This window comes from Ischnura elegans, chromosome 13 (genome assembly GCF_921293095.1).
Source record: "Ischnura elegans chromosome 13, ioIscEleg1.1, whole genome shotgun sequence".
Taxonomy (NCBI): Eukaryota; Metazoa; Arthropoda; class Insecta; order Odonata; family Coenagrionidae; genus Ischnura; species Ischnura elegans.
The window spans coordinates 6,716,105-6,788,193 of NC_060258.1; the positions used below are offsets into that span (position 1 = coordinate 6,716,105).

The 72,089-nt window shown below is 38.3% G+C and overlaps 1 protein-coding gene across 5 annotated transcripts; it reads right to left on the reverse strand.

Moving 5' to 3' along the window:
• Positions 1 to 3,415: 3,415 nt before the first annotated feature.
• On the reverse strand, positions 3,416 to 27,773 carry LOC124170274. 5 transcript variants are annotated; one of them, XM_046548986.1, is made up of 8 exons: positions 27,601 to 27,773; positions 27,424 to 27,503; positions 26,214 to 26,293; positions 22,421 to 22,500; positions 20,719 to 20,950; positions 19,334 to 19,413; positions 6,445 to 7,905; positions 3,416 to 5,642 (listed from the first exon to the last, which is right to left on the reverse strand). In XM_046548986.1, the coding sequence occupies exons 7-8, from the start codon at positions 7,762 to 7,764 to the stop codon at positions 5,637 to 5,639; spliced, it is 1,326 nt and encodes a 441-aa protein (XP_046404942.1). In that variant the 5' UTR covers positions 7,765 to 7,905; positions 19,334 to 19,413; positions 20,719 to 20,950; positions 22,421 to 22,500; positions 26,214 to 26,293; positions 27,424 to 27,503; positions 27,601 to 27,773; the 3' UTR covers positions 3,416 to 5,636. The 5 variants fall into 5 exon arrangements, with proteins under 5 accessions (XP_046404942.1, XP_046404938.1, XP_046404937.1 ...); XM_046548982.1 differs by lacking the exon at positions 3,416 to 5,642 and having other exon boundaries at positions 5,649 to 7,905; positions 20,870 to 20,950; XM_046548981.1 differs by lacking the exon at positions 3,416 to 5,642 and having other exon boundaries at positions 5,649 to 7,905.
• Between the last annotated feature and the right edge of the window lie 44,316 nt (positions 27,774 to 72,089).

The window sequence follows — 72,089 nt, forward strand, 5'->3', positions numbered from 1 at the left end:
TCTGTTGAAATCCTTGGTTTTCGAAGACTGGCGAACTTTTTCCCCAACAAGCTAGCTCGACATTAACATTATCAGAGAGGATTTAAATATTTACCGTATTTTCCGGCGTATAAGACGACTTTCTAGCACCTAAAATCTTTTTTAAAAAGTCGGGGTCGTCTTATACGCCGGGAATGTGGCAGCAAGGAGGAGGGGTGGCCGCACTGAACAAACACTTCACACATTTGCAGAACCCTAACCCTAACCCAGTGCTGAGATCTAATATACCAGGCTTTGTGAACTTCCATGTTAAAAGGAGGCCAAGGGAGAACCAAGCAAGACAATTAAACCAACGGTCGGAGGCACTTCAACACAATCAGCAGAGGACAGTTAGGGTAAAGACCAGAAGGGGTAAAGCTATGGCTTGATAACGTATGGAGCAGGCGACCAGGTGGACTTATTAAAAAACGTAGCCTACTGGTGTGGGATATGTTCAGGGCTCATTTAACTCCCAGCACCAAGGAAAGGCTTGCGAGACTAAATACAGATTCAGCAGTTATTCCTGCAGGATTGACATCATTGGTACAGCCACTGGATGTGTGCCTAAACAAGCCGTTTAAAGATCGCATTCGAGAACAGTGGAATGAGTGGATGGTTAGCGGTGAGAAGTCATTCACAAAAGGAGGAAACATGCGTGCTCCACAGTTGGATGTTTTGTGCAAATTTGTTATAAAAGCCTGGAATGACATTGATGCAAAAACAGTAATCAAGTCTTTCAAAAAGTGTGGCATATCAAATTCGTTAGATGGTATGGAGGACGACTACTTGTGGCAAAATGAAGAGGAAGTCGAAGCTGAGACCACACCATCTGATACGGAATTTGATCCATATGATGATTGCCTTACAAATGTAGAACAAGACGTTATTGATGTACTGATGATATCAAATGACGAACAGGAGGATTTTAAAGGTTTTTAAATGGAAACTGCGTTGCTGACTCGCAGTGACTTGCGAGCTCTCTCTATCGTTTGTTAACTTCCTTGTATCAGACTGCTTTAGGAAAAGTTTAACCCACTTGCACTGTTTTAGTTTTATATGTTTTATGAGGAACTGACTTATGTTTATTAGTGACCGTTTTCATGCTATCATGTTATGCCATGATGTCATAAGCATATTAATTAAAAATTTCTATATTGAAATCAAATCTGATGTTTTTTATTTACCGGTAGTGTGCGTTGGAAAAGGGGTAGTCTTATACGGAGAGTATAGCACGAATTATATATTTTAACAAAAAAGTTGGGGGTCGTCTTATACGCCCAGTCGTCTTATACGCCGGAAAATACGGTATATTGCTATATTATGTAAAAAAACCCTAGGTTGGGCTGAATCACAGAAGACACTCAAAAAAGATAAAAACACTCACAGCAAGTACTAAATTTTCGGTGGCGTATTACCACCTTCCTCAAAGTTAGGTAGGAGACTGATTTTTACGTTACTTACCTCATCGAAGAACATTTCAAATTGTCTATTATTATGTATTTGCATCCTGCTCGATATTATGTATTTTCATCCTGCCGTATATGCAACACACAAATACCGTTATATCGCCGCGCAGTCTGGCGCACAGGAAAATAAAAAGTCAAAGCGGCGACACCTTTTGTTTGGTGCTGGCCGGCCAAATCGCATTAAGGAAGACATTTTTAGAATTCGCCCCTCTTTTTTATGCAAAATTGGTCGCCTTTCATTCTTCATATATCATCAAGATGCAATAACACTTCACAAATTAGAAAATGTCATTACTATTACCTGTTATAATATTGCATAGTAAGATTATTTTTGTTCTTGCATCAAATTCCATTATTTTGAAAAAATGTTGAAATTTGCACTATTTCCTGATTTCTATACAAATGGAGCTTATATAATTCTTAAACAATTATTTATCTTGAATAATATTTCCTTAAAGTAATGACAAATTGATCTCTGACAGGAAAGTTTCAACATTCTATAACATTACTGTATAGCAATTAATGTTTCACGGTATAAATAGACCATATATACATGCCTATAGAATGGGCTATATTTACGATGTATTCAATCTAATTATTGCCCAGATTATAAACATTTAAAACAATGTTTTCCCTAGAATGACAAAATGCACCTTTATAAGCATATTTTCAATTGCCTAGCTTTATGAAGAAATGACATAGAATGATGAAAATGGGAATTATTTTTCTTTTCTTAAAATCATGTTGAAGACATTAAGTACAATCTGAGATGCACGAAATATATGTTCTCTGAATTGCAACATATTTGTTTTCTGTAAATCTCTCTTAGTGAATGGGTATTGAAATCTCATTACAGGTGCTCCCCACGGAAAATATATTGTTACGAATAGGATGGCATCTGGAGGTTGACATATCCAGACACTATTGCTCCTAGGATCATTTCTTGGCTTTGGTGCAAATTGTGCAATGCAAAAAAGAGCAATTACGAATATTGAAAACAAAATTTTAAGGTATAAAATTTCCTCACGATAAACTCCTTCCGGGAGCGTGTAGTTTTAGATGAACACTGTAGATGAAAGTAGAACTGTATTTTCATTTCTGTGATAAACTCACCAAGGTAGGGGAGAGCGGGGTAATGCTTGAGCATTTTCAGTGCATATCTTACTAATGCTAATAGAAAACCACTATAAAAGGCAAGGGCGTACCCAGGATAAAACTAGGGGGGTGGAAGTTAGGGTCTAGGGGGAGCAAGCCGAGTTGTGGCATTTTAAGAAAATTATAAGTGCTTTATTCATTTAAGAAATTAATTCCATGAAAAAATAGTTTTACTTTAGTTACATATCTTACACTAATACATATCATTTTTCGCGGGTTTATAGGAACTTGTTGAATACCTACTATCGTTTTTAATTCAGCACTGATGTTACTTAAATGATTTTTGCTTCTGAGGGGGGCACCTGCCATTCACCATTTCTCCCAGGTACATAGCAACATTTAAAAATAAATTCACAAGACCAGTCGTCTGCCCATATCAGATTTACATGTGCTTTCACAACAATGTTATGTATACCATCAAGACCCTGTATCATGTGGTTTACAAGCAGCCATTGAGGTTTAGTTAAACCATCCTCAGATAAGAATAAATACCATTTAAACAATAATTGTGTGTTGAACTTGATAATTTTCATTTTTCTCTTAAAATAGATTTAAATCTTATGAATACAAAATTGAAAAATAGAATAGTTACTAGCTTTGATTAGCGATTGGAATACAAATTTTAAGGATGGAGTGGAATGAGGAGCAAAGCACTAAAAATCATAATGGCATATAGGAAAGGAACATCAGGAAGTCCTTCTGCACTTTGTTAGAAAAAATCATAATAGAATTTGATGTACTATATGGGATACTCATTTCAAACCAAAAGAAATCACTGACACTTTTAGCCATAGCAAATTTATTCAATCTAAATGGAGCATGATATGCAATATTGGATAATGCTTAACAACCGTTTGCTGCACAAATTAAAAAAATTCCTTGTGTAATCATATCATATTCAATGAAATTCTTTTCCACAAAATGGGCCTTGAATTGCATTGTAACAGAATATAGTATGGTACCACGAAAAAAATAATTTAATTACAAAAAAATGCATACATTTATACCTGCATGATAATTGAATTCATTATTGGAACAAATAAATACATAGTTCCTTATAGTATCAAACATTTTTAAAAAGAAAAATAAATGTGAAGAAAAATAATGCAAAATAAATAAGAACAGGCAATACCTTTAGTGAGGATATCTTGCCATTCATCTTCAGAGATAAGCCAACAGATGCAAAAGTGAATTACTCAGAGATTCACAGATTTTGTCTTTGATATGCTTTCATTATTTTAGAATATCATCAATTACAAGCATTAATCATAAATAAATAAACATGTAAAATGTGTACCATCAGACATGATTATAAAATATTTTTTAACAATCCAGATATAATTAGACTACAGCAATATATCTCAAATAAGATAAATAAGATTTAAATAATATATTTCAGATGAATAATGAAATGATTATATTCTACTCATATATAATAGAAAGAGGTTGCAAAATCTAGATTGTTTATCTGGCTGTAACAACTCACATGGTGTACCAAAGGTATAATTATTATCAATCCAGAAAAAATATTACAAAAATCAATTTTTATGAGCACAAAGTAAATGTACCATAAGCACATACCACCAACATATATATATGTTCTTTAGGAAAAAACATACAACATTGGCACCACATTTCTGTTACCCCTAGACTGCAGAGTGAAGATTGATATTGTTTAACACAAAATTACAGAAAGGAATGATTAAGGAATACTAATGCCGAAAATAAAAAAAAATCAGAAAAATGTAAATCCTAAAAAATAATAAATAACACAAATCTAGTATCTAGTGAGAGATTTGACGAATAAACAGTCATTTTAAACAATAGGCCCTACAAACACAATTAATTCCAAAGAATGACAGCATCAGAAAGGCATAACATAAAAATAGCTACATTTCATATGCAGAGAACAGGTAAAATGTTTAACCATTATGTTCACTTTACTCCTTGAAAACCAAGCCTGTAATAGTAAGAATTAAGAGACATTTACTGTTGCTAATAAATAAGTAAATGCCTACTTTTTTCAGTCAACTGAATACTATTTAAAGGATATGTGAGTGCTGAAAATGTATGTGTGCATGAATAAAGGTAATGATCTTCTCTAACACCGTGGAAAATGTTAGAACCGAACACATAGCATTTAAATGAACTAAGGCCACAAACACGTAGGAAAATGAATTTAAGAACCTAATAACTTAATTACGACATTTCTTAAATGCCTTCTAACTGTTTAAATTGAAAAAAATCCCATCTTAACCTTTGTATGTCAAGTATGGCAAGATTGTAAATTTATATTCTACATCACATTTAAATTATACAGCGAATCTTTGAAATTAATAATCATTGACGAATATAGTGTTATGCCTACTACACAATGTTATGCCTACTACACAATGTTATGCCTACATCATTATATTTGCAAACTACAGGGAAATGTCTCTCAAGTGAATGGGTCAAACAAGGTGAGAGCAATGAACCAAATAAACTAATGTTTATCAAAGGGCTCTACAAACATGAGTACATCCGGCAAAATATGATTATAAAATTGGAAAGAGCTGCATATGTTTCAAAAAGATTAATGTGCACAATGCCCTTCAGATAAATTGTAGGATAACATTGGTAAGCCAAAATGGCACATTCCTTCCATTTACTTATATCCTAAATGAAATGCAAAGTGATATATATATCAAAATTACAAATATCCCAGTGGCATGACTAGGAAAAGACTGACTAAATTATGTGTCCACAAGATTAAAACAACATGCATCTCAAAATGAGATCACCTACCGATTGAAAAAATTGCCATGTCGAAAACATGAAATCAACAAAAATGTCTGAGTATAATCATAAGATATTTGTAATGATTACACTAAACACATGAGTAATTAAATTAACCCAATAAAAACTGTGAGGCTTAAAGAAAATAAATGAATGTAAAAAAAATTTTCATCTTCAGGACTGGCTCAATCACAATCTCCAAAGTATATCAGGCCAAATTCATCTCTGAAACAGAAAATATAAATTAATGGAATGAAAAGTAGTTCAATCACAAACAAAATGCAATGTTAATATTAGGTCAATATTCATGGTGAGATAAAATATTACCTCCATTTACAAGAATGCATGGCAGTATTTATAGGCAACAATTATCAAATATCTTCTAACAAAACCATGTTCTAGTAGAATCTTTCATTTTATAAGTGAAAAATATTTGAAGATTTTCACTATTGTTTGGAATTCACGTATGAATCACTGGATTGATATATCATGGATTTGAATATGGGCACTCTTCAATTTCCTTGCATAATTTTATCTTTAACTTTGATATTTATCCATTACATTAGTTTGTTAGTTTTGAAGTCACTTTCTTAAATTAATGATATGTAAGATCTTCATATTATCATTATTCATGTTATCATATAAAAAGAAATCTGCATCTTGGAATACCGAGAAGTAGAATGTTTGACTAACGCAAATTGCATTAAAATATTTTAATATACAAATCCCCACTCTCATTAAATCAAACTACTCATCGAACACATGAGAGGATCAACTAAGGATTTTGCATCGTATGTACCAGAAGTTTCATTTCATCTCTACATTCCAAATCAATGAGTGGACCACTTTTTGGAAATCATGGAAAATTAAATTACGAACAAATGTTTCAACCATTCAAAAGGTTGTTTACATTTACATTCTTTTATTACCGACTAATTGGCTAAAACAGCTTCAAATAATGATTTCAATGTTTTAATGAAGACCATGATGTAAAGAAAAAAGCTTGAGAAATAGACATAAGACCCACCTTTGCACTAGCTAGAAGTGTTCCCATCACATTGTTAGAATAGAGAGAGAGGAGGAGGGGGGCTCTCTGCTGCAGATAAGATCTTCCTTCTGTGGATCCATACAAAGTGATAATTTCAGGGACAGCTGCAGCCAGCCAACATACCTTTGCCTTCAGTGTGATCCCATTCAATGCATTAATGATCCATCCATGTAATCCCTCTCCCCTCTTCTCCCTCTCTTCCAACTCCTCTACAACCCTCGTCCACTCACGCTCTCGTTCCACATCTCCCTTGCTATATGGCCTACACTCATTGCCAAAAACTAATTTCAGGCATAATTGGGAGAGGGCACAAGCGAAAAAAGCACGTACGTCACATCTATCACCAGAACAATCCTTTGCACCCAAATATACAGTCTCGCTCTCAAAATCACAAAATGAATACCAATCACTCCCAGCCTCCTGAGTCCCATCCAAATCCAACACCTTCTCCTTCATCCTTCCAATGTGATCAGATTCCACGTCCACCATCACTTTCACCCGATCATCCCCACTTAAAAACTTAATAATACAAGCAGTACATTCATCTTCATCATATAGTCTCTCATACAATGCACAAATTTCATCAACTCCACTTCCATACACTATCCTAGTCTTTCGCATCATGGCGTCCACACACTCCTGCCTTGCTCTGGCCGGATCGGATGTAGGTTGACATAAATACACCTCCCTTCCCTGTCCAAGCTTTACTGACATCACATCCTCTGCTGTTGATGTCACCGCCTCTTCCAGGCAACGCAACAGTGTGTCACGTCCACACACTTGCGCTTTCAGTTCCTCCAGCGATGAGCTCAGCTGTCGCACAAGAGATTTCATCTCTCGCCTCAATGAGTCCACAGAGGACCTGAGAGATGCAATATCACATTCTGGGCTAGCCACGGGTGTCACATGATCAGCGCTTCTACTCGCAGATGCTTCCAGACGACGCAAAATAACTTGGTCTCTCCTGTGAACCAATGTCACTAACTGCAGCACATTTGAGCGTTCTACATCATCAGGGTACTTCTGCACCATCTCCTCAGCCGAAGACAATGCATTCTGTTGACTGTCATCTGTAATGTCTGTGTTGGCTCCTCTTGCTAATAACTCCTCCACCCAGTCAGTTTTTCCAAGTCCCACACCAACATGCAAGAGTGTTCTTTGCCGCGCGTGCCGTACATCCACATATTCTAACATGTCAAGCTGCTCTTTATGCTGTAGCAATGAGCCAGTTAATAATCCAGCAAGAAGCCTCTCCTCAACAAATTGCTCTGCACCGCTAGCAGAAAAGTTGCTTGCCATTATTTCGAAAGAATGAAATAATTATTTAAGAGTATGTTGGATTCAGAATACAGGGAATTTCCAATGGGAACAAGTCGTGGTGGCGTTGGTCAGCTATGAGTGACACGATCTCAGTGTTGCTACGAAAGGATGAAATAGTGACTGCAAAGAAAAAGAACCAATATGAAATTATTACCTTAAAAGATGTCGATAGCAGAGTGGAAACATTGCAACTAAAGCATAAGCGTGACTAGAGAAAAAATATCTCGCTTACTATGCAACGAAAATTAAAAAGTAAAATGCTCTGTAAAGGCATTTTTGAAATTCAATCACTCACAACCATCGCTTATATGAGGAAATAACAATTCCGCTGGAGACCAAAATAGATATAGCTACGCTAAAAATGTCGGGACAGTTTTCTACCAAGCAGGAGTACCGATCGTTTGTTACGGATCCGATAATAATGTGGGAAGTGAGGTTTGAATCAAAATAGAGATTATATGCTCGAAAATCCATGATGTAACATGATAAGATGGGAAAAAAGGCTGCTGAAAAAAAACAGAAAAAAGAAATAAGACCAATAGATGAAAATCGACAGATGCAGGTGCTACATGGTGGAAGCTCGAAATATTTAAATTAGAGATGATAACACTTTTCCACAGTATTAAATGAACAATTCTTGTACCAGATGATGACTCTGTTAGCCGAAACGGGTCATACGCATTGAATTGTTGTGGAAAAGTGCTGCCCTCTTGTATTAAAATAGAAAAAATGTTCCTGAGTAGCAACTTAATAGCAAATGCCGGCATGGGTGGAAATACATCAAAAAATTATAAATATTTGCTTTGTTACTTTCTGGAGGGCACTTTAAGTTTAATGTTTCTTTCGTCAAATGAAGCGCAGTCTTATTCTCCTTGGAGCCATTCATTGAAAGCATGCTTACACCAGGTTTTCCTCCTCACTTCCTTATCTCCTCTAAGAAATGCAAGTCTTTGCTCTAAATTGTCTTCCCCGTACACTCCATCACTTACATTATGTTACTTTACTTAACCATGGGACTACCGAATCGACTGCGTAACCTTGAAATATGTTGAAAATGGACAATAGCTCCTTTTAAAAGATTTTATCTGTCATGCATAATTGGTGATCCTCTTATCTCCATCCATCCATCATTCCAACGTTACGCTGAAGTGAATACATGGCTAGGACGGAAGCATTTTCAAAAGGGCGAAGAGATTCAGGACAAAGCCAAAATTAATGGAAGTCATTAGCGAAAACATACCATGAAGAAGGCATAGCAAATCGTGTCCGCAGGCACAACCAATTCCTCAATCACCGAGGCGAATTATGTAGAAAGGACACCACAAGTGTGCTCAATGTTTAGCAAAGGAAAAATTTCTAATTAATCACTTCGTCTTCTGTTCATAACACATCGGAAGTTGAAGAAAAACAGCCCTACAACATTATTAAATTTTGTAAGCTGTGATATTCCCACCTTTCACAGAAATTTATCTTACGAAATTGTTATTTTTCAAACATATATCCAGTTATTGAGAAGCAGAACCCTGTCAAAATCCATTTCTTAGCAAAGGATTTCCTAAATATTCCAAGGCAGGGCACCCCGGGTAAGGAGATAAAAGATAAGATCTTGAGTCCCAGCTGATTTGCCCCAATCATCCCACACCACCCCTGCTTGTCTTTTTTAAATACTCCTCCCGTTCACTTGTTATCTCCCCGTGACTCTTCAGTAAAACAGAAGCCTATACATATTTTAGAGGCGGCCTAATATTGTATATATTATACTGGAGCAAAAATTTACTATCTTTAATTCATTAAACGTTGAATACTTTTACTTGAAAATTATAAAAATAAAAACATTCTCTTTCCTATTAAAGAATGAAATTTCCTTAGTTGCACAATGCTCAGACAATGAGAGTAGGGGAGACTGGGGCACAGTGGGACAGTTTTAGCGTTTCATTATTATTTCCCATAGAATTATTGAAAAATGGAAAATTTTGGTGCCATTGCTTAAAGAGTATATTCCTCAACTTATAAAAAAATTTGCAAGTAATGCAACTAACTTAAAATAGTTGAAATACTCAAGTTTCTTCTTAGTTGAAAAGTGTCCCACTCTGCCCCAGGTTGGGGCAGAGTGGGACAGTGCACGGGGCAGAGAGGGACAGGCTTGCATTACTCAATAAAATACTAAGTTTAAATTAATTGAGGGTACAAATGAATTAGTTAACATTAATAGGTGAAACAAACATGCAAGCGAACATTTTAATCCAGAAATTTTTATTCAAGATACATGTGCTGATAAAAAATATTAAGTCATGTAATTATAAACTTTAAATCACTGCATGCAATATTTTTCATCAAAATTTAATTACGCTAATGGCTGAAGTTCTGCTAAATGTCCTTGTTGGTAAATTTAGTCACTTTATTCTAAAACTGTAGCTATATGTTCCATTTCCAATCCTTTTTTTTTGGTCCTTTAATGTGAAAATCTTAAATTTTCTTGACATTTTATCGCACATTTTTCAAAATTTTCTTATGACCAGGCTGTTTTTTCTCCCTTTCCTTTGATGATATTATTTTATTTATTATTGATGATATTTTCCAGTCTCTTTTTAACTGGTGTGTCCGTAGGTATCTCCTATCTTTTCTTTTGTCTAGCATGTTTAGATATTAGCCTGCTAGATTTTGGACGTTATTCCTCCGGGAGTGACAACTAAGCTCTCTAAAACGAAGTTTCAACCCGGGTTGTCCTGGGCTTTCGAGATTTTACTCGGTTTCTAAGTGAAATTCTAAAGGTCCAACAAACTGATCTTTTACAGTTTCTTGGGCAAGGTCTTTGTCATTAAAAATACTTGGGGTAACAGGGCATATCCCGGTTGAACCGAACGTACAAATAATATGTATTATTAGATGTAAATGCTTTTTTATGTGCTGTATTCAACCAAGTTGCAAATAGTTATTCTCTCTCCTGGGTGGTTTATAGGCCATTTGCGGTCATTTCAATATTTTTTTCAAAGGGCCAAACACACAGTTATCTAATTGATTGCAGTAAGGTGACGAAGTAAAAAGTACCACCCATTCATTTTTAATAAATCAATAGCATCGGTAGAAATATACGATTCATGGTTATGTAAAACTAGCAATGCAGAGTTTTCTTTAAAAAATTCTGCGTGATCGATGAAATATTTTAAAACCAGTAAAAATAAATTGATAGCCATCCATTCAGAAGGACATGCGGCACCTACTGATCCTATGGGACACTTAAATAGTATTTTTTGGAGGAATTTCACTCTAGACAACACAAGAAATGGAGGAATTGTATTAACCTGAACCTTTCTAATATAGCACAATGACATCGAGGAGCCTCTTTCAGAGGAGGTAACTTCACCTACTTGTTTTCACCTTTGAGGGCTATCCCTTTTCCCTGGAGTTGAGCGGTAGTGGAACCACTTTCATCTTGATTACACCTCCAGCGGAAAATGCGTGTTGACATAAAGAGCTGATAGATCGGAAAAAATGCACTCACAACCGTGCTATTCGCATCTGGAAGGAAATCCAGGTGGCAGCACTAAATTAGGTGTCATGGCCGAATAGAGATGATCGGATGCTTTAGTACGTTAGTTCGTGTGAAACGATAGACAGCCAGCACTATACCGTTTAGCCAAATATCAAAGGCATTATGATGAAAAACATAGAAGGAGAAGTTCATGAGCAACAAAATGTGCGGCGTTTATAATTGCACCAACCAGTGTAAGACAAAAGCTCTCTCTCTACATAGATTCCGCAACACCCCTAATTTGAGAAGGAAGTGGGAGCACGTCCTGAGAATGAGCAAGAGTTAGCTAGCTTATTTGAGAAAAAAATTAGAATGGGTCATAGAAAAACATATAAAGGCATGACAACGTCAATGAACCATTTAATGCATACTTAAAACTTGTTTGCGTAAGTATGGAGGTGTCAGAGGAGGAGATCCAGACGGAAGGGAGGTTGATCAAACTTGCAATAACTTTCAATGAATTTTCAGCTATCCAATAAGCCAAGAAAGTTAAGGTTGGGGAAAAAATTCGAAACGCGACGACTGAGAATTATATGAATATTCCCAGGTGACTACCCACCAATCGCCGAGTTGGTCGGCTTGAGACATGTAATTTTTCCGAAACTCGCACAAACTTTTTCCCGGCCGATCCCTCCACCGATCGGCGGGACATCTCCCGCCCGGGGGCCCGTCAAAACCGGGTCGGTCCTTAAAACATCTGTCTCTTTCTCATTCAATAGCTAGGCTCTGCTCTTCCGAAAACGATGCGGGGCGAATCCCCGACGTTCCTAAGGCCTGCGTCCTTCGTTCAGTTAAAGGATTTCTCGAGTCGCTTTGCCCAAATGGCCAAATTCGATCTCGCCGACCGGGGCCGAGGCACGGAGACCCTCGCTAGACCCGACTCGACACTTCCCCATCGATCTTCGCTAGCCGGTGACAGTCGAGTGACTCCACATAGCAGTAAAAACGCCAATGCAAGGGGAATTCCTCTCACGACCACACCGACGTCGAATTCCCTTAAGAATAATAGATTATTGAGGACGGATGGCTTATGTTAGTAACCTATAGTAGCCTATCATATTGTTTGATGATTTTAAAATTCCCTGTAAACACAAATAGCTGCAGCAGCGCTGCACAGGGGTTTCACAGCTGCAAGTTCGTTTCCGTTTCAATGAAGCGCGGTAACAGCGCTTGTGCAGCGCTCTTTCGCAGCACGCTGGCGAAACATGCAATTGCAGCGCATTAACAGCGCTTGCGCAAAGCATGCCTGCAGCACGCTGCTGGAACGCTGCAAATGCGAGTTTGTGCAACAATCCTCCGCTACGCGATACGCGATTGTTTACCAGGGTGCTTGGGAAGTTTTCTGAGGCTATGGCGGCCAACGTTGTGGAACTGTTGATCGTCCTTGAGGATTCTTATTAGGTAAGAATTTATCATCTTCTTTTAAAATGTATAATTTTAGTTACTTTAAATTCAATTCTCCTTGAAATTAGGTAGAATTGGCATTCTTTCATGGTGAATATAAACACATTTTAAGAGTGAGTGTTTTTGTTTACATACGTGGTCGTAGTTATGTTTGGAACCATTGGAAATTAGCATTAAAATAATGATCATATAGGTTTCCATTAATAGTGAAATAGGAAGTTTGTAACGCATGTCACAGGAAAAGTTCACAGCTTAAAAGTTTTTAGTTAGCCAACCTTTTTAGTAAAATACTAAAAAGATTGTCTAACGAGACGGGCTGACGCGGGAGTGAAAAAATCATTAAAGCGACAGAGAGAATGCCCTGCTGAAATGGAAGATGTCAGTACTGATTTATCCAGTAATTATCTCGTGTTACTAATTAAAAAATATAAGTTGCTTAAAGCTTAAGTACGCCTTCAGGAATGCATTGATGAATTTTATAATGAAAAAACTGGTAGAGGAGTAACGGGATACCTCAAAAGCATTTTGGTCTGGTGTTAGGGAAGTACGAGCAATGTAAAATATATTCCGTTTGATCGCTAAAATACGATGATAGACAAGTATTAGCAAACATAAGTATTAGCAAACTGCAGTTTCGTGAAAGCCAATATATTGAATTCCTACTTCAAGAGTGTGTTCACTGAACCTTATGAGAACAAATTAGAAAATATTGACAATGTTTTTGCAAGTTCAAGCTTTAGGGTAGATTGCCTTCATGAGTTTTTGGCAAGTTTAGCCTTTATATAAATGAGAGAGTGTAATTTTCTGGCGTGTGTAACATTGTTGTGACCGTGTGGTGTGCATGTGGGAATCCTCTTGCGTGCTTATGATTCATCATGATAAATATTATAATTATTACAAAGCTATTCTTGGTATAGTTTTTACTCTTGTCATTTATTCCTTCCCTCCTTTTACTATTGATCTCCCATTGATTGCGTCTTTTGTATCAGTAGATGCTTTATGTGTGTTCTTTGGTATTTCCTCAGATGCTGATAAGAAGCCTACGCTGGTTCATGTTGGTTTTGGTAAAATAAATTAAAAAATAGGAGAGTGGTACCAGAAATTGCACCAGGACAAGGAGATCCGTTTTTGACAGCGATTGTGTATACTGTTGCATTATTATGAATATATGCTTTTATTTTTCATTGAATTGCTCTTGCCTCATCTGATGTGTCTAGCATAATTACTTTAAACGACCACTGTTTATTCTCTAATTTTCAGTTTTGTATTTTGAAGAAAGAGCATAAAAACTTCCACTGCTATTATATGCCATGCAATTGTGCCCTTGGGTATTGTCATTTTGTTCTGTAACTAGGAATTGTGGTGCATTCTCATTCTATATTGAGTAATATGTTTGTTGCCTTTGCTTTTGATGATTTTTCGTTGCATTGCTTCTGCTGACATATCATGCATTAATTACTTAACATGAATTTTGTTTATTCTCTAATTTTCAAATTTATATTCTGAGGAGAGGGCAAAGAAACTTCCACTGCCATTAATTGCTTTTTAAATCTGGCCTTGCATACTGTCTCTTTGTTCTGTAACTTTTTGGGATGCAAATTAAAAGATGCCCTGAAAATAAATTTTTTTAAGCATATTTTGAATTTTTGCGATTTTATTCTTCTACCATAAACTCATACTGCTGTAAGGATAATACTATATAGCGAATGGTGAGTAAGTATCTGTGTTTAAGGTATGCTTAGTTATTCTGAGGATTGTTGTACGCTTTGTATGGAGTGGTTACCAGTTCTTAATTTTGCATTCTTTTTTTGATTCGAGATTTGAGAACTAATGCTGTTTTGGTTGAGTGAAGTACTGATGGTAAGCCTATAGTGAAAGTCTATGGAAATTTTACTTTCTAGGTTATGACCGTAATAGAATTCTACCCTGTGTGCCAAACTTCTTGTCAAGGTAATTTCGTTTTGGTTTACTACCCTGTGGCCATAGTTATGCAGGTTATTCCGGACCTTTTCATTGATGGTATGCTTTCAGTGCAAATCCCCAAAAGCAATTCCATCATTCATGTGCAGGTCTAAATTATCATCGCTGCAATGCTCGTAGATATGTCTACTTGTCCGGGCACTAGTCAGCCTGGCAGGTGAATGAAGAAATAGCTATTGGGCGTAAGTTATGAAGGAGTACTGAAATAAATTATTAGGTATTGATTGAACTGCGTAATTCAATCATGACCTAATAATTTATTTCAGTACTCTTTCATAGCGTATGCCCAATAGCTATTTCTTCATTCACCTGCCAGGCTGACTAGTGCCCGGACAAGTAGACATATCTACGAGCATAGCAGCGATGATAATTCAGACCTGCACATGAATGATGGAATTGTTTTGGGGATAGGCCACCGGGTAGTAATTGGCAAGGATAAGCTTGACTAGTACGCAATTAAAGCGAAATTCGGGCACCGATGGTGTAGCGTTGTTAATGCATTTCTACAGCGCTGCAAGACGGTTGTTGCAGCGCTTGTGATGCTCCTCCGTTACGCTGCCGCAGCTGTTCTGCAGCGCTACAGTGGCGCCCTAGCAGCGCGTGTGGCATTCAAACAACGGAAATTTGAAGGTTGCTGTCGCGCGTCAGCAGCGCGTGGGCACCGTCTGCAGCGCTACGGTGTAGCGCTGCTGCAGCGCCTCAGCAGCTATTTATGTTTACAGGGTTATATCTATTGTAATAGATAGTTGATAAAATCGTCAAACATTATACACGAAAACGGAAAAAGAAGCGCCAATTTTCTTATGAAAAGTATGTATCTCGTGTGACATGCCATTAATAGCGCTTGTTTGTATGAAAAAGACCATTATAAGAACCATATACTCCATCAGTGCTTCAACCACGACAGATTACAGTATTCCACTTCGTAGCCCTCAACGACCTCTTTAAGTCTCCATTGAACTCCAAAACGTCAGATGTGGAGAAAATTACTTCGTCCATTATTAAAAACTGAGATATACATCAGTATTTGATTCACAAAATTGCTGAAAACACACGCGTTTCGCTCACCGCTAGGCTGTGGCATTAGTAAATAATCCGGCCGATCATCTCTGTCTCGTTTCTGAAATTGGCCACCAGATGTCAGCTACTTTGATTCCTGTTGCCAATAGAAGCCCACGTCTCTGGCCAGTGAGGTTGCTTCTGGTTTTCGAAGGCTAATCGAAGGATTCCACTTCAAAAAACGTAAAATAAACCAACATCAGCGATGTCTTTCTGATCACAGAATGGCGGGTATTTATTTCTATTTCTCTGAGCTAACTCATATGCTAATTTTTTCGTGTGCAGAGGAGACAGTCTGTGGTGCAGTCGTGCTGCAGTTTTAAGTCACAGTTTACTATGGTGGTAATTTATTTTATAAGCTATGAATCTCAAAAATTAAATTTATAAATGATTTGAATTAAATAGATAATACGTAATAAACAATCTTGCCTCAAAATTCTCTTTAAAAATAAAGTTTTATTGCCTGTTATTCTTCCTTTCACGCAAATCACTGAATGTTCCCTGAGCTGGCTTGTAGAAAGGAGAAATGTGGCAGCAACTAATGTTCATGAGACTCTCTCTTCTCACTACCTCAAGCTCGCTTCTGGCCAAGACTGGACTGTTCCGTACAAAGAGCACATCTATATAACAGATTTGGGATTCAGGAAATGTAGACAAATTGTCGCATACGATCGGGGTTCACACTAATTATTTACTTCGGCATTACTTTTCTTATGTTCATTGTTGTTGCCATTCTTTAGTTTTGTCCTCACAGTTAAACTGAAATGAGCTGCTTCAAATCCTAAAGCATCAATATGGAGCCAAAACATTATAAAGTAAGCATGATATGAAATTTGAGTGCGTTTAGGTAACAGATATTGATAGTACGAAGCTCCTGGGCTATAATTCGGCGTCCAACTGTGCCCCAATTTGAGTTTTCCCACTGTGCCCCAATCCAAGTTGTCCCACTGTGCCCCAATTTCAGCTGTCCCACTGTGCCCCGCATGTCCTATGAAGTCTTGTATTTTTCAGCAAAAATTTTAAACATGTTACTTTCGTAAAATATGTCTAGAAAAATATTACAAAGTCTGTAAATAATGTATTCACCACGTCATTCCTTATGAAACTTGCTATAATTAAGAGAATTGGATAAATATTCATAACATGAAAGTTACGAAAATTATAGCAAAAAACATATTTTGTAACATTTACGCGAAGCTACATAAGATTAAGAAATAGATTTTTGTGCATTATTCCTCATGATATGACTTCCTTAATTTTAATGCATTTGCCCTTTGACCGAGTAAATTGTTTAAATAAATCAATTGTCCCACTGTGCCCCAGTCTCCCCTACATATCCAGATTTTGGGGAGGAGTACAGGTGCACGTTTCCCCCTGATTATTAAAAAAAGACAAGATTTATAATATGGTTTTCTTTGAGTTTTTGTTGGTTTGATTATCAATTGTAAAATATCATTAATAATTAAGAGAATATTTTGGTACAATAATTGTCATATGTTGATCATAATTCTAATTATAAGAAGACAATGGCATTCACAGGTAGGATATTAATTTAACTGTGATTTAAATGAATATATAGCAAGCACTATCACTCCATAGACATTCTCCTGTCTCCTACAAAATAGACTCAAATGCCTCTGGAAGCATCCTTTACGCACAGAAGGCCACAAAAAATTATTTAAAGGGACACGCAGCAGTAGAAACGATTGTAAGAACATATTTAGACATATGAACTCATGCCACAAATTAAAATTTAAAGGAAAAGAGAAAGAAAGTAAATAGATGTATTAAAGTTTTATAATAGTCGCTAGTCATAATAAATGAAATATAACAAGTTATTAAACCGTAGAACACCCACTTTTCTCTTTAGTAAGGTAATGAGTTTATAGAGGAAGAGGTATGGGGGTAGGTGTGAGAAATGTAGTCCTAAGTTTCTTGTTTTACTTTATGGAACCACGATCTTCCAAATAAAGTTTATTTTAATTATATTCGACCACAACCATTGATATTCAATGGCCTTGATCGCCTCTAGTCACAATTGAAACAATCTCCTCCGTCTCCTAATCCAGCTAGCCTGACCTTGTTCATTCCGCCATTTTGACTTCGCACTTGACCGCTTCGGAAAGAAATTCTCGTAGCGAACGTTTTGCCTGTCGTCCGGTGCTCCAGAGCACTTTCCTCGAGAGCGAATGTAGCTTTCTTTGGACCTAACCCCATGGTAATGGAGATTTCTAAATAGTCTTATCCACTTTCAGAATTATACTCCTATCACCTCACCTTGAAGAGTAGCTCACTGAAGATTGTATCTTTAACTTTCAAACTCAGCGTATTATTTCCTGGGTTTTTTGGATTGTGCTAATTGCATCCCAGCTAGCACAAACCATCGAGATAAGATGAAAGGAAGAAATATTGAAGGCGATTATCAAGTACGGTTATTATGGGTTTCTTACGGCCAGGCCGACAAAAATCCAGAGTAATGACGAAATGGATGCCAAACTTTCAGTCCTTCCGTAGATTATTCTATCAATTCAGAATATTCATTAATGGATTTATGAATAAAAATAATTTTTCCATTCTTGGCACTTCTATAATATGAGTAGAAATAACACTAAATGTCAATAATTTGAAAATCATTCACTTTAATGAACTGATGGCGAAACAACGGTCGGAAGAAAAAACACAATTTCACACGAATAGCGACGTAGAATAATATAAAAATGCCGTAAGGAACTTTTAATATACATATTGTATTCATCGCGTTATCAGGCCATAAATTAAAACTCATAAATATTACCTATATGTTGCCGATCTTGAATAATTTCAGTTGTTCACGCACACACCAGCAAAGATTTTCTACGTTATTGAATTTTAAACTATTAACTACGGCTATTATTTCAGTTGGTACTGTTTTGTTTTCGATGTTAGGAAAATTAAGTTGTGTCTACATCTCAAAAAATACAGTAAAATGGAGACTAAAGCCTTTTCATGACGTGGTTTTCTTTATTCTAATTTCCTTGCCCCTTTTCTCTGGCAATATTTGCATAATATTTAAATAATTTTTATGCATCAAGAATCAGTGAGACCGTAACTTGAACATTTTCCCCACTTTTATAGCAACATATGGTCTTTCTGAAACATGTATTTAATCACTTGTTGTTTGAAAAATGAAATTTTAGGTATTCTCGGTAGTGAGATGAGAGTGTATTATAGATTTTACACCATTTAAAAAAAAGTAAAAAATAATCAGTTCATAAGAACTGGCTAATGCCAGCCTCTGATTGAGGTAGTTAAATAGCTATAAGGTACATATTATGTTGCGATAGGACTACGTCTCGTGGAATTAGCTGATTTCATTTGAAGTAGATTTTCGTAATAGTGTTTTCCAGCTATGAAATAAGTACGAGAGAAATATTTACTCTGCATTTTTACCATACATTACGTTCAAACTCTGTTGGTCGAATGTATTAGATAAAATCTTGCCCTTAAATGGCATGCTTATTTATAGTAAGGCAATCTTACAGCCATGAATAATTCAAAGAAAAGCGTAGATTAAATGCGTTTACAATTACTTACTCAATAGGTTAGGCAAACTGCTCGGAATAAAAATTAGCTCCTTCCTCGGATCTCTTATTCCCAATGCAGAGAAGGCAATCCTGAAACGTAAAATAAATACTTCTGTTACTGACTAGGGAAAAATATTTTACTCGTACGAGGCAAGCCTTTATTTAATGCCTTTTTGAACTAAGAGAAATTGCAATCCAATATGATGGGCAAATACTTCTCAGATAACAAGAGTTGAAGAAAATATGGCGGATCAATTCGTAAGATGTAACTCGCGCGAGTTCTGTTCATCTGATGACTTAGGAAGTGGCCTTTACGCCCACAGAGAACGGGCATATCTAATCTATAGTGCCTTATAAAAAATTGAAGAGTAGGGATTTCCAATTTACGATATTGCTAGTCACCACTTGGGCGAAAATAATGGCAATTTTCTCGACAGAATATAATAAGTAAGAAGGATCTTCTTAACGTTTTTTATTTCGGGTTGGTTGCGATTTTTTGCGAAATTACTGAGATATGGGATCACGAGATGAAGATAAAGGTAATGGATTCTAAGTTGTACACAGGCTAGCCTCTACCCCTCGGGTAATCCAGATAAGAAAGCTGACAAGCGTTGTGCTCACAATCAAATAGTGACGCGAACTATTTGCTCAAGAAATGCAAATGCTTCTTTATCAGAGCAACGATTTTATCCAAACATAAGCAATATTTATTAAATAACCGAATTTAATGGTGATGACCTATTAAAAATACCGACCAAAAACATTGTTGATAAGTACCTATGTGTTGACATAGTTATTACTAACATAATGATAAGATAATCCGTGCCGTGGTTGAGAGAAGTGGGTTGTTTTGGCCGTTTTCGGATATTGGCGAGACGAACGAAGGACAATTGATTTTTCTATATAAAGCTTGATAAATGAAGGTGATTTGAAGATTATTATATCCTCTAGTAAATACTAAATAAGTTAATTTTTAACAATCCCATATCCTTATTACTCAAAAAAATGAAAAATGCGATGATTATTGAAATAAAAAATAGAAATTTTGAAAGTATTCACGATTGAAAAACGCAACGGTCTCTCAGACCGCATGCCAAATTTACATGAATTAAATTTCGAAGGCCTGTATGGGTCAAAAATGCATTTGAAACAAAAGCCAAAAATAATCAGCTCATAAGAATTGACTGATGGCCTGTGATTAAGATGAGTGCCCACAAGCTACTTTTCCGCACTAACGTTGCAATAAGACTATTTCTCTATGAATATAAAAATGAATATTTCGTTTAAATAGAGTTTCGGGATATCGCATTAAGTCTGTAAACTTAAGAAGTAGTATGTAATACACGGTGGCAAAAAACTTTCTATGGATATATTATACAAGAAATATTTGCTAACCATTCTTATCATAAATTACGTTCAAACTCTGTTGGTCGATTGTATTACATTTAATCTTTTACTTGAAAGGCATTCTTATACAAAAATGGCAATCACGCTATTATCCATTATTCCAAGAAAACTTATATGGAATGCGTTTGCAAATTCTAACCCAATAGGTTAGGCAAATGTAGTTGAAATTTGTATTCGATCCTTCCTCGGCTATCCTATTTCCAATGTGAAGAAGGCAATCCTGAAACGTAAAATAAATAACTTATGTCACTCACATGGAAAAATTGTAATACTCGTATGTAGTAAATCTTTCTTTAACGCCTTTTCAAACTTACATAAATGTCAATACAAATTGATGGAAATATACATCTCAGATAAAAAAGGTGAAGAAAAAATGACGGAACGTTTCCCTATACCTACACAACTCGATCGAGATCTTCTCTTACTATGGCTCGCCATGGCGTAGGGTGAGGCCTCTACACCCACAGGAGAATGGACTTATCTAATCTTTTGTGAGGTATAAAACATGGAAGTTTAGAGAAAACCAATTTTTGACTCTGTTACTGATCTTCTGGGTAAAAATTATAACGATCCTCTCAACTGAACATAATGGAGAAAAACGGCAGATATCTTTTTTTACTATTTATCTTTGCATTGTTTTGTATTTTTTGCGAGGTAATTGAGATATAATATCACAAGATGAAGGGAAATGGATTCTAAGCTAAACACACTGGATAACATTGACCCCCACGGTCAATCCAATTACGAATGCTGATAGGCGTTGTGCTCACAATCAAACAGTGAAGCAAACTATTGCCAAAGAACTGCAAACGCATCTTCATCAGATCAACGACTCAAATCAAAACGTAAGCAAGTATCATTAAATAACTGCAATAATAGTGATAACCCATAAACGGTACTATAAAAAAAATAGTTGGTAGGTACTTAATTGTTGATTTAGTTATTTATGACATAAAAAGAAGTTAATCCGTAAAGTGGTTGAGAGAAGAAGGTCACTTTAGCCGTTTTTGGATGTTCGCGAGACGAACGAATAGCAATTGATTTTTGTTTACATAGCTTGATAAATCAAGGTGATGTGAAGTCTACCGGGTCCTCTAGTAAGTAATAATAAAAGTTTATTTTTCAGTTTTCATGTCCTTATTACTCGAAAATATGAAGATAGTAATGATTTTTTACATTTAAAATAGTAATTTTGAAAGTATTCACAATTAAAAAAAACGCAGCAAATCCTCAGACCGCATGCCATAATTGAGAAAGCCTGTTTAAATCGAAGCAAAATCTGAAAAATAAGTCAAAAATAATCAGGTCTTGAGAACTGACTAAAGATGGCCTCTGAGAAAGATGGTTTTCAGCTCCCACAAGCTATATTTTACGCACTTTTGTTGCGCTAAGATTATTTCTCCTTAAATATAAAAATGAATATTTCGTTTAAAAAGAATTTTGGAATATCGCATTAAGTCTATAAACCTTCAAACAAGTATGTAGTACATGGTGGCGAAAAGCTTTCTATTGATATAACACAAGGAACATTTGCTAACCATTCCTATAATAACTTGCGTTCAAACGATGTTGGTCGATTGTTTAATATTTAATCTTGTACTTTAAAGGCATTCTTATATAAAAAAGGCAATCACGCTATTATGCATAATTCGAAAAACAGCGTAGCTTAAATTCGTTTGCAATTACTTACCCAATAGAAAAGGCAACCCGTTAGATATCGATATTTAATCCTTCCTCGGCTCTCCTATTTCCAATGTAGGAAAGGCAATCCTGAAACGTAAAATAAATTACTGCTTTTACTTACACGAGAAAATTATTTCACTCTCATGAAGCAAACCTCTTCTTTCAATGCTTTCATTTAAACTTACAGAAATCTTAATCCAAAACGACGGAAAAATACTTCCAAGATAACAGGATTTGAACCACAAGATGGGGGATCAGTTCCCCAGACGCCACACGAACGAGATATGATCGTCCTTTGGCTCAGGAAGAGGCCTTTATACCCACAGACAGCGGGCTTATCTAATCTTTAGTGCCTTATAAAAATGGAGGTAAAGGGATTGCCAATGAACGATGGTGGCAGTCAGCTCTTGGGCAAAAATAATAGCGATTCTCATGACTGAACATAATGGATAAGAAGGATAGATATCACATTTAACGTTTTTCTTCGGATTGGTTGTGATGTTTTGCGAGATTTTTAATTATACATGGGATCACGAGATGGAGATGAAGGAATCAGAGCTTCCCAATTACTCCATAGAAGTCGCGGCTTGGCAACTGAAAAATTGAAATCCGTCTTTGAAAGTTGGTGACGTAATTTCGCTAGCTCGCTGCGCCGTCGCAGAAAAATGCATTCGTGTTGTAACTTTGTCTGCGTTTAAAGTGATGGCACTTCCCAATGCAATATTACGACCTTTTAGTTTTATTTTCTTACTCGATATGTTTATGTTTAGAAAAGATACGAAATATCTAAAATTAAACCTTCAAATAATCGTGATTAATAAAATTAGCCACTTCTGCATAATTGTATACCTAAGCTTCCTAAAAATAAACGCCAATTCGAAATCGCCGGCTTACCGCCGCCTTCACGCAGAGAAATTTTTCTGAATTCACACGGTCAAATTTTTCTGAAACAACGCACCGAGCTGGCGAGATAGCATCATCATTTCTCTAAGACAGTCTCTGATATTGACGACGATGTCTAAAATTCGCCCCTGTGGTATACCGCGCACAGTACAAAATGAAACTTTTCCACCCCTTCAGCGGAAGTGATTGCTAAACAGAGAGCATTGAAATGGGGACAAAAATATGCAAGCAAATGTAAAGGGAACAGTTTTGCCTTTTATTGTAAGTGTGAGAAAGAACGCAGGTGAATTTTGAAATTCTTATCTTGTTCAATATGTTCAAATGTTTTTCGCATTTATTATTGAGCAATTTTTTTTCTTTTTTCGTTAAAATGCAACTTTATATTTAGTTTAAGCGAATATTTTTCTTCGAAATTCATTGCCATTTGCAGATAGAATTGTTTCTTTCAAAGAAAATATTAAATTGTGTCTGAATAATCAGAGATAAGTCGAACAATAAATACTTAAAATCCATTCTAAAAATAATATAGCCATGACATCTGTGATAGGTGAAAATAACAAAAGGGAAAATGACTCCTGTTCCAATAAAAACTACTTTTCTGGATATTTCAAAACTTGATACTTCACGAATGCGTACGTGACCGAAGACACGATCGTTAAGAAATTAAAAAATTTTTTTTCGTTATCACCAAATGACTCAATGTTACTCAACTCAACTGTGATCCATTTTAATTTCTTTTCACGTGCTTTGGGAGGTAGAGGTAAGTGGGCACGCACACAGAATTCTGTCTAGAGAAGGCGAATGTGAATTTCCAAAAAAGATCGAAAGAGGTTGGAGTGGGAGATAAGAGGTGGACAGCAGGAGAATACAAATAAGATAAGCGATAAACACGATGGAGATAAGCAGAGCAGCGACGCATTTCTGAAAGATTGAATCTTGTGAAAGGGGGTCTCCAAGGCAGTGGCATGGCGAGAGGAGAGGTCCGGGGGGTCCGGACCCCCCCTCCCTAAAAATGAGAACTTCATAACACGCCTCAATAAAAGAAAACGATACATTGAAAAGTCATTAATTTAAAAAAGATTTATTTAAAAATATGAAGTGTTTTTCAATAATAAAAAATATTAAAATTAGTTTAAAACCTTCTCTTAGTACCCAATCACAAAAAATAATTTCTCCCGGTTTTAGATGCCCCCGAACGAAATTCCCGACATAACTCCGACAAAATGTCATTTGATTGTCATCATTGATAGGGGTAACAAATGTCCAAATATGTGGCTAATTCCACATATTTGCTATAAATGACTTGCAATCAGCTGCAATCGCATGTCTAAGTAGATATTTTTCGGCGATTTTCTTTCTAATGGAACTTCTGTACAACGTTAAGACTCATTTGATTCTTTGAATTAAAGGATTTTTTACACATTCGTAATGTAGGGTGGCTCCTAGCGATTGGTCAATACCTAGCGTCTCAATATCTAGAGGTAGCTTTTGGAGTCCTTCAGGTTCAGGCATAAAGAAAAGCTATTAATTAATCTTAAAGTAAGCTTAACGCCGGATTAACTACATATCAATGTTCATTGGAAAAAATGCTATATATTAAAGGCATTATTACCGCTCGCGATTGCCGAGTTAGAAATGCACCGAAAAATATCAAGCCCGTATGGTCGTAATTATATACTCCTCCAAACGATAATCCGTATTTTTTTCTCCAAGCAGTGACTGAGGGAAGAATTCTTGTTCTGAGTTATAATGAAAAGAGAATAAAAGGGACCTATCCATTATCAAATCTTGATTACATTTGAGACGCTAATGGGACGTATCTCTAAAGCAAACAAAAAACATTACTTAAAGTTTTGATAACATTTTTGGACCGTAAGGAGTCATTGAAAATGATATTCTGGCCCATCTTCAAAATTCTCATCTCCCTGCAAGTATTTCAACTCTCGTGGCTAAACTCAGCGTCCAAAGATAAATGGAGAAGCATTGAGGTCGAGAATCTCTCCATTTGGGATATATTATCTCCGCCTCACATTGACTCTGCCTTCACCTGTTTTTGTCACTTCGGAGGAAAGGACTCCCAACATTTATCTATCGCTAAGACCGCTTTAGAGAAACGATGGAAAAAATATCCTTCGCAAGTTGAAGCACTGAGCTATGTGTGTTCACTTTTAGTCAATATGGGAAATAGATTTACAAATTGCATACAATTTAATGAACATTATCTCCCAGAACGCCAGTGATAACTGTTGTACTTTTAATTAAAGAAATCAAACCCATTTCAGAATTCAGAGGGGGATTTTAGCATTAATATTCAATGATTTTCATGAAATTTGTCTTTCAGTATTTCATTGGATGCGGCGATACACGCTTGGTAGGAGCTCACTTTGACTGTACAAATATTTAAATGCCAGTTATCAATTTACTCATATTTTATAGCATTGTGCTGAGAATGAAAGTGCATAGGAAGAGTTGTCCCAACAAAATTAATTCAGGTCTTTTTAGGCACAAATTTGTCTTTAGTGTTTTTTACATTATAATATTATAAATTAAATTCACTTCTGCCTATTGTCATAATATGTGACCCCACCTAGTCGCGTGCCTACAGATATGTTCTGTCAATGTACTTAAAATGTGAGGTAAATTTGTCGAACGGAAGGGGACAAATGCTTCAAATGTCAACGAAGAATATTTATTTGGAAAAGGCTATTCGTGCTTCCAGCCGGGTGGTCTCCCTCCATTATTCAAAGAGTACCATTCATTATAAAGAAAAGCAGTAAACAATCAGTTCATAAGAACTGACTAATGCCTCTGATCGAGGTAGTTACAAAGCTATTTTGTACATATTATTTTGCGATAGGACTACGTGATGTGTTTTAAATGTGTTTGCATGTACTTACCCAATAGGTTAGGCAATCTGGTTGAAACCGATATTCGCTCCTTCCTCGGCTCTCCTATTCCCAATGCAGAGAAAGCAATCCTGAAACGTAAAATTAATTACTTCTGTCACTGAAATGGGAAAATTATTGTACTCCTATGAAGCAAACCTCTTCATTCAATACCTTTTCTAAATTTATAGAAATCTCAATCCCAAATGATGGACAAATACTTAAAGATAACAGGAGTTGAAGAAAAAATGGCGTATCTATGTGTCACATGCTACCCGCTCGAGATCTACTCATCCTAAGGGTTTGGAAGAGGCATTTACACCCACAGAGAATGAGCTTATCTAATCTATAGTGCCTCATTAAAAATTGAAGTGTAGGGATTGCCAATTCACGACACTGCCGAGCATCGCTTGGACGAAAGTAATTACGATCCCCTCGACTGAACTTAATGGATAAGATGGACATTTATCACCTTTTACTACTTATATTTTGATAGATTGCATTTTTTTGCGAGATTATTGAGAGATGGGATCACGAGATGAAGAAGAATGTAATGGATTCTAAGCTGAACAAACACTGGCTAGATTCTATCCCCACGGTCAATCCAGATACGAAAGCTCATAGGCGTTGTGCTCACAATCAAACAGTGAAGCGAACAAATGCCCAAGAACTGCAAACGCATCTTCATTAGGTCAACGATGTAAATAAAAACCAAAGAAATTTTTATTAAATAACTGCATTTAGTAGTGAAAAAACATAAACGGTGGTAAAAAAATTTAAAATAGGTACTTATTTGTCGATATTGCCTGTATAAATCGAAACTCCATCTGACACAAAAGTAAAAAATAATTGACTAATGAAGGTCCCTGAGTAAGATGGTCCAGACCGCCCACAAGCTATTTTTACAAATTAACGTTCCAATTACTTTTTGCCCCATGGATAAAAAATGAAGATTTCGTTTAAATAGATTTCAAAATATCGCATTAATTCTAAGAGCCTTCGAAAAAGTACGTAATAGACGGTGGCGAAAAAATTTCTATGCATAAAACACGTGAAACATTTGGTCAACATTCTTATCAAAAATTACCTTCAATCTCTGTTGATCGATTGAATTAGATTTAATCTTGTACTTTAAAGGCATTATAATACATAAAAAAGGCTATCACGCTTTTATGCATAATTTGAAAAAATGTTTAGATTAAATGCGTTTGCATTTACTTACCCAATATAAATGGTAACCCGTTAGTTATCGGTATTCGCTCCTTCCTCGGCTCTCCTACTCCCAATGCAGAGAAGGCAATCCTGAAACGTAAAATAAATTACTTGTGTTACTGACTTGAGAAAACTACTTCACTCTCATGAAGCAAACCTCTTCTTTCAATGCCATTTTTAAACTTACAGAAATCTTAATCCAAAACGATGGACAAATGCTTCTAAGATAACAGGATTTGAACAACAAGATGGCTGAACAGTTCCCAGATGCAACACGAACGAGATATGCTCGTCCTTTGGCTCAGGAAGAGGCCTTTATACCCACAGACAGCGGGCTTATCTAATCTTTAGTGCCTTATAAAAAATGGAGGCGAAGAGATTGCCAATGAACGATGGTGGCATGATTATGGCTCGGGCGAACATAATTTAGACTGAACTTAGTGGATAAGAAGGATAGATATCACTTTTAACATTTTTTCTCCGGATTGGTTGTGATCTTTTGCAAGATTTTTGATATATGGGATCACGAGATGAAGATAAAGGAATCGAAGCTTCCCAATCACTCCATAGAAGGTGCGGCTTGGCAACTGAAAAATTGAAATTTGACTTTGAAAATTGATGACGTATTTTCGCCAGCACGCTGCGCTGTCACAGAAAAATGTATTCGCGTTGAATAATCTCCGCGTTTCGGCAGCAGCGCACAGGCGGTTGCGCATTGGGTGTCGTTTATGGGAAGCTTAGGTATGATGGAAGCAGGCATGCAGGAGTAGCTGAATTAGTAATGATGATTGCCAATAGTTTCATCATTCAATATTACATTGAAGTTTTAATCATAAATAACTCGAATATTTTCTCAACATGAGACAAGTGTTAAGCTCTAAATTAGACCAAAATCACATAAGAATTGAATTGAATCACCATAACACATATCCGTCATCGGTATTACCAGCTGAACACAGTGTGAGAGCTCCTTGTTAGTGACTACGGTCTCTTAAATACCAATTTATATAATATAACTGTACCCTCATGATTGCGGAAGTTGAAGCAATTTGGGTAACTTGGCTTCGCCTAGTTGTTTTAGCAATGATGATCCCAAATAAATTTTTCTGATACCATTTCACGTTACTCATTTTCACTACCTGTACGTAATTATCATTTTTATATTTTTCATGTAGTTAGATTTAGGAAATAAAATATAGCCATAGTAATGCATAGGCAAGTGCCATCACTGATAATAAATGATTAACGACTCTATAATCGCCAAATTTAATTTGAATGCAATTAACAGCTAGGAAGAAAATTTTGAGGAATGATGTGGCGCAAAAATATAAAAAACAACATCCGTAATGCGCAATTATCTAAATCATAAATCGACCTGTTCTCGGGCCAATGTGTAGGAGCCAACGACTCTCTCTTTTCATTTGTTTTCGCAATGCAGAGCTGTCAAGGGCAATATTTGCCGATCCGGCTAGAGCTTTCGCGGCGTCGACGCAAGGCAATGCTGTGAAGGCATCCTAGTCACCTGTACAATGTACAGTGTACATGCATACTAATTATGTTTCTGTAATTAGAGTTTTTCCCTTGTGTTCACTAACTTTGATATAATCAATGCAAGACTTCATTTTTAAAATCCAAAATGCTTAATAAATGTTACTTATTCTTTTAGATGAGTACATAATTGAAATTCTAAAGAAATATATTGTTTAAAAACACTGGTAACTCATGAATTGACCATGAACTTGCGCCAAGATGGGGTTAGAAGGTCTATTTTAGTGACCTCAAATAACGTATAATCAAATTAAAACACAATGCATAGCCCAGTGATTGGGGCCGGGCACATGTTGAGTTTTGTCTCAAGTTCTATCCTACTCGTTAGACGGAAAAAGTTCTCCTCTCGCAGGCGCCGGCAGGAAAGTGTTATGGCTGGTTTACACAGTGGGTATTAAATCGAATGACCCTGTGAATGATTTAGCGAATGATCTTGCGAATGACCATCATTCACCGTCTGAAACTGAAATTTTCTGCATTAAAATGATTATTCGAATGAAATTTAGAGCATGTACAAATTTGCTTGAATGATTTCCATGAATGATATGAGCGTGCGGAGTCCATGTTGCTCCTGGCAACACCTTGGAATTTTATGATATTATATGATATGGTCTGTCTTTAGTAATTACGTATACTTTTAAACATATAAAATTACCGAAGTCGTAGACTTTTTTACCATAGCAAATGATAATTACCCTCTATTGTTTTGTTGTGGTACCTTAACATCTGAAGCTTTAACTGCGAAATGCCTAAATTCCGTCGAATATCCGTAAACACTAGATTGAAACAATTGAATAACTCAAGGCTGTAACTATCCAAGCAACTTAGCTTAAATATTTATTTCTAAAAATGGGAAAAGATATAATCTTATGGTGTTCACGCCATTCGATACCAGGAATATATATCTGCAGTAAAATCTTTACCATAATAGGCAAGTGTCGAAAAAGAACCGAATGCCTTCTCCGCTCTTCTATTGTTTTGATAAACACCGACTGTTCACTCGCCTCTCAGCCCTCCATTGTTTGCGGAAAGCTATGCGAGTCGATCGCTCTTTCCCTTCAACCGTCGCCTTCTTTCGTCTTTTGTGGCCCTTTGATTTGTGTTTAAGATACATTTGATGCGGTGTGACATCCTCATACTATTGCCATCGTGCTACTAACTAACAACATCAAGAAATATTGATGACAATCTCTAAAATTCATCGCTGATATATACAGGACATACAAAAGTATACACGGAGTACAAAATGAAACTTTTCCACCCCTTCAGCGGAAGTGATTGCAAAACAGAGAGCAGTAAAATGGGGACAAGTGATGCAAACAAATGTAAAGCGAACAGTTTTGCCTTTTGTTGTAAGAGTGAGAAAGAACGTAGGTGAATTTTTAAATTCTTATCTTGTTCAATATTCAAATGTTTTTTACATTTATTATAGAGCAATATTTTTTCTCTTTTCTTATTAAATGCAACTTAATTTTTCGTTTGAGTGAATATTTTTTCTTTGAAATTCATTCTCAGTTGCGGCTAGTATCGTTTCTTTCAAAGAATATATTAAATTCAAACTGAATAATCAGAGATAAGTCGAACAATAAATACTCAAAGTTCATTCCAAAATAATATTGCCATGCAATCTGTGATAGGTGAAAAAAAAACTAAAGGGAGAAAAACTCTTGTTCCTATAAAAAACTACTTTATCTAAATATTTCACAACTCGATATTTCACGAATGCGTACGTGAACGAAGTTACGATCGTTAAGAACTAAAATCTTTTTTTTCCGTTATCACCAAATGACTCAATTGTTATCTCTCTGATCCATTTCAATTTCAATTTGCGCGTTCGGTGGGAGACAAGAGTTACGTACGCAGAATTCCATCAAGAGAAAGAGATCGCGAATTTCCAAGAAAGATCGAAAGCGGTTGGAGTGTTAGATAAGAGGTGGACAGCAGGAGAATACAAATAAGATAAGAGATAAACACGATGGGGATAAGCAGAGCGACGGCGCATTCCCGAAGGATTGAATCTTGTGAAAGGGGGTCTCCAAGGCAGTGGCGTGGAGAGAGTGGAGGTCCGGGGAGTCCAGACCTCCCCCCCAAAATATGGGAACACAATTACTCACCTCCATCAAAGAAAACAAAATATTGAAAAGTCAATAATTTTAAAAAGACTTCTTTGAAAAAATGAAGTTTTTTCAATCATGAAAACTGTTAAAATTAGATTATAACATTCTGTTTAGTACCCTGTTTTAAAAAAATCCTCCTGGTTATGGATGCCCCCGAACGAAATTACTGACTACCCCACAATTCCATGGTAACGTACATGACTCGGTTGTTGGATGGCCATGGACATTTATAGGGGTGAAAGACGAGAAGACAGTGCGTAGGAAATCCCGGCGTCGACAATGTACCGCATTCTGGTTCCCGCTGTCGTATTGTGAGGTGACCTTGGGGCGAGGGTATGTGCGCTGCTGCGGTGAAAACTGCTAGGAGGTGGCAGAGTAACCAGCTTGCAGGTAGCGCTTGGTTTATTTTATTAGAATTATCAATACCTTATCAAACGAAGAAACTTACCGGCCATAGGAAATTTTAATGGGTGAATACTATGAGATATTTCCCTGAGCTCTTTGCCTCATGCATGCATTGGTAATATCAGACGATGTAAAACTCCTATTTGGTCGTATAGAATCTAGGTCCCTGTGACGTCACGTGGAGTGGCATCACGTGGGCGCCAATCTGGCTTTTTTTTTCAAATATAGTTAAAATTGACCATTAACATTCGTCTGAACTGGGATATCTAAAACCAAATAATTTGTATATCATGAATACACTAATTGTGGGTAAGAAATCGCAATCAATGCATTTCGCAATCAACCCTATTCTGACACTATTACATTCAACCATCCTTACTGTTTCCTTGTTATTTCAGGCTAAGCATTCAGAGTATTGAGTATTCACAAGGTAATTCGAAAAATGAGAATATGTGGGAGAATGCATTGCCTTATTGCCTAGTTCACAATAGGGTCGTTTCCTATTACGTTTTTATTGTCTATTGAAAGATTATTACTCCTGGAGTGCGCATTTCACCCTTTTAGATTTTTAAATCACGATATTTATTTTTTTGTGATTAAGGAAATGTGAAAATTTCAAGCGCGCGAAAATGCGACAGCTAATTATGAATGCTGGTAAAACCTAGTGTGACGTCATTCTGGTTCCCCCTGTCACCGTGTTAGGTGACCTTGGGGCGAGGTTATATGCGCTGCTGTGATGAAGGCTAGTAGCAGGTACCCAGGTTACCTACCTTCGTAGCAGAGTACCCTGCTAGCAGGTAGCATTTGGCTTAAATAAGGATTATTATTACCCTATCAAGCGAAGGGAAGTTTCCGACCACAGACAATTTTAGTAGGTGATTATTAAGAGATGTTTCCCTGAGCTCTATGCCTCAAGCGTGCACTGATAGAGACGATGTAAAATTCTTATTAGCTCGTATAGAAACTAGATCCCTGTGACGTCACGTGGAGTGGAGTCGCATGGACGCCAATCTGGCCTTTTTTCAAATGAGATTAAAATTGACCATTAACATTCGTATAAGCTGGGATTTCTAAAACCAAATAATTTGTACATCATGAATACACTAGTGGTGGGTAAGGAATCGCAATCAGTGCCTTTCGTTTTCTTTGGAAAAGGAAAATGAAGGAAACTACCCTATTCTGTCACTATTGCCATCAACCATCCTCATTAGTTTTTCAATGCTATAACATATTAATCATTCGCAGTATTGGTCATTCACAAGGGGATTCGAAAAATGAGAATATGATGGAGAATGTATTGTCTCGTTGCCTAGTTCACAACTGCCGCACTCTACTTGACTCGATACTAGTGCTGTTCGAGAGTCTCGTCTCGGCGGTCGAGACGAGAATTTCATTTCTCTGCATTGTCGGGACGAGGCTCTCGGCGCGGCGAGAGTCTCGCCTGGCAGTCGAGAGTCTTGACGAGACTCGTCCCGACAATGCCGAGAAATGAAATTAGCGTCTCGACCGCCGAGACTCGTCTTGGTGGTCTCGATAGTCTCGCACAGCCCCACTCGATTCCCGACCCAACTCGCGGCAGCGGGAACTAGAACGACGTTACAAGGAGATTTTCCGGCATTCATACTTACCCGTCGCGTTTTCGCGCGCTTGAAATTTTTCACTTTTCATTTAATCGCAAAAAATAGATGTCATTTTAAAATATAAATGCGTAAAATACGTACTCGAGGAGTAATACTCTTTCAATTAAGGCAACAAAAAATGATAGTAAACCAACCTATTGCATTCACATTCAGATTGAATGAAGAAAAGTAGGTCAAACTGTCGCAGAATTGCTGTGGCTAAAATTTCTGGGAAAATAAATTCATACAGAGGTAACGTACACTGAAAACAGAAACTGGTTAGAAAATAGGAAAAGAGTAATGAGATGCGCTAAATGTTTACTTGATAGCCGTATTTGAAGACTTTTCCTCACGGTTGCGACGTTAAAAATAACTCTTTATAAGAAATTCTAGGGAAGTTCCATTTTTTACGCATAACTCCGACAAAATGTCATTTTATTGTCATCATTGACAGTGGCAATAAATAAACGCGCATATTTGGCATAAATGGCTTGCATTCTGCTGAAATTACAAGTCTGAATACGTGTTTTTCGGTATTTTTCTGTCGAATGATACTTCTAAAAAACGTTAAGACTCATTTGGTTCCTTGAATTAAACGATTGTTTACACTTTCCTAATCTGGAGTGGCTCCTAGCGTTTGGTCAACACAGTCTCAATATCTAGCGGTAGCCTTCAATATCCTTTAGGTTCAGGCATACAGAAAACCCATTAATTATTCTTAAAGAAAGCTTAATGCCGGATTAACTACATATCAATGTTAATTGGAAAAATGCTATTTATTAAAGAAATTATTACCGCTCGCGTTTGCCAAGTTAGAAATGCACCGAAAAATATCAATCCCGTGTGGTCGTAATTATATACTCCTCCAGACGATAGTCCGTAATGTTTTATCCAAGCATTGACTGATGGAAGAATTCTTATTCTGAGTTTTAATGAAAAGAGAATAAAAGAGACTTATCCGTTATCAAATCTTGATTATGTTTGAGACGCTAATGGGACGTATCTCTGAAGCAAACATGAAGCATAAATTAAAGTTTCGATTACGTTTTTGGATCGTAAGAAGTCGTTGAGGAAGTTATATTCTAGCCCATCTTCCAATTTCATATCGCTCTGCAAGCATGTCAACTCTCGTGGCTAAACTCAGCGTCCAAAGATAAATGGAGAAGCATTGAGGTCGCTAATCTCTCCATTTGCGATATCTTATCTCCGCCTCACATGGACTCTGCCTTCACCTGTTTTTGTCACCTCAGAGGAAATGACTCCCAACATCTATCTATCGCAACGCCGCCTTAGAGAAATGATTGCAAAAAATGTCCTTCGCAAGTTGAAGCACTGAGCTATATGTGTTCACTTTTAGACAATATGGGAAATAGATTTACAAATCGTGTACAGTTTAACACTTTCGAGACCGCGGAGTTTTCGTCTTAGCTTGACTGCTGTACCGCTCCCCAAGAGACTCTTCTTTCTCGTGGTACGGAGCATTTTTGGAGGGCATTCGTTAAGAAGGGTCTCGCTGAACCTTTTTCGACCCCTCCACGGTGGGACTCCGCATTATCTCGGACTCCGAGAGTAGTTGTGCTCCCTCCTTTCCGGGTTTACGACCATACCTGCGGCATTGGTTCGCGGTCAACTTATGTATTGCTTATATGTATTTAGCAAATGGATAATTGTTGCTTGCACGTAAATTACAGACATAGAATATAATTCCTCATTTTTATCTGAGCATTGTCAAATTTAAAACGAAGTTCTAAGGCCATTAGCAAAGCATTTAACGCAGCAACAATTTCCATGTTGATGTTTATACATAACTCGAGATATAAGTTAATATTTGTCGTAGAATTTCGTTTAAAAATTCTAAACGCTGCTCAAAAGACAATCAATTCAATCCTTAGTGTATATTTCTTGAGAAATAAACAAATATTTTCGAAAATTGACTCTATAAACAATTGTATGACCGCTGTCCCTTACCGCTGAGAGGGGTTATAAAAGACGAAGGGTCCGGGTACCTGCTCCCGGATTCGGAGGGTTAATCCTAAACCCCGAAGCGTTGGGTCCCGAGACAAAGGCGACCTAAATCCTCGACCGTCCTGAAAGGGGGAGAGCTAGAAAACGTATATATACGGGTTTCGTTTTCTTGACCGGGAAAATCTCACACGTACATATACGCCCGTGGTCTCCCGGGTCAGGAAACGTCCACACGTATATATACGTGTACGGTAGGGAAAAGGTTAATAAACATTATCTCCGAGAACGTCAGAGATAATTGTTGTACTTATAACTGAAGAAATCAAACCCATTTCAGATTTCAGAGGGGGATTTTAGCATTAAAATTCAATGATTTTCATAAAATTTGTCTTTCAGCATTTCATTGGATGCGGCGATACACGCTTGGTAGGAGCTCACTTTGACAGTGCAAATATTTAAATGCCATTTTATCAATTTACTCGTATTTCATAACATTGTACTGATAATGAAAGTGCACAGGAAGAGTTGTCCCAAGAAAATTAATTTAACGACTTATTGTACATACTTCTTTCAGTCTTAGTAGTTCATTTAACATATATACAGTACTTTATTTTCATTTTAACGTGTCTGAGCACAGATATTCAGATAGATGTATATCATTACGAGTTTTGCATTTACAGGTCATGGATGTACAATTACACCGATTGCATACATGTAGCTCTCGATTTAAATTTACTGTAGATGGTGGATTTAATTTTTTGACACGGGTTGTCAAGGATATGGAGAAACTTAGGAAGATCTCATTTAATTTTTAGTTTATTTCTATACGGGAGACTTAGTAGTTACCATTTGTTGTCCCTTCTTTTTTGGTTCCCATTGACCTTTAACTTAATATATTTATGCCGCGACTTACTCATATAATTTGGTTAACAAAGAGCATGAATGAATGATTATTTTATTACTTACCTTGGGGTATTACCAATCAGGAAAAAAATGCAAAAAAATCAGTAATCTCAATAGAAAAATCAACAATTTGAAGCAAAACACAATAAAAAATTAAATAGGAATTCATTCTGTTTTACAGTTAATCAGCCAAACACTGAAGTATAAAGAAACTCCTATAACGAATGCATCCACGAATTACTTCTGTCGGTTAACGATGAAACAACAGAAATAAAACACTTTTATTACTATTAATTACTACACTATTAATTATGTAAATTCTCTGATACTACAGGAAATCACGACAATATGCAACGCATTAGCAAAAAAATGAAGTTACCTGAATATTACTCATTATTATCTGAGTTTAGTATCAATTGAGCACTTAATTTCCATGAAGCAAATAAGTACCTCCGATGACCTTGCCACAACTTAGAAGATTAGGATTTTCTGTAGTTGCTGTAATTAAAGGTAAGACCCACTCTAATATAAATATAGAATCTACTTTTTTTAAGGCAAATACAGGATATTTCGTGGATGAGTATACGATTCAAGGCAAGAAAATAAAACCACGGTTTATGATGTTATGACCAGATAACACATATGCCTGCGATGTTGTGCGTTGGCTGTAGCTAGACTGAACATTTATAGTGAAAAATAATATTCCATATCTGTACTGAGATATACTTAAGTATTTACCCGAATATTTCTTGTTTGAAATTCATTTCCATCTATTACTGGACATGTCACTTACAGGAAAAAAATTAAATTGCAACCTAATAATCAGATAAGTGATGGAAAGCCGTACCAAAAATAATCTTGCCATGCAATCTGTGATAGCTGAAATTAATTAAAGGGAAGTCCCACTACTATATCTGTAAAAAAATGCTTTTTCTGAATAATTCAAGACTGGATATTTCATGAATGTGTACGTCACTTATTACACGATGGTAAATACATAAAATCACAAAAATAATGCATTTATCACCAGATGCCTCAATTTGCCATCAATGTCATCTGTTTGGTACGATTTTAATCTCTTTGCACGAGCTGTGAGACACAGGAGTAAGTGGTCATGTGAGCAGAATTCCATCTATGGAAAGCAATTGCGAATTTATAAGAAAGAGAAGGATATGAGAGGTGTACAGGAGGAGGATTCGAAGGAGATAAGACATAAAGAAGAAGGAGATGATAAAAAGCGACGGGGCATTCGTGAGAGAATGTATCTTGTGAAGGGAGGTGTGCGCCATTTCAAAGTAACGTTGTGCACAGCGGAGATTTTAAATGTTTGGAGCAGACGAGGGAGAGGTTAAGTGCCATATTGCAGAGCGTCACTCGAGTGTTGATTTCCCTCCACTCGTCACTCCAAGTGCACTCTCGGTCGCCACTTTGGCATTCCAAGACGTCACTCGAGTGACGTTGCTCACTCGGACTGCCCTCGGAAACGAGTGACCTGCGTCGGACACTCCGAGGGGTCACTCAAGTGGAGGGAGCAAAATTCAAGATGTCTGCCGTTATCACCTCGCATATTTAAAGCGGAATTTTGGGAGTAAAACGATATCCACCGACAAAATTTAATTCCAGTGATTTAAATAAGGCATGATTAAACGATTACAATTTAATTTAGAGGCGTCAGTCGTTTTAATTAAGTTCAACTAACGTTCTTTCCGATACCCCGTGGTGTCCACGGGTCCGGCATTTGGCATAATTTGTAATCAGATAATAATTACTGATTTTACGAATGGAAATCTATATGATATAGTAAATATCATAATCTAAATGTACTAATTGACATTTGTTCATCATTTTACTTATGTTATCGGCTCTTATTCAAAATAATGCTAAAATTTTACGGGGACCTTACCGACTGGCTTTGATTCAGCTTGGGGTGCGATTCGTAAATCAACTTACAATTGCAATATAAACCGCTGCTAATAAATTATGGTTGAAAATAAAACAATATGAAAGTATTTTGTCCCCTTGTATGACATGGAACGCATCATTAATATTCCCCGAAGAAATGTATTTTTAATTAACTTTTCGCGTCCAGGTTCAAATTTACAGCTCTTCACTGCTGCACTTGAGTGACGGAAGAAGAAAGGGTAGTGCGGAGGAAACCCCGGCGTTAACACTTCGAGTACCGGCCACTAACTTTAAAACCCTACTTTAAAATCCAGCAATTTTTACTAAATTCGCAATTTTTAAAAAACCCGTCAAAAATATATTGCGATATATATATCCAAATATTTATATCGACATGTATAACAATGAAATGGAAGTTGCTCTTTTTTATGAATGAGTTGAATAACCTTCGTAGCTAAGTTTTAAATATATATTTTTTAATAATGAAAACCTAGGGTTTTTGAAAAATAAAAGAAGTCGCGACAAATGATGTACCGCCATAAAATGCATAATATTTTTATTTCGCTCGATTTGAAGTATTTAAACCATGCAAATCATACAAAAGCATTGTTCCAAGCAAATAATTCAAAAACCTGGATGAAGAAAAGAGTCACTGGACCCCCAACGAACGGTTCTTCCCTGCAAAGAATTTTCACACGAAGTAGGCTGAGATAAGGGTACCGGTAGCTACAGAGGATGCAATCATCAAAAAATGATTGTTTTCATCGAGCTCCAGCTAATCAAGAGATTAAGTACGTCTTAGAAGCGTGATTCTGCGATGAAAAAAAGCGATTTTGTTAACTTTGCTAAAATGGCCATTTTCCGGTGGTTTGCAGCCACCTTTTTTTGCATGCATGTTTTTTTTTAACTTTAATGGATTTGCAATAAGAATTCCAGGCCATCCGCAAGTCTTATATCTGCAGGATTATGGAGTGCAGGATATGGTGGTTAGGAATTGCACCTTTTAAATGAGATAAGTAGGTGACCGAAGGTATGGATGGAGCGAGTGCTTAGAGTAGTAGGGAATATAAACAGTGCTAAAGATGGCAATATATTAAGATGAGGTATGAAGTGCAGGACATGGTGGGTTAGGAATTGCACCTTTTAAATGAGATAAGTAGGAGACCGAAGGTATGGATGAAGCGAGTGCATAAAGGATAAGAAATGATGAAAACAGTGCTAAAATTGGAAATATGATAAGATGAGGTATGAAGTGCAGGACATGGTGGGTAAGAAATTGCACCTTTTCAATGAGATAATAAGGACACCGAAGGAATGGATGGAGCGAGTGCTTAAAGGAGAAGAAATGATGAAAACAGTGCTAAAGATGGAAATATGATAAGATGAGGTATGAAATACAGGACATGGTGGGTTAGGAATTGCACCTTTTCAATGAGATAAGTAGGAGACCGAAGGTACGGATAGAGCGAGTGCTTAAAGGAAAAGAAATGATGAAAACAGTGCTAAAGATGGAAATATGATAAGATGAGGTATGAAGTGCAGGACATGGTGGGTTAGGAATTGCACCTTTTCAATGAGATAAGTAGGTGACCGAAGGTATGGATGGAGCGAGTGCTTAGAGGAGTAGGGAATATAAACAGTGCTAAAGATGGCAATATATTAAGATGAGGTATGAAGTGCAGGACATGGTGGGTTAGGAATTGCACCTTTTAAATGAGATAAGTAGGAGACCGAAGGTATGGATGAAGCGAGTGCATAAAGGATAAGAAATGATGAAAACAGTGCTAAAATTGGAAATATGATAAGATGAGGTATGAAGTGCAGGACATGGTGGGTAAGAAATTGCACCTTTTCAATGAGATAATAAGGAGACCGAAGGTATGGATTGAGCGAGTGCTTAAAGGAGAAGAAATGATGAAAACAGTGCTAAAGATGGAAATATGATAAGATGAGGTATGAAATACAGGACATGGTGGGTTAGGAATTGCACCTTTTCAATGAGATAAGTAGGAGACCGAAGGTACGGATAGAGCGAGTGCTTAAAGGAAAAGAAATGATGAAAACAGTGCTAAAGATGGAAATATGATAAGATGAGGTATGAAGTGCAGGACATGGTGGGTTAGGAACTGCACCTTTTCAATGAGATAAGTAGGAGACCGAAGGTACGGATGGAGCGAGTGCTTAAAGGAAAAGAAATGATGAAAACAGTGCTAAAGATGGAAATATGATAAGATGAGGTATGAAGTGCAGGATTTGGTGGGTTAGGAATAGGGTAGTTTCCTTCATCAAAGAAAACAAAAGGCATTGATGGCGATTCGTAACCCACCATTACTGTATTCATAATACACAAATTATTTGGTTTTTGAAATACCGGTTTAGACGAATGGCGAGGGTCAAATTTTAACCTCATTTAAAAAGGCCAGATTGGCGCCCATGCGATTCCACTCCACGTGACGGCAAAGCGACCTAGTTTCTACACGAGAGGATAGGAGTTATGCATCGTCAGAGGCTACCAATGCATGCATGAGGCACAGAACTCAGGGAAACATGTCTTAATAATCACCTATTAAAACTGGCTAAGGTCGGAAAGTTTTCTTCGCTTGATAAGGTATTAATAAACCTTTTTTAAGCCATGCGCTACCAGACAGGAAGGTACTCAGCTAACCGTTAGCATCCTGCGTCCTATCAGCGGTCAGAGCCTCGATCAAGGTCACCTACCAGGCGGGAAGGGTACCAGAAATGCGTCGCACGGACTTTTTCCCTTCATTCCTACTTACGCGTCGCGTTTTCGCGCGCTTGAAATTTTTCACTTTTCAATTGATCGCGAAAAATAGATATCGTCATTTAAAAATCTAAAAGCGCGAAATACGTACTCCAGGAGTAATAATCTTACGATTTCGGCAATAAAAAAATAATAGGAAACCACCCTATTGCACTTTTTCAATGAGATAAGTAGGAGACCGAAGGTATGGATGGAGCGAGTGCTTAGAAAAATACGGAATGAAAACAGTGCTAAAGATTGCAATACGATAAGATGAGGTATAAAGTGCAGGACATGGTGGGTAAGGAATTGCACCTTTTCAATGAGATATGTAGGAAGCTTAAGGTATGGATGGAGAGAGTTCTAAAGGAGAAAAAATGATGAAAACAGTGCTAAAGATGGAAATATGATAAGATTAGGTATGAAGTGCAGGACATGGTGGGTTAGGAATTGCACCTTTTCAATGAGATAAGTAGGAGACCCAAGGTATGGATGGAACGAGTGCTTAAAGGAGAAGAGATGATGAAAACAGTGCTAACGATTGAAATATGATAAGATGAGGTATGAAGTGCAGGACATGGTGGGCTAGGAATTGCACCTTTACAATAGATAAGTAGGAGACCCACGGTATGGATGGAGCGAGTGCTTAGAGGAGTATGAAATAAAAACAGTGCTAAAGATGGAAATATGATAAGATGAGATATGAAGTGCAGGACATGGTGGGCTAGGAATTGCACCTTTTAAATGAGATAAGTAGGAGACCCAAGGTATGGATGGAGCGAGTGCTCAGAGGAGTATGAAATGAAAACACAGCTAAAGATGGTAATATGATAAGATGAGGTATGAAGTGCAGGACATGGTGGGTTAGGAATTGAAACTTTTAAATGAGATAAGTAGGAGACCGACGGTATGGATGGAGCGAGTGCTTAGAGGAATACGGAATGAAAACAGTGCTAAAAATTGCAATACGATAATATGAGGTATAAAGTGCAGGACATGGTGGGTTAGAAATTGCACCTTTTCAATGAGATACGTAGGAGGCTTAAGGTATGGATGGAGAAAGTTCTAAAGGGGAAGAAATGATGAAAACAGAGCTGAAGATGGAAATATTATAAGATGAGGTATGAAGTGCAGGACATGGTGGGTTAGGAATTGCACTTTTTCAATGAGATAAGTAGGAGACCCAAGGTATGGATGGAGTGAGTGCTTAAAGGAGAAGAAATGATGATAACAGTGCTAAAGATGGAAATTTGATAAGATGAGGTATGAAGTGCAGGATTTGGTGGGTTAGGAATTGCAACTTTTCAATTAGATAATTAGAGGACCTAGGGTATGGATGGAGAGAGTTCTAAAGGAGAAGAAATTATGAAAACAGTGATAAAGATGGAAATATGATATGATGAGGTATGAAGTGCAGGGAATGGTGGGCTAGGAATTGCACCTTTTCAATGAGATAAGTAGGAATCTGAAGGTATGGATGGAGCGAGTGCTTAAAGGAGAAGAAATGATGAAAACTGTGCTAAAATAGAAAATATGATAAGATGAGGTATGAAGTGCAGGACATGGTGGGCTAGGAATTGCACATTTTACCTGAGATAAGTAAGAGACCGAAGGTATGGATGGAGCGAGTGCTTAAAGGAAAAGAAATGATTAAAACAGTGCTAAAGATGGAAATATGATAAGATGAGGTATGAAGTGCAGGACATGGGGGGTTAGGATTTGCACCTTTTAAATGAGATTAGTAGGAGACCGAAGGTATGGATGGAGCGAGTGCTCAGAGGAGTATGAAATGAAGACACAGCTAAAGATGGCAATATGAGAAGTTGAGGTATGAAGTGCAGGACATGGTGGGTTAGGAATTGAAACTTTTAAATGAGATAAGTAGGAGACCGACGGTATGGATGGAGCGAGTGCTTAGAGGAATACGGAATGAAAACAGTGCTAAAGATTGCAATACGATAAGATGAGGTATAAAGTGCAGGACATGGTGGGTTAGGAATTGCACCTTTTCAATGAGATACGTAGGAGGCTTAAGGTATGGATGGAGAAAGTTCTAAAGGAGAAGAAATGATGAAAACAGAGCTGAAGATGGAAATATGATAAGATGAGGTATGAAGTGCAGGACATGGTGGGTTAGGAATTGCACTTTTTCAATGAGATAAGTAGGAGACCCAAGGTATGGATGGAGTGAGTGCTTAAAGGAGAAGAAATGATGATAACAGTGCTAAAGATGGAAATATGATAAGATGAGGTATGAAGTGCAGGATTTGGTGGGTTAGGAATTGCACCTTTTCAATGAGATAATTAGAGGACCTAGGGTATGGATGGAGAGAGTTCTAAAGGAGAAGAAATGATGAAAACAGTGATAAAGATGGAAATATGATATGATGAGGTATGAAGTGCAGGAAATGGTGGGCTAGGAATTGCACCTTTTCAATGAGATAAGTAGAAATCTGAAGGTATGGATGGACCGAGTGCTTAAAGGAGAAAAAATGATGAAAACTGTGCTAAAATAGGAAATATGATAGGATGAGGTATGAAGTACAGGACATGGTGGGTTAGGAATTGCACCTTTTAAATGAGATAAGTAGGAGACCGAAAGTACGGATGGAGCGAGTGCTTAAAGCAGAAGAAATAATGAAAAAAGTGCTAAAGATGGATATATGATAAGATGAGGTATGAAGTACAGGACATGGTGGGTTAGGAATTGCACCTTTTAAATGAGATAAGTAGGAGACCGAAGGTATGGATGGAGCGAGTGCTAAAAGGAGGAGAAATGATGAAAACAGTGCTAAAGAAGGAAATATTATAAGATGAGGTATGAAGTGCAGGACATAGTGGGCTAGGAATTGCACCTTTTCAATGAGATACGTAGGAATCCGACGGTATGGATGGATGCGAGTGGTTAAAGGAGAAGAAATGATGAACACAGTGCTAAAGATGGAAATATAATAAGAAGAGTTATGAAGTGCAGGACATGGTGGGTTAGGAATAGGGTAGTTTCTTTCATCAAAGAAAACCAAAGGCATTGATGGCGATTCGTAACCCACCATTACTGTATTCATAATACACAAATTGTTTGGTTTTTGAAATACCGGTTTAGACGAATGGCGAGGGTCAAATTTTAACCTCATTTAAAAAGGCCAGATTGGCGCCCATGCGATTCCACTCCACGTGACGTCACAGCGACCGAGTTTCTACACGAGAGGAAAGGAGTTATGCATTGTCAGAGGCTACCAATGCATGTATGAGGCACAGAGCTCAGGGAGACATGTCTTAATAATCACCTATTTAAACTGGCTAAGGACGGAAAGTTTTCTTCGCTTGATATGGTATTAATAAAACTTTTTTAAACCATGCGCTACCAGACAGGAAGGTACTCAGCTAACCGTTAGCATCCTGCGTCCTAGCAGCGGTCAGAGCCTCGATCAAGTTACCCACCAGGCGGGAAGGGTACCAGAAATGCGTCGCACGGACTTTTTCCCTTCATTCCTACTTACGCGTCGCGTTTTCGCGCGCTTGAAATTTTTCACTTTTCATTTGATCGCGAAAAATACATATCGTCATTTAAAAATCTAAAAGCGCGAAATACGTACTCCAGGAGAAATAATCTTACGATTTAGGCAAAAAAAAAATCATAGGAAACCACCCTATTGCACTTTTTCAATGAGATAAGTAGGAGACCGAAGGTATGGATGGAGCGAGTGCTTAGAAAAATACGGTTTGAAAACAGTGCTAAAGATTGCAATACGATAAGATGAGGTGTAAAGTGCAGGACATGGTGGGTTAGGAATTGCACCTTTTCAATGAGATAAGTAGGAAGCTTAAGGTATGGATGGAGAGGGTTCTAAAGGAGAAGAAATGATGAAAACAGTGCTAAAGATGAAAATATTATAAGATGAGGTATTAATGGCGGGACATGGTGGGTTAGGAATTGCACCTTTTCAATGAGATAAGTAGGAGACCCAAGGTATGGATGGAGCGAGTGCTTAGAGGTGAAGAAATGATGAATACAGTGCTAAAGATGGAAATATGATAATATGAGGTATGAAGTGCGGGACGTGGTGGGTTAGGAATAGCACCTTTTAAATGAGATTAGTAGGAATCCAAAGATATGGATTGAGCGAGAGCTTAAAGGAGAAGAAATTATGAAAACAGTGCTAAAGTTAGATATATGATAAGATTAGTTATGAAGTGCAGTACATGGTGGGTTAGAAAATGCACCTTTCATTGAGATAATTAGGAGAACGAACGTATGGATGGAGCGAGTGCTTAGAGGAGTAGGGAATGAAAACAGTGCTAAAGATGGCAATATGATAAGATGAGGTATGAAGTGCAGGACATGGTGGGTTAGGAATTGCACCTTGTAAATGAGATATGTAGGAGACCGAAGGTTTGGATGAAGCGAGTGCTTAAAGGAGAAGGAATGATGAAAACAGTGCTAAAGAAGGAAATATGATAAGATGAGTTATGAAGTGCAGGACATAGTGGGCTAGGAATTGCACCTTTTCAATGAGATCCGTAGGAATCCGAAGGTATGGATGGAGCGAGTGCTTAAAGGAGAAGAAATAATGAAAACAGTGCTAAAATTGGAAATATGATAAGATAAGTTATGAAGTGCAGGACTTGGTGGGTTAGGAATAGGGTAGTTTCCTTCATCAAAGAAAACAAAAGGCATTGATGGCGATTCGTAACCCACCATTACTGTATTCATAATACAAAAATTATTTGGTTTTTGAAATACCGGTTTAGACGAATGGAGAATATCAAATTTTATCCTTATTTAAAAAGGCCAGATTGGCGCCCATGCGATGCCACTCCGCATGACGTCACAGGGACCTAGTTTCTACACGAGAGGATAGGAGTTATGCATGGTCAGAGGCTACCAATGCATGCATGAGGCACAGAGCTCAGGGAAACATGTCTTAATAATCACCTATTAAAACTTGCTAAGGTCGGAAAGTTTTCTTCGCTTGATAAGGTATTAATAAACCTTTTTTAAGCCATGCGCTACCAGACAGGAAAGTACTCAGCTAACCGTTAGCATCCTGCGTCCTATCAGCGGTCAGAGCCTCGATCAAGGTCACCTACCAGGCGGGAAGGGTACCAGAAATGCGTCGCACGGACTTTTTCCCTTCATTCCTACTTACGCGTCGCGTTTTCGCGCGCTTGAAATTTTTCACTTTTCAATTGATCGCGAAAAATAGATATCGTCATTTAAAAATCTAAAAGCGCGAAATACGTACTCCAGGAGTAATAATCTTACGATTTAGGCAATAAAAAAATAATAGGAAACCACCCTATTGCACTTTTTCAATGAGATAAGTAGGAGACCGAAGGTATGGATGGAGCGAGTGCTTAGAAAAATACGGAATGAAAACAGTGCTAAAGATTGCAATACGATAAGATGAGGTATAAAGTGCAGGACATGGTGGGTTAGGAATTGCACCTTTTCAATGAGATAAGTAGGAAGCTTAAGGTATGGATGGAGAGGGTTCTAAAGGAGAAGAAATGATGAAAACAGTGCTAAAGATGAAAATATTATAAGATGAGGTATTAATGGCGGGACATGGTGGGTTAGGAATTGCACCTTTTCAATGAGATAAGTAGGAGACCCAAGGTATGGATGGAGCGAGTGCTTAGAGGTGAAGAAATGATGAATACAGTGCTAAAGATGGAAATATGATAATATGAGGTATGAAGTGCGGGACGTGGTGGGTTAGGAATAGCACCTTTTAAATGAGATTAGTAGGAATCCAAAGATATGGATTGAGCGAGAGCTTAAAGGAGAAGAAATTATGAAAACAGTGCTAAAGTTGGATATATGATAAGATTAGTTATGAAGTGCAGTACATGGTGGGTTAGAAAATGCACCTTTCATTGAGATTATTAGGAGAACGAACGTATGGATGGAGCGAGTGCTTAGAGGAGTAGGGAATGAAAACAGTGCTAAAGATGGCAATATGATAAGATGAGGTATGAAGTGCAGGACATGGTGGGTTAGGAATTGCACCTTTTCAAAGAGACAATAATGCGACCGAAGGTATGGATGGAGCTAGTGCGTAAAGGAGAGGAAAAGATGATAACAGTGCTACAGATGGAAATATGATAAGATGAGGTATGAAGTGCAGGATATGGGGGGTTAGGAATTGCACCTTTTAAATGAGATAAGAAGGGGTCAGAAGGTATGGATGGAGCGAGTGCTTAAAGGAGTAGGGAATATAAACAGTGCTAAAGATGGCAATATATTAAGATGAGGTATGAAGTGCAGGACATGGTGGGTAAGGAATTGCACTTTTTCAATGAGATAAGTAGGAGACCGAAGGTACGGATGGAGCGAGTGCTAAAAGGAGGAGAAATGATGAAAAAAGTGCTAAAGATGGATATATGATAGGATGAGGTATGAAGTACAGGACATGGTGGGTTAGGAATTGCACCTTGTAAATGAGATAAGTAGGAGACCGAAGGTATGGATGAAGCGAGTGCTTAAAGGAGAAGGAATGATGAAAACAGTGCTAAAGAAGGAAATAGGGTAAACTACCCAGTTATTGGCACTTTAAGGACCTTGACGAAGAAAATTAACTCTTGTGACCGTTGTATCACAACTTCAGTTTATTTATAACTTGCCTTAGATCTGAGAGACATGTTGCTTTAGTTTCCCCATGTGAGCGAATTATATTTTACATACAACTATTTACTAAAAATAATTGTTTAAAAAGTACAATAATCCCAGTTATTGGCACCCTTATTCCAGTTATTGACACACTGTTTTCCAGTTATTGGCACACCAGATTTTCACGCACTGCTTAGCACATTTTCTTTTAAGTTATAATATATTAAAGAAATATAGCCTTTTTAAGCTAATGAATCGATCATTATCTTACCTGTAAGTATATTAAAACAGTGAGAGGTGGTAAAATATCTTTAAGTGAAAATCCAATGCTGTAACTTAAAAATTTTACGTTTTAATGATTTTACGCTCAAAACAAATTATTTTTGGACTCAAAAAGTAAAACTTTACATGTTTATTATGTATTTAGATTAATATTTGTTTTATCTCTTCAAAATATCTATAGATCAGTTTGGGAAGTGCTGTCCTCTGAAAACTCATAGCATTCATAACAAACAAATATATTAAAGTTAGTATCATCTGGAAGATGCATTTGGTGCGTTTTTGGGACACAATTTAGGTGATACAACTTCTTGCAATTGCTGCATTCAATTCCTACCTTCTTTTGCCCCACATAGGAGTTACACATACCATTGGTAAATTCCTTCCACTGACAGGTGTGAGTACGACTTTTCTTCCAATGCCAGTGAACGATGAGATTCAATGGCGAAAGACTTTTGACCTTGTTGTTGTGATAGATGATAGTTGGTTAACGGGGGAAATGAGATCTACGGCCTCTAAAATAGAGGATTCAATAGTGGGTTCTCAAATGGCCGTAAAATTTGACACCACTCGCCAGAGGAATAAGGAAAAAACACTTCACCAGAATGCCCTCCTGTTACAGTTTACGGGAATTACTTCCACGCGACTACCACAGACACAAGCACACACCCCCGAATTGACACCTTCGCAAGGCTGTAGGACCTCGCTTAGGTAACCTGGGACCCTTCGCACAGCTGGATGGACTCTTTTACTCCTTTTGAATCACCTATTGTTTTTGTGGTAAAGATGTACTAAAAATACTTTGGGATGGTAGCTATTCCTGCTCATTTCCTAATATCAATGGTTTAGCTGCCTTTTACATTCTCTTTGGCTCTATTTTGAATGGTCATTTTATTGCCTTTTCTTTAAAAGTCTTTTTTGTTGCTTGCTTCTGCAGTTTTTTCTCCTCCCTTTCCTCCTTTCTTAGTTCCTTTTCTGTTTGAGTTTCTTATTTTATTCTTTTTTTCTTGTCATGGCATTATTTCCATTTTTCTGGGGTCAATTTACGTCTTGTACAAATGGTACCCTTTCGGTACTTCTTTTTTCCTTTCTTTTTCGTGTTTCGGGCCAAAAAAGAATGATATTCATTGAGGTTACACTATATGGTCCTTCATCGTGGCATGGACCCACGGTTAGGTCTGACCTGTGTATGTGTGGCTCAGCAGGAATTTCAGATAATGCTGCCTCAGTCTCCACATAAATCTATCGGTAGTCCTATCTTCTGTGTTATGCTGGTTATGTACAAGTACAATTACTTTATCACCCGTTCCTTCTTCCTCATTCTCCATCAATTTGCATTGTAATTTGATAGCGCTCCCACAATCTATATAGAACTCTGAATTCCTCTCCTTTTCCCAAATTTTGTTGAATACTTTAAAAAATTTCACTTTGCTCTTCCCCAACCATCAAAGAAAAATCATCTTATGGAAGTGGATTCATCTTACAAACTGAGATATTCACACTGACTTTGGATCAACGCTTTCCTAGGCACTTAGAATAATCTATTGCGTTGGCATTCCATGGATATAGACCTAATGCCCTGAAACCATTCTTAACTATTCTAGATAAGTCAATGTTGTTTAATATGGCTGAAAGAATGGGAACAAAATCCTCTTTTTATCGGCGTTAGGGTTTTTGGTCTATTCGAGTACGGCATCCTTCCACTAGTCTTTATTGGCCTAAAGGCAGCCACATCAACGGGTTGCAATATTTTTGTGGCATTTTGGTACAGAGCAATTAGAATAATTTGAAATTCTTTGAATAGCGAACTGCGGTGGTATAGCAGATGGGTTTTGTGGCCATCTACAAACAACACTACTGGTAATGGGATTTTATTTTCCAAAAGATAAAGATGAAAAACATTCCCAATAAATTTAAAAAACACTTTGACCTCATCCACCCATTGCCACTGCGCCCTATCCCCCATTTTTCAGGAACCTTTTGGACTATTTTATTAGGGATCCTCTGTAGAAGGTAGATGATCATCGGAGGACACGTATTTTTGTAGCTGTAAACGGCTGGTGTCCTAACACCCCCTGCCACACGCCTTTTAGGCGGCTTGCGGGGTATTACGTAGATGTAGATGTATTTCCTGAGGATGAAAAGGTAATTATGACGGTTAGTGTTGCCTTCACGTGACGGTGGGGGTAACTTCATATACATTTTTTGATCCAGAGGGGCAAGCACTTAGTTCTTTTCAGGGCATGACATGAAATTAGTTTATTCGCCAACTAACACACTATTCAGATCAGAGAGGATATCATACTTGTTTTGTTCTTTAAGAATGTCCTCCATAGGTTTAAACCAGCCTCGGATATATATAGGATATCGCTCACGCATGCACTTGCATCAGTTACTCCTTCAAATGAACGGTAAGAAATTTCAGGGTATAGGAAGCCATGATACCACTTATTTCCAGGAGTATTGCCCTTAGAAGGATTTCCGCGATTATTTTTCTCGAATTCTTGGCATCATCAATCATCAATTGTTTTGCTTGGAATTCTTTGAAGTTATTAATTATCCAATGATTGGCACCCATTTTTCTAGTTATTGGCACCCATGCCAAGTACTGGTTACGCTCATTTCTATGAGTCAAAATATAAAATGCACATTTATACTAGCAGTACAATGCATTTGGCGAACAAAATAAATATATAAATGTAGTTGCTGAAATTTCCAATACTTGGCACCCAGTGCCAATCACTGGAAACTAACAATATTTACATACCAGTGATTGGCACCCCATAAAAATCAATTTTAATTACGATAACAGGCTCTAAATAAAAAACACCCTCATTGAGGTATTACTATCATTACAAATATCTAAGTTTCATACTATTTAATGGGTTAATATTGATAAAAAACGCATCCAAATGAAGTAACATTCTTAATTTTCCGCTAAGAAAACCTCCAATTTCTCCAAAGAAAATGCAGCACTTGGTTATATGGTCCGCAGTCACTTCTCAAATGGTGTAAGGTGGACGGAACCGCTGACACATATTAAGTAAACTTCTTTGCTTCTAAATACAGAAGCATCAAAAATGCAATGCATCCCTATCTCTTAATATCACACAGTTAATTACAGAGTGCCAACAACTGGGGAGTGCCAACAATAGGGCATTCTACCCTATGATAAGATGAGTTATGAAGTGCAGGACATAGTGGGCTAGGAATTGCACCTTTTCAATGAGATCCGTAGGAATCCGAAGGTATGGATGGAGCGAGTGCTTAAAGGAGAAGAAATAATGAAAACAGTGCTAAAATTGGAAATATGATAAGATAAGTTATGAAGTGCAGGACTTGGTGGGTTAGGAATAGGGTAGTTTCCTTCATCAAAGAAAACAAAAGGCATTGATGGCGATTCGTAACCCACCATTACTGTATTCATAATACACAAAATATTTGGTTTTTGAAATACCGGTTTAGACGAATGGAGAATATCAAATTTTATCCTTATTTAAAAAGGCCAGATTGGCGCCCATGCGATGCCACTCCGCATGACGTCACAGGGACCTAGTTTCTACACGAGAGGATAGGAGTTATGCATCGTCAGAGGCTACCAATGCATGCATGAGGCACAGAGCTCAGGGAAACATGTCTTAATAATCACCTATTAAAACTTGCTAAGGTCGGAAAGTTTTCTTCGCTTGATAAGGTATTAATAAACCTTTTTTAAGCCATGCGCTACCAGACAGGAAGGTACTCAGCTAACCGTTAGCATCCTGCGTCCTATCAGCGGTCAGAGCCTCGATCAAGGTCACCTACCAGGCGGGAAGGGTACCAGAAATGCGTCGCACGGACTTTTTCCCTTCATTCCTACTTACGCGTCGCGTTTTCGCGCGCTTGAAATTTTTCACTTTTCAATTGATCGCGAAAAATAGATATCGTCATTTCAAAATCTAAAAGCGCGAAATACGTACTCCAGGAGAAATAATCTTACGATTTAGGCAATAAAAAAATAATAGGAAACCACCCTATTGCACTTTTTCAATGAGATAAGTAGGAGACCGAAGGTATGGATGGAGCGAGTGCTTAGAAAAATACGGAATGAAAACAGTGCTAAAGATTGCAATACGATAAGATGAGGTATAAAGTGCAGGACATGGTGGGTTAGGAATTGCACCTTTTCAATGAGATAAGTAGGAAGCTTAAGGTATGGATGGACAGAGTTCTAAAGGAGAAGAAATAATGAAAACAGTGCTAAAGATGGATATATTATAAGATGAGGTATTAAGTGCAGGACATGGTGGGTTAGGAATTGCACCTTTTCAATGAGATAAGTAGGAGACCCAAGGTATGGATGGAGCGAGTGCTTAGAGGTGAAGAAATGATGAATACAGTGCTAAAGATGGAAATATTATAATATGAGGTATGAAGTGCAGGACGTGGTGGGTTAGGAATAGCACCTTTTAAATGAGATTAGTAGGAATCCAAAGATATGGATTGAGCGAGAGCTTAAAGGAGAAGAAATTATGAAAACAGTGCTAAAGTTGGATATATGATAAGATAAGTTATGAAGTGCAGTACATGGTAGGTTAGAAAATGCACCTTTCATTGAGATAATTAGGAGAACGAACGTATGGATGGAGCGAGTGCTTAGAGGAGTAGGGAATGAAAACAGTGCTAAAGATGGCAATATGATAAGATGAGGTATGAAGTGCAGGACATGGTGGGTTAGGAATTGCACCTTTTCAATGAGATAAGTAGGAGGCCTAAGGTATGGATGGAGAGAGTTCTAAAGGAGTCGAAATGTTGAAAACAATGCTTAAGATGGAAATATGATAAGATGAGGTATGATGTGCAGGACATGGTGGGTTAGGAAATTCACCTTTTCAAAGAGACAATAATGCGACCGAAGGTATGGATGGAGCGAGTGCTTAGAGGAGAAGGGAATATCAACAGTGCTAAAGATGGCAATATATTAAGATGAGGTATGAAGTGCAGGACATGGTGGGTAAGGAATTGCACTTTTTCAATGAGATAAGTAGGAGACCGAAGGTATGGATGGAGCGAGTGCTTAAAGCAGTAGAAATGATGAAAAAAGTGCTAAAGATGGATATATGATAGGATGAGGCATGAAGTACAGGACATGGTGGGTTAGGAATTGCACCTTTACAATGAGATAAGTAGGAGACCCACGGTATGGATGGAGCGAGTGCTTAAAGGAGAAGAAATGATGAAAACAGTGCTAAAGAAGGAAATATGATAAGATGAGGTATGAAGTGCAGGACATGGTGGGCTAGGAATTGCACCTTTACAATGAGATAAGTAGGAGACCCACGGTATGGATGGAGCGAGTGCTTAGAAGAGTATGAAATAAAAACAGTGCTAATGATGGAAATATGATAAGATGAGATATGAAGTGCAGGACATGGTGGGCTAGGAATTGCACCTTTTAAATGAGATAAGTATGAGACCCAAGGTATGGATGGAGCGAGTGCTCAGAGGAGTATGAAATGAAAACACTGCTAAAGATGGCAATATGAGAAGTTGAGGTATGAAGTGCAGGACATGGTGGGTTAGGAATTTAAACTTTTAAATGAGATAAGTAGGAGACCCAAGGTATGGATGGAGCGAGTGCTTAGAGGTGAAGAAATGATGAATGCAGTGCTAAAGATGGAAATATAATAAGATGAGGTATGAAGTACAGGACATGGTGGGTTAGGAATTGCACCTATTCAATTAGATAAGTAGGAGACCGAAGGTATGGATGGAGCGAGTGCTTAGAGGAGTAGGGAATGAAAACAGTGCTAAAGATGGAAATATAATAAGATGAGGTATGAAGTGCAGGACATGGTGGGCTAGGAATTGCACATTTTCAATTAGATAAGTAGAAAACCGAAGGTATGGATGGAGCGAGTGCTTAAAGGAGAAGAAATGATGAAAAAAGTGCTAAAGATGGATATATGATAGGATGAGGTATGAGGTACAGGACATGGTGGGTTAGGAATTGCACCTTTTAAATGAGATAAGTAGGAGACCGAAGGTTTGGATGGAGCGAGTGCTGAAAGGAGAAGAAATGATGAAAACAGTGCTAAAGATGGAAATATGAAAAGATGAGGTATGAAGTGCAGGACATGGTGGGCTAGGAATTGCACCTTTACAATGAGATAAGTAGGAGACCCAAGGTATGGATGGAGCGAGTGCTCAGAGGAGTATGAAATGAAAACACAGCTTAAGATGGCAATATGAGAAGATGAATAGAATAGAATAGAATAGATATTTATTATGCTCTGGGAAAAAACCCTTGGAGCAAAAAACACAATTTACAAAAAATGGCTCATCAAAGCAAAAGTTCATGAAAAATGTCAAGTAAAGTTGTTTGATACGCATCTATAAAAAAAAAGAAATAACACGTAACAAGGATTGAAATTTGACATCATAGGCAGACGGAATATTGGGCAATAGTACATAATACATAATAATGATACATAATAGGCTGTTTTTTCGTGGGAGTTTATTTTAGCTCTCCACTGAGTAAATCAATGTACAATTTAATTTTAAAAGCATGGATGGAGCCCCTCTGTCTAAGATCCTCAGGGAGAGAATTCCAGAATTTTGATCCCGTTATCAGAAATGATTACTGGTAGATATTAGTACGTGGAGTAGGATAACATAAATAGTCCTTTTTGCGGGAAGACATATGGGTGGTAACTGATCTGTTCATAAAGATTTCCCGGAGATAATTGGGGATTCTCTCTCTGAAAATCTTAAAAAGAAGAGCACCGAGTAGATATTTCCTTCGATTACAAAGATTTAGCCAACCAAGGCTGATTCTGTACTGTGATACATGAACATCCTTTCTTAAATTGAATACATATCTTACACATGAATTAAGTAGCCTTTGTAACTTTTTATCAAGCTCTTTAGGCATGTCATTATAAACAAGACTACAATAGTCAAAGGAAGGGAAAACCAGGGTAGAAATTAACATTTTTCGGGTGGATATAGGAAGTAAGTGCTTGTGCAGTTTTAGTTGATACAGAGTGATATTGACTTTATTACAGATTTCGTTCACATGTTGGTTCCAAGACAAATTTTTTGTGAGGGTTAGTCCAAGAGTGCGAACAGAGTCGCTGAACGGTATTTGATGGTCACCAACTACAACTGGAGGAAGGTGATTATAATCTATTTTGTTTAGGATCCTTGAGCTACCAATGATTATTGCTTTCGTCTTCAAACAGTTCAGTATGAGGTGGTTTTTACCCACCCATTTTGTGATTTCTCTCACGTCATGATTCACTAGATTAATACTATCAGCTATGTTTTCAATAGAAGTGTGGATGTATATTTGAAGGTCATCTGCATATATCATATATTTACAATTTTTAATCGCAATTGAAATGTCATTGACAAATATAGAAAATAGCAGAGGGCCCAGGACAGATCCTTGAGGAACTCCGGTAGATACTGGAGCCCATGCGGATAAGTTATTTTCAGGTCCTAAGACTGCTTGAAATCTATTGCCTAGGTAGGAGCAAAACCAGTTTAAAGCTGAACAAGAGAAACCAAGCTTCACCATCTTATGGATTAGTAGATTATGATCAACTCGATCGAATGCTTTACTGAAATCAAAAAGAACTAGTATTGTAACCATACGCTTATCAATATGAAGTCGAATGTCATCGATAATCTTTAGTAGTGCCGTCTGCGTACTGTATCCATGCCGAAAACCTGATTGCATAGCGTCAAGCTTGTTATTGTTATTTAAGTACTCTGTGACTTGCTTGAAAACGATTCTCTCCAACATTTTCGACAGGGAGCACAGAATAGAGATTGGCCGGAAGTCAGAAGGTTATTTTGCATTTTTTGTCTTCTTTATCGGACGAATAAGTGCTTTTTTCCACTCCGATGGAAATACTGAATTATCGAGAGAATGGTTGAAAATTTCAAGGATGTAAGGTAATAGGGCATATTTGGCAAGTTGAATAATCTTTACTGGAATGTCGTCAACTCCAGTGGCATTTGACTTGGAGAACGCCAATACTTCGATCAGAGTCTCAGGAGTTACATGCTTAATGTAAAAGTTGTTATCACTGAATGGTATAACTCGCTCATGTCTGGAGTTAGCTGGGGCATCATTATGACTAATCGTAGTTGACAAAAAGTAGGAGTTTAGCTGATCGAGAGTTATATTTGGGGGAAGAGAAGAGTCCCGTCTTCGAACCAGCCCAAGATTTCGAAGCTCACGCCAAATCAATTTCGGGTCTCTCTGCGAGGAAAGCTTCGAGGAATAAAACTGGCGTTTACTGTCATTGATGGCTGATTTAACGCGATTTCTAAGTTCCTTGTATTTTTGTCGCAGAGTGGAACAACCATTGCGTCGAAAGGCACATCGCGCTTGGTTGCGTTCTTTAATCATGAGTTTTATCGTCTCATTCAGCCAAGGAGGTATTTGGCGTTTAGGCCGACATACCCGTAAGGGAAAAAAAGTGTCAGAGCAACTAGCTATGTTTGACGTGAAACAACCAAGTTTTGCATCGATAGAACTAGAGTTAAAAACACCATTCCAATCCATCGCTAGAAGCGCATCATGAAGGCACCGGGAATCAATGTTTTGAAAGGCACGGAATCTGAAAGAGGTGGGTGTGACAGACATAGATAGACTGAAATTGTAGGTAATTTCAATCAAGTCATGAGTCGACAGGAAGGGGAAAGAAGTCTGAGAGTATTTTGAAACTTTTTCCAGATCTTCGACGATACAGAGATCTAACAGGGTAAGACTTTTTCCTGTGTGATGCGTTGCAGCATATGGTACAAGATGGAGATTGTTGCAATGCACAAAGTTATGCATGTATTTACCATCATAATTATTTCGTATGAGGTCAGCATTGAAATCACCAAATATAACAATATTTTTAAAGGTAGGGGCATATTGCAAAAATGCATTTTCAAAGTCTATGGGGAGCGCCGTTTTAGGAGGACGATACACAACACATAGCAGTAATTTCGAGGAAATTTCACTATGTATTTCTGATATAATAAATTCAGAAGTATGGGAGTTTGCTGCGATTATCCGACGTGCAGGTCAGGCAGATCCAGGATTTTCCCAAGTCCTCTAATGTCTGCAGATCAGCTTCGCTGAGATTGGTGCAGTGAAGATGGTGGACTGCACTACAGCTACCACACGTAAGAATCTTCTGAGTGCGTTTTGATGGCTTAGCGCACACAACACAGTTTTCAGGCATTGCGAAATACACTCTTTCACTACCGAGAGAGCAGCATACGACTGTAGGTATGAAGTGCAGGACATGGTGGGTTAGGAATTGCACGTTTTCAACGGGATAAGTAGGAGACCGAAGGTATGGATGGAGCGAGTGCTTAAAGGAGAAGAAATAATTAAAACAGTGCTAAAGTTGGATATATAATAAGATTAGTTATGAAGTGCAGGACATGGTGGGTTAGAAATATCACCTTTCAATGAGATAATTAGGAGAACGAAGGTATAGATGGCGCGAGTGCTTAGAGGAGTAGGGAATGAAAACAGTGCTAAAGATGGCAATATGATAAGATGAGGTATGAAGTGCAGGACATTGTGGGTTAGGAATTGCACCTTTTCAATGAGATAAGAAGGAGACCGAAGGTATGGATGGAGCAAGTACTTAGAGGTGTCGGGAATGAAAATGGTGCTAAAGATGGTAATATGATAAGATGAGGTATGAAGTGCAGGACATGGTGGGCTAGAAATTGCACCTTTTAAATTAGATAAATAGGAGACCGAAGGTATGGATGGAGCAAGTGCTTATAGGTGTAGGGAATATAAACACTGCTAAAGATGGCATTATGATATGATAAGGTATGAAGTGCAGGACATGGTGGGTTAGGAATTGCACCTTTTAAAGGAGATAAATAGGAGACCGAAGGTATGGATGGAGAGAGTGCTTAAAGGAGTAGAAATGATGAAAACAGTGCTAAAGATGGCAATATGATAAGATGAGGTATGAAGTGCAGGACATGGTGGGTTAGGAATTGCACCTTTTAAAAGAGATAAGTAGGAGACCGAAGGTATGGATGGAGAGAGTGCTTGAAGGAGTAGAAATGATGAAAACAGTGCTAAAGATGGCAATATGATAAGATGAGGTATGAAGTGCAGGACATGGTGGGTTAGGAATTGAAACTTTTAAATGAGATAAGTAGGAGACCGACGGTATGGATGGAGTGAGTGCTTAGAGGAATACGGAATGAAAACATTGCTAAAGATTGCAATACGATAAGATGAGGTATAAAGTGCAGGACATGGTGGGTTAGGAATTGCACCTTTTAAATTAGATACGTAGGAGGCTTAAGGTATGGGTGGAGAGAGTTCTAAAGGAGAAGAAATGATGAAAACAGTGCTAAAGATGGAAATATGATAAAATGAGGTATGAAGTGCAGGACATGATGGGTTAGGAATTGCACTTTTCAATGAGATAAGTAGGAGACCCAAGGTATGGATGGAGTGAGTGCTTAAAGGAGAAGAAATGATGATAACAGTGCTAAAGATGGAAATATGATAAGATGAGGTATGAAGTGCAGGAAATGGTGGGTTAGGAATTGCACCTTTTCAATGAGATAATTAGAGGACCTATTGTATGGATGGAGAGAGTTCTAAAGGAGAAGAAATGATGAAAAAGTGCTAAAGATTGAAAGATCATAAGATGAGTTATGAAGTGCAGGAAATGGTGGGTAAGGAATTGCACATTTTAAATGAAATATGTAGGAGACCGAAGGTATGGATGGAGCGAGTGCCTAAAGGAGAAGAAATGATGAAAACAGTGCTAAAGATGGAAATATGATAAGATGAGGTATGAAGTTAGGACATGGTGGGCTAGGAATTGCACCATTTAAATGAGATAAGTAGGAATCTGAAGGTATGGATGGAGCGAGTGCTTAAAGGAGAAGAAATGATGAAAATAGTGATAAAGATGGAAATATGATATGGTGAGGTAGAAAGTACAGGACGTGGTGGGTTAGGAATTGCACCTTTTAAATGAGATAAGTAGGAATCCGAAGGTATGGATGGAGCGAGTGATTAAAGGAGAAGAAATTATGAAAACAGTGCTAAAGTTGGAAATATGATAAGATTAGTTATGAAGTGCAGGACATGGTGGGTTAGAAATTGCACATTTTCAATGAAATAATTAGAAGAACGAAGGTATGGATGGAGCAAGTACTTACAAGGAGAAGGCGCCAAAGTGATGTTCCGGATCTGGATGCGGATGTTATTTTCTGAAACTATACGGGTAAGGTAGAAAAAGTGTCACGGCTTTCTTCCACATAGGCCCGGGTTCGAGAGATATTCGCATGTAAAAATTTCGCGCAGCATCAGGTCCCTTGAGTAAGCGCCGGTTCTCATCTAAGGCCGTGGTGGTGCGGTCTAGGGCTTAAGTCCTGTAACCTTTAGTTGATGTCCCGGGTTCTAGACCCAGCGCCGGCAATGTTTTTTTCTCTCTTCCAATTTTTGAAATCACTGTTACATTTTACCCCAATTCGTTTTAATCAGTTACTTCGCGATTTTTAGAATCTAATATCAATTTATGGATTTTAAACGAAACTCCGAATTGTGCCTTACCACGCGAATAAGAGGACGTCTATAATTACTTACACGCAAATTTCCGTGTAATGTGCTCATCATGTGCACCGATGCACACCTCTGCCTCGCATCAATTAACCGATTGTACATCCATTCGTGAATCGTACCCCGGTTTTGACGCGTGTGCCTCCACTTTCAATGCCTTTTTTACATTCCTGAAGCACCAGTATTTTCCAGCTTAAACGTTTTTTATTCAAAATTTCATTTCCACCAGGCATTCCCTCCATTAGATTTCTAAACGCCCACGCACTGTCTTCCCAACGAATCACGATCTTTACAACAATATGTCCTTCCACTCACCATACGTCCCTTATGACCTGCCTTCAAGCGTCCTTCAAAGACTTCCGTCCCAACAACCCTGCGTCCACAACTGACCCTCGATAATCCCTGAATGAGGCACCGAGGCCCAATTATATGAAAGCGGATGCGAAAGGTATACAAAGAAGGCCTCGAAAACGGCTTGGGTAGGCTGCTGGAAAGCAGGATCATTGTGCTGGATGGGTGGAATAGGAAACTAGCTAGGGTCAGTAACTGATTGTGAGGATAGGCAATGGCGTTTATTTGTTGATAAGAAAGACTTGAGATTACGAATATACGAGGAGGCTGTGAGAGCAATGGCTAGGGCGAGGATGATTAAATTCCCCGGAAATTTGCGTGTAAGTAATTATATACGTCCTCTAATTCGCGTGGTAAGGCACAAATTCGGAGTTTCGTTTAAAATCCATAAATTGATATTAGAATTAAATAATCGCGAAGTAACTGATTAAAACGAAGGGGGAAAAATGTAACAGTGATTTCAAAAATTGGAAGAGAGAAAAAAATATTGCCGGCGCAGGGTCTCGAACCCGGGACACCAACTATTGGTTACAGGAATAACGCCCTCGACCGCACCGCCACGGCATCAGATGAGAACCGGCGCTTACTCAAGGGACCTGATGCTGCGCGAAATCTTTAAATGCGAATATCTCTCGAACCCGGGCCTATGTGGAAGAAAGCCGTGACACTTCTTCTACCTTACCTATATAGTTTCAGAAAATAACATCCGCATCCAGATCCTGAACATCACTTTGGCGACTTCTCCTTGTTAGAGGAATAGGGAATGAAAACGGTGCTAAAGATGGCGAATTGATAAGATGAGGTATGAGGTACAGGACATGGTGGGCTAGGAATTGCACCTTTTCAAAGAGATAAGAAGGAGACCAAAGTTATGGATGGAGCAAGTACTTAAAGGAGTAGGGAATGAAATCGGTGCTAAAGATGGCAATATGATGAGGTATGCAGTGCAGGACATGGTGGGTTAGGAATTGCACCTTTTAAATGAGATAAGTAAGAGACCGACGGTATGGATGGAGCGAGTGCTTAAAGGAGAAGAAATGATGAAAACAGTGCTAAAGATAGAAATATGATAAGATGAGGCATGAAGTGCAGGATATGGTGGGTTAGGAATTGCACCTTTTAAATGAGATAAGTAGGAGACCGATGGTATGGATGGAGCAAGTGCTTAAAGAAGGAAGGATGATGAAAAGAGTGCTAAAGGTGGAAATATGAAAAGATGAGGTATAAAGTGCAGGATATGGTGGGTTAGGAATTGCACCTTTTCAATGATATAAGTACGAGACCGAAGGTATGGATTGAAAGAGCGCTTCGAGTGGTAGGGAATGAAAACATTGCTAAAGATGGCAATATGATAAGATGAGGTATGAAGTGCAGGACATTGTGGGTTAGGAATTGCACCTTTTCAATGAGATAAGTAGGAGACCGACGGTATGGATTAAGCGAGTGCTAAAAGGAGTAGAAATCGCAATTGAAATGTCATTGACAAATATAGAAAATAGCAGAGGGCCCAGGACAGATCCTTGAGGAACTCCGGTAGATACTGGAGCCCATGCGGATAAGTTATTTTCAGGTCCTAAGACTGCTTGAAATCTATTGCCTAGGTAGGAGCAAAACCAGTTTAAAGCTGAACAAGAGAAACCAAGCTTCACCATCTTATGGATTGGTAGATTATGATCAACTCGATCGAATGCTTTACTGAAATCAAAAAGAACTAGTATTGTAACCATACGCTTATCAATATGAAGTCGAATGTCATCGATAATCTTTAGTAGTGCCGTCTGCGTACTGTATCCATGCCGAAAACCTGATTGCATAGCGTCAAGCTTGTTATTGTTATTTAAGTACTCTGTGACTTGCTTGAAAACGATTCTCTCCAACATTTTCGACAGGGAGCACAGAATAGAGATTGGCCGGAAGTCAGAAGGTTATTTTGCATTTTTTGTCTTCTTTATCGGACGAATAAGTGCTTTTTTCCACTCCGATGGAAATACTGAATTATCGAGAGAATGGTTGAAAATTTCAAGGATGTAAGGTAATAGGGCATATTTGGCAAGTTGAATAATCTTTACTGGAATGTCGTCAACTCCTGTGGCATTTGACTTGGAGAACGCCAATACTTCGATCAGAGTCTCAGGAGTTACGTGCTTAAAGTAAAAGTTGTTATCACTGAATGGTATAACTCGCTCAAGTCTGGAGTTAGCTGGGGCATCATTATGACTAATCGTAGTTGACAAAAAGTAGGAGTTTAGCTGATCGAGAGTTATATTTGGGGGTAGAGAAGAGTCCCGTCTTCGAACCAGCCCAAGATTTCGAAGCTCACGCCAAATCAATTTCGGGTCTCTCTGCGAGGAAAGCTTCGAGGAATAAAACTGGCGTTTACTGTCATTGATGGCTGATTTAACGCGATTTCTAAGTTCCTTGTATTTTTGTCGCAGAGTGGAACAACCAATGCGTCGAAAGGCACATCGCGCTTGGTTGCGTTCTTTAATCATGACTTTTATCGTCTCATTCAGCCAAGGAGGTGTTCGGCGTTTAGGCCGACATACCCGTAAGGGAAAAAAAGTGTCAGAGCAACTAGCTATGTTTGACGTGAAACAACCAAGTTTTCCATCGATAGAACTAGAGTTAAAAACACCATTCCAATCCATCGCTAGAAGCGCATCATGAAGGCACCGGGAATCAATGTTTTGAAAGTCACGGAATCTGAAAGAGGTGGGTGTGACAGACATAGATAAACTGAAGTTGTAGGTAATTTCAATCAAGTCATGAGACGACAGGAAGGGGACAGAAGTCTGAGAGTATTTTGAAACTTTTTCCAGATCGTCGACGATACAGAGATCTAACAGGGTAAGACTTTTTCCTGTGTGATGCGTTGCAGCATATGGTACAAGATGGAGATTGTTGCAATGCACAAAGTTATGCATGTATTTACCATCATAATTATTTCGTATGAGGTCAGCATTGAAATCACCAAATATAACAATATTTTTAAAGGTAGGGGCATAGTGCAAAAATGCATTTTCAAAGTCTATGGGGAGTGCCGTTTTAGGAGGCCGATACACAACACATAGCAGTAATTTCGAGGAAATTTCACTATGTATTTCTGATATAATAAATTCAGAAGTATGGGAGTAGGTGCCAGGGGAAGTGGCAAGAACATTTACATTCAAATTCTTTCGTACATATACGCCAACACCCCCACCACCTTTACCAATTCTATCATGTCTAAATATATTATAACCATTCATTGTAACCATCTCATCTGGTATGCGTTCTTTTAGCCAAGTTTCGGACATGCAAATTATGTCGTAGGTTGATTCCTGAAAGAAGAGGCAGAATTCATCAAAATGGCCAAATAGGGATTGACAATTAACGTGACACAGAGTTAAATCTCTTGAGATCTTCTTGTGAGCAAGCAATGACTGAACCAGATGGCAGCCCTTGGGTTGACAAGTTGGTTGCTAATCCACCAATGAAGAAAGTTTATCAGTATCCTCCGTCGAAGAAATGGTGAGGCGCTCGGAACCGTCTTCTTTGCGAACGTAAATCCTTCCATTGTGCACCCAAACATACTTGATTTTGCCATTTTTCTTTAAGTCGCGAACCACTGAGTACAGTTTACGATTGAAAGGCGTAAGGGATTCATTTACGTACACTGGGGCCGCAGGAGAGAGGCTGAAGCCTATATCTTTGGTAGTGAAATTTCTCTTCCCACTACGGGCGGCGACAACCTTAGAGGCGAGTGAATGCCGAAGAAAACGGACTATCACTGGGTTAGGTGAATCAGACCCTTTGCCATGCAATTTAAGGCGATAGCAATAATCAAGGTCAGACACACTGATGTCCACACCAAGCGCTTGCCCTACGTTACAGACGATAGAGTCAAGGGTTTCACCATCGACGAAGGGAACACAACGAAATTCAACAACATTTCGTAGCCACTCTTGCTCAGCCCTATTGAACTGAACTTGAAGACTCGAAACACGATTTGAAATTTGGATGTTGTCATCAGATAGGTTGTCAAGGCGTTGGTTAAGGCTAGTGAGAGAAGCCGAAATACCTTTGAGGGCATCCGCATGATCAGTGATGCACTTTTGGATGTCGGAGAGAGACGATTTTATGTCCGAGTAACCCTCTTGAAGTTGCTTTACTCTATCAAGTAGCTCCTTAACCAGGTCAGCAAGAGGCTCTTCGGAAGATTTCCCTATGCCAGGTTTTAAGGGCGTGGAGTCAGAGCGAGAAGCACGTTGCCGAGATGTACAGGAATCACACACCCAGGTTTTCTGCAGGTCATCCAGAACTTGCAGGTCCCCATCGGACATAGCAACACAAGACGGATGGAAAAATGACTTGCACTCGCCACAGTTTAGGCCCTTTTGACCACGTCGAGAGCCTTGATTACACACACTACAGGTAGGCATAGCGAAAGCAAAGCAGGAGCTCTGAGGAGACAACCTTTCAGCTCGAGAGCAGAACTGGATAAGGAGGACACCGAAGGAATGGATGGAGCGAGTGATTAAATGAGAAGAAATGATGAAAACATTGCTGAAGATGGAAATATGATAAGATGAGGTATGAAGTGCAGGACATGGTGGGTCAGGAATTGCCCCTTTTAAATGAGATAAGTAGGAGGCCGAAGGTATGGATGGAGCGAGTGCTCAAATGAGAAGAAATAATGAAAACAGTGCTAAAGATAGAAACATGCTATGATGAGGTATGAAGTGCAGAACATGGTGGGTTAGGAATTACACCTTCTAAATGAGATAAGGAGGACACCGAAGGAATTGATGGAGCGAGTGATTAAATAAGAAGAAATGATGAAAACAGTGCTTAAGATGGAAATATGATATGATGAGGTATGAAGTGCAGGACATGGTGGAATAGGAATTGCACCTTTTCAATGAGATATGTAGGAGGCCGAAGGTATGGATGGAGCGAGTTCTTAAATGGAAGAAATGATGAAAACAGTGCTAAAGATGGAAATATGATAAGATGGGGTATGAAGTGAAGGACATGGTGGGTAAGGAATTGCACAATTTAAATGAATTAAAAAGGAAAACGAAGGTTTGGATGGAGCGAGTGCTTAAATGGAAGAAATGATGAAAAGAGTGCTAAAAATGGAAAAATTATAAGATGAGGTATGAAGTGCAGGACATGGTGGAATAGGAATTGCACCTTTTAAATGAGATATGTAATAGGCCAAAGGTATGGATGGAACGAGTTCTTAAAGGAGAAGAAATGATGAAAACAGTGCTAAAGATGGAAATATGATAAGATGAGGTATGAAGTGCAGGACATGGTGGGTTAGGAATTGCACCTTTTAAATGAGATGAGTAGGAGACCGAAGGTATGGATGGAGCGAGTTCTTAAAGGAGAAGAAATGATGAAAACAGTCCTAAGATGGAAATATGATAAGATGAGGTATAAAGTGCAGGACATGGTGGGTTAGGAATTGCACCTTTTAATTGAGATGAGTATGAGACCGAAGGTATGGATAGAGCGAGTGCTTAAATGAGTCGAACTGATGAAAACAGTGCTAAAGATGGAAACATGTTAAGATGAGGTATGAAGTGCAGTACATGGTGGGTTAGTAATTGCACCTTTTAAATGAGATAAGTAGGAGGCCGAAGGTATGGATGGAGCGAGTGCTTAAATGAGAAGAAATGATGAAAACAGTGCTAAAAATGGAAAGATGATGAGATGAGTTATGAAGTAAAGGACATGGTGAGTTAGGAATTGCACCTTTTAAATGAGATAAGTGCGAGAACGAAGGTATGGATGGAGCGAGTGCTTAAGGGAGAAGAAATGATGAAAACAGTGCTAATAATGGAAAAATGATAAGATGAGGTATGAAGTTCAGGACATGGTGGGTTAGGAATTGCACAATTTAAATGAGATAAGAGCGAGAACGAACGTATGGATGGAGCGAGTGCTTAAATGAGAAGAAATGATGCAATCAGTGCTAAAGATGGAAATATGATAAGATGAGGTATGAAGTGCAGGACATGGTGGGTTAGGAATTGAAACTTTTTAATGAGATAAGTGGGAGACCGAAGGTATGGATGGAGCGACTGCCTTAATGAGAAGAAATGTTGAAAAAAGTGCTAAAGATGGAAATATGATAAGATGAAGTATGAAGTGCAGGACATGGTGGGTTAGGAATTGCAGTTTTTACATGAAATAATTAGGAGACCGAAGGTATGGATGGTGCGAGTGCTTAAATGAGAAGAAATGATGAAAACAGTGCTAAAAATGGAAAATGGTTAAAATGAGGTATGAAGTGAAGGACATGGTGGGTTAGGAATTGCAAAATTTAAATGAGATAAGAAGGAGAACGAAGGTTTGGTTGGAGCGATTGCTTAAATGGAAGAAATGATGAAAACAGTGCTAAAGATGGAAATATGATAAGATGAGGTATGAAGTGCAGGACATGATGGGTTAGGAATTGAACCTTTTAAATGAGATAAGTAGGAGACTGAAAGTATGGATGGAGCGAGTGCTTAAATGAGAAGAACTGATGAAAACAGTGCTTATAATGGAAAAATGATAAGATGAGGTATGAAGTGCAGGACATGGTGGATTAGAAATTGCACAATTTAAATGAGATAGGAACGAGAACGAAGGTATGGATGGAGGGAGTGCTTTAATGAGAAGAAATGATGAAAACAGTGCTAAAGATGGAAACAATATAAGATGAGATATGAAGTGCAGGACATGGTGGGTTTGGAATTGCACCTTTTAAATGAGATGAGTAGGAGACCGAAGGTATGGTTGAAGCGAGTGCTTAAGGGAGAAGAAATGATGAAAACAGTGCTTATAATGGAAAAATGAAAAGATGAGGTATGAAGTGCAGGACATGGTGGGTAAAGAATTGCACAATTTAAATGAGATAAGAACGAGAACGAAGGTATGGATGGAGCGAGTGCTTAAATGAGAAGAAATGATGAAAACAGTGTTAAAGATGGAAATATGATAAGATGAGGTATGAAGTGCAGGACATGGTGGGTTAGGAAGTGCACAATTTAAATGAGATAAGAAAGAGAACGAAGGTTTGGATGGAGCGAGTGCTTAAATGGAAGAAATGATGAAAAGAGTACTTAAAATTGAAAAATGATAAGATGAGGTATGAAGTGCAGGATATGGTGGTTTAGGAATTGCACCTTTTAAATGAGATAAGTAGGAGGCCGAAGGTATGGATGGAGCGAGTGCTTAAATGAGAAGAAATGATGAAAACAGTGCTAAAAATGGAAAGATGATGAGATGAGTTATGAAGTTAAGGACATGGTGGGTTAGGAATTGTACCTTTTAAATGACATATGTAGGAGGCCGAAGGTATGGATGGAGCGAGTGCTTAAAGGAGAAGAAATGATGAAAACAGTGATAAAAATGGAAAGATGATGAGATGAGTTATGAAGTAAAGGACATGGTGGGTTAGGAATTGCACCTGTTAAATGAGATAAGTTGGAGGCCGAAGGTATGGATGAAGCGAGTGCTTAAATGAGAAGAAATGATGAAAACAGTGCTAAAGATGGAAACAATATAAGATGAGATATGAAGTGCAGGACATGGTGGGTTAGGAATTGCACCTTTTAAATGACATAAGTAGGAGACTGAAGGTATGGATGGCGCGAGTGCTTAAATGAGAAGAAATGATGAAAACAGTGCTGAAGATGGAAATATGATAAGATAAGGTATGAAGTTCAGGACATGCATGGTCAGGATTTGCCCCTTTTAAATGAGATAAGTAGGAGGCCGAAGGTATGGATGGAGCGAGTGCTCAAATGAGAAGAAATAATGAAAACAGTGCTAAAGATAGAAACATGCTATTATGAGGTATGAAGTGTAGGACATGGTGGGTTAGGAATTGCACCTTTTAAATGAGATATGTAGGAGGCCGAAGGTATGGATGGAGCGAGTGCTCAAATGAGAAGAAATGATGAAAACAGTGCTAAAGATGGAAACATGCTATGATGAGGTATGAAGTGCAGGACATGGTGGGTTAGGAATTGCACCTTTTAAATGACATAAGTAGGAGACTGAAGGTATGGATAGAGTGAGTGCTTAAATGAGAAGAAATGATGAAAATAGTGCTTAAGATGGAAATATGATGAGTTAAGTTATGAAGTGCAGGACATGGTGGGTTAGGAATTGCACCTTTTCAATGAGATAAGTAGGAGAGAGAATGTATGGATGAAGCGAGTGCTTAAATGAGAAGAAATGATGATAACAGTACTAAAGATGTAAATATGATAAGATGAGGTATGAAGTGCAGGACATGGTGGGTTCGGAATTGCACCTTTAAATGAGATAAGTAGGATACCGAATGTATGGATGAAGCGAGTGCTTAAAGGTGAAGGGACGAGGAAAGCAGTGCTAAAGATGGAAATATGATAAGATGAGGTTTGAAGTGCAGGACATGGCGGGTTAGGAATTGCACCGTTTCAATGAGATAAGTAGGAGACTGTAGGTATGGATGGAGCGAGCGCTTAAAGGTGAAGGGACGATGAAAACAGTGCTAAAGATGGTAATATGATAAGACTCGCACGCTCCGCGCGCTCGTTAAGGGGCTCCGCCCCTTAAAAACCCCGGTTCCGGCTTCGCCGTCTACATTTGTGGTCGCTCGAAGACTTCTAAAGTTCGAATAATCTCACCTCAGCTAGGGGCCGGTTTCGCCGGCCAGGGGGTAGGGAGGCGCCTCACTCATTCCTCGAAACGGCTTCGCCGTTCCTCGCTGGAGGGCGACTTCGCCGCCCAGGGGTTGAGTGTGAGTTGAGATGGGTGGAGTCTACAGCGGCTGCGCCGCTTGAACGGCAGGGCGGCTTCGCCCCCCGAGGGTTACTGAAGCTCCTCCTCGCCTACGCCAGTCACTCCTCGGAACGGCTTCGCCGTTCATCGTTGTGGGGCGGCTTCGCCGCCTTGGGGTCGAGGAGCCCGCCCGCGGCTGCTCCGCTTAGTCCTCATTAATGCTCTTCTCCACCGAGAGGGGTGCCCAAGGGGATTCGGGGGCTTTAATGTGTCATGCATGCGGTCACTAATCGTCCACAGTGATCACGTAGCGATGATTGTAAAGGGTAGTGCAATGCGGAGTAATAGTGGCGACAAGTACCCATAAAAGAAGACTTAATGGCACGTTTTTCATTTTTTGCGGGGGTTCCAACGGAATACCGGGGGGTTTATACTTGTGTTAAACCAGTGGTCACAAATCGTTCTCATAAATTCCGTGCCGATAAATCGTAGGGGTCCGGAACATTGGTCTGACGATTCTTTTACCTGGAGAGGCGATTTGTTAGAAATTTTTTGGGAGGTTTCACGGGGTTTTCGGGGGTTTTAATAAGTGGTAGGGGCACCGGTTAAATTGTAACGAAAACTACTCGGAAAGGCGACTTTAAAATTCATTAATTTTTTTAGCGATGTTCCAGGAGGTGATCGGGGGTTTCTGGTATTTTTTCCCGTATGGTTTACGGTTGCTCGCCCTCACCTAATATTCCGGACCTAGACCTCAGAGGGGACGGGTAGTGTGGCGTAATGTTTGCGAGAAGTACCCAAATAGGAGACTAAATGACACATTTTACGTTTGGGAGGGATTTCAGGGGGATACCGGGGGTTTAAATGTGTGTAACCTGGAGGTCACCATCCATTTACATAAATTCCGTGGGGATGAGTCGTTGGGGGCGGTGGAATAGTCACGTAAAGTACCCAAAAAGTAGACTTATATGCAAAATTTTATTTTTTGGGGGGGTGTATGAGGGTTTACCGGGGGTTTATAGGTTTTTACTGCCAGCGGTCATCAATCGTCCACATCAATTCCGTAGCGATGAGTGGTAAGGATTGGAGAAGCGGCGGAATTGTGACGATAAGCACCCGAAAAGGCTACTTATATGAAAATTTTAATTTTTTTTTCGGGGGGTTTAAAGTTGACGATACAATATGGTCACATTCATTTACTGTCATTTCTAACAGAAGTGTGCCTTATGACATCCATATTTCGAGAGTAATACAATAAAAAGCAAACCAGTCCCCAAAAAAAGTGAGTAGTGCCCGCCATTTTTATTTTTTCGCGGTTAAATATATTGAATCATTTATTAAACGTTCATGTTTTCTGAAAGACAATAAAGAAGTGTATGTAACTACAAAGTTTGAAAGAAATCAGTCAGGTTAAAATTGACATAATCTTCTATTAGTCTGTTGGAAATCGTAATTTTCGGTGATTTTCGGAATATTTTAATTTTTTTCTGAGTAACCAAGGACGACGAAATAAAATTGTTACCTTCATTTCGTAGATAATGTTATTAGCATATATTATAATCATTTTCGTTATCCTATACCTTAAATTAAGTCGAAGGGAGCGGAAGTTATGAAATTTTATTCGAAAAACGAATTTTTGGACGCCATTTTGGCTGCAATTTTCTTAAAAATAAATTAACAACATTACGTAATTACGTGCCCACGTTTGTCAGCTTTCTAGAAATGCATTAGCGATCCGTGTGGCACACACCATTCGCGCGCAGTAAAATAAAAACCGAAAGACTGTCCCCGAAAAAAGCCCGATTTCGGCCATTTTGTCGTCCTAGCGACGACACGTGGCGGAAACTTCCGGTTTTCGGATTTTTCCTCCGGATCATTTCGGGTTCCCCGCACGCGTGCCAAATTTCAGCTCTCCAGCACTTCTAGAAGTGGTCCGGAATTTGTATCCATGAGTGAGTCAGTCACCACAAGGGCTGTATATAGATAGGATGAGGTATGAAGTGCAGGACATGGTGGGTTAGGAATTGCACCTTTTTAATGAGATAAGTAGGAGGCCGAAGGTATGGATGGAGCAAGTGCTTTAAGGAGAAGAAATGATGATAACAGTGCTAAAGATGGAAATATGATAAGATGAGGTATGAAGTGCAGGACATGGTGGGTTAGGAATTACACCTTCTAAATGAGATATGGAGGAGACCGAAGGAATGGATGGAGCGAGTGATTAAATGAGAAGAAATGATGAAAACAGTGCTTAAGATGGAAATATGATAAGATGAGGTATGAAGTGCAGGACATGGTGGGTTAGGAATTGCACCTTTTAAATGAGATGAGTAGGAGACCGAAGGTATGGATGAAGCGAGTGCTTAAATGAGTAGAACTGATGAAAACAGTGCTAAAGATGGAAATTTGATAAGATGAGGTATGAAATGCAGGACATGGTGGGTTAGGAATTGCACCTATTAAATGAGATGAGTAGGAGACCGAAGGTATGGATGGAGCGAGTGCTTAAATGAGTAGAACTGATGAAAACAGTGCTAAAGATGGAAATTTGATAAGATGAGGTATGAAGTGCAGCACATGGTGGGTTAGGAATTGCACAATTTACATGAGATAAGAAGGAGAACGAAGGTATGGATGAAGCGAGTGCTTAAAGATGAAGGGAGATGAAAACAGTGCTAAAGATGGTAATATGATAAGATGAGATATGAAGTGCAGTACATGGTGGGTTAGGAATTACACCTTTTAAATGAGATAAGTAGGAGACCGAAGGTATGGATGGAGCGAGTGCTTAAATAAGAAGAAATGATGAAAACAGTGCTAAAAATGGAAAAATGATGAGATGAGGTATGAAGTAAAGGACATGGTGGGTTAGGAATTCCATCTGTCAAATGATATAGGTAGGACACCGAAGGTATGGATGGAGGGAGTGCTTAAATGAGAGGAAATGATGAAAACAGTGCTAAAAATTGAAAAATGATAAGATGAGGTTTGAAGTGCAGGACATGGGGGGTTAGGAATTGCACCTTTTAATTGAGATAAGTAGGAGACCGAAGGTATGGATGAAGCGAGTGCTTTAAGATGAAGGGACGAGGAAAGCAGTGCTAAAGATGGAAAGATGATAAGATGAGGTATGAAGTGCAGGACATGGTGAGTTAGGAATTGCACCTTTTAAATGAGATAAGTAGGAGACCGAAGGTATGGATGAAGCGAGTGCTTAACCCTAGAACGACGGACTGGGTCCAATGGACCCAGTTGGTAGTTTTGAAAGTTTATAATTATGTCAAAAATGCACGAAACTGATTTTAATGCCGTGGCTTTTCCTAAATATATGTCCTCCAATACATAGCAAGAAATAACGAGAATGGGCTCATTACATTTTATAGTATACTACAATGTTACATAGTGGACGGACTGGGTCCATTGGACCCAGTCGACTATTTTCAATGCTATGGGTAATTCATTTCAACTTATCAGCAAATTTCTTATTTACTTTGTATTTTTGGGAGATTCAATGTTTATGGAGATATAAACAAAGTCGTAGGCGATAGTTATTACCAATTAGTGGGCGTTTGTTATGAATTGGCTTGAAGCCTTTCATATACTGTTCTAACGTCACATTTAGAGTGACACAGTCAGAAGCATGTATCCACATCGTTTCGTAATGGGTAGTTTTTGCAACTTTCTCTCGTTGGACGCACACACAGTGTGAATTATCTACATTCAGCCACATAATATGTTAGTTTTATATGTAGGACCGTTCATATAGCGTCTGCGGTGCTTTCGTGGTGGACAGTCAGAAGTTACGCTCGCAAGCTGGAGTGGTCTCGCTGCCTGCCGACATTTGCTGTTATTCCAACTATCTAACTGAAGAC

Excerpts from the sequence above, each read along its gene's own strand:
- LOC124170274 (XM_046548984.1), bottom strand. The coding sequence starts at position 7,764 with ATGGCAAGCAACTTTTCTGCTAGCGGTGCAGAGCAATTTGTTGAGGAG.